The sequence below is a fragment of the Miscanthus floridulus genome, chromosome 1, assembly GCF_019320115.1.
Source record: "Miscanthus floridulus cultivar M001 chromosome 1, ASM1932011v1, whole genome shotgun sequence".
NCBI lineage: Eukaryota > Viridiplantae > Streptophyta > Magnoliopsida > Poales > Poaceae > Miscanthus > Miscanthus floridulus.
The window spans coordinates 158,452,024-158,524,112 of NC_089580.1; the positions used below are offsets into that span (position 1 = coordinate 158,452,024).

Sequence of the window (72,089 nt, forward strand, 5' to 3'; positions counted from 1 at the left end):
CGCCTTCTTGGCGGCCGAACCTGGATAAAACCTCATGTCTGTCTTGCGTCACCGTCTTGTTTGGGGCTTGCGCATCTGTCTGCCGATAATCTACTACCTTGGGCATACCCCTAGGTAGACTGCCGACCATATTTCGTCGACAGTGGCGCGCCAGGTAGGGGGTGTGCGTACTGCTCTCCAAGCAAACAAGATGGTCATCATCTCTGGCTCCATGGCTACGCCCAACGGCCTCACGTTCACCGTCGGCTAGATCACTTGGACTACCGGCCCTGGCGTCTCCATCGCCATGACCGCGGAGGAGGCGTGGATTCAACCCGCGTCGACGACTACTTCACCTGCATCGGCTATGGCTCCGACCGCGGTGAACACGGCTCCGACCACGGTGAACACGGCTCCGACCACGACGAACACGGCTCCGACCACGATGGATCTGGCTCCGACCATGGTACATCTGGCTCCGACCACGCCCACAGCCACGCCGACAACCCGTCATCCGCTTCCCCGCTACAGAGGAAAGCAGATCGACGACACCAACCTGCACGACTCCATCGATCGGGTCGGCATCAAACTCGCTGAAACCCTAGCTCTGGTAAGTACGATTCAAAGCCAACCTAATGAGCAGGTAACAGCTCCCCACAACAGATCTATCCGACCGGCTCGGGCCAATCGTCCTGCACGGCTTGGAACAGATCTTGTGGTCGTATCTACTCCTGAGGGGCGCTCCGCTCGTCGCCAGCCAGCCTTCGCGACGGGTCTCCGACTCTGCGAGTACGAAGTCCCGATGGAGAACCACCAGGTCCAGCCCTACGGCCTGCGAAACGCTGCCTCCAGCTACGCGTACAACCTACGACGCCGCTCGGACCTATGTTCTATCCACCGATCTCGGCCAAAGCCATGCAACATCGTAAACATGGTCCGGATTGAAGATTATCAAGAAGGATCCGTCCACACAGTTCGAGAGGGTGACTCCAGCTCCTCATCCGGTGTCGCATCCAACGCATCTGTCCACACCGAGCTTCAGCGTCACGAAGATGAAGGCGTCAAATACGATCTGGATCTACCAGACCACGCCCTGGGTTTCCCCCAATTTCCGTCTTTCCCGCCAAGACAAGGGGATTTGATCCATGTTGTCAGCAACGACGAGCCACCAGTAGTTGGCGAAACAGAACAAGAAAAGACTGCACGTGAAGCACGCAATATCGACCGGTTTAATCGTCGGCAAATCAAAGCTGAAGCAGACCAGGAGGCACGACGCATAAGACTCCGACCTCGTGACCTCAACAATGCTTTCGACAGGGTGGGGGACAAACAGGTCTTCAAGACCCCAAGCGCCAACGTGGCCGTCGCCATGGCGACAATGCAGCGGTTGCCCAACACTCCTGAGACCCAAGCAGTCCGTGATGACATACAAGCTTATCTGACAGCTGCTATGGCTCAAACCGCGGAGATGAATCAAGCCCGGGCCCCATCCGTTTCTGTCGAATCAAGCCACAGCCGCCAATACTCGAGTCGCTCACAGCCACTCAACCAACGTGGCTCGCGCAATAACGACCCATCAGACAACCGTCAAGGCGGAAACGGTGGTCATGATGGTGGTCGGGACGACAACCGCCGTCGGGAGGATAATCGCCACGACGTTCGAGGCGACAACCGCCGAGATAACCACGACAATCGCCGTGATAACCACGGTCGCAGGGCTAATCCAGATGGCAATCGAGATCGCCGCGATGGCAATAACGATCTCCGCCATTACCTCGGCGGACGTGATCTGCGTGCTCGCATCAACCAGAGAGCCGACGATCGTGCATCCCATGAAAGCTATCGCCATATGGAGTATGACACCACCCACGGTCCACCGGGTCTGAAGCAGTTCACTCCACACCAGCGCCAAGTCATATGGCCCAAGAATTTCAAGCTCGAGAAGCTTCAGAAGTACGACGGCAAGGAAAACCCCGAATTATGGGTCATGCTCTACGAAACTGCGTGCCGCTCAGCCATGGCCGACGAGCACGTCATGTCTAACTACTTCCCAGTCGCTGTTGGTCATGCAGGTCACCAATGGCTGGTTAGCTTGCCAGCGAACTATTTTGACTCTTGGCAGGAGCTCAGGCAGGCCTTCATCGACAATTTCATCGCTACTTGTGAACAACCCGGCAACAAGTACGATCTGCAGTGGATCCGAGATCGGAAGGATGAACCACTGCGCGAGTACGTTCGGCGTTTCTCGGAGATGTGCATCAAGGTCCCATCAATCTCCGACAACGAAGCAATCGAGGCTTTCATCACCGGCCTCCGCTTCCACGACGCCCTAAGAGACAAGCTCCTCCGGAAGGGACCCGAATCAGTCACAACGCTTTTGGCCACCGCTAAGAAATACGCGGACGCTGACGACGCTAAAAAGATAATCGTTGAAGAAGCAGCAAGGGTTCCACGCTCTGACCACCCTCCACACCGCGATGATTACCGCAGCAATCATGGTCGGAACGACAATTTTGACCATCGCAACCAGCGCAATGACTCCCGCGACCACCGTGATCAACGTAATCAGCGGCGCAACCACCGTGACGATTACAGAAGCAAGCGCGCTCGGGAAGACGACGGCGAGGTCAATACCGTGAAAAAGGGCAGCGGACGTCGAAACTATGAGGACGACTACGCCAAAGCATTGAAAGGACCCTGCCAGCTCCATCCCAAGTCGAACCACACCATGGAGAATTGCCGCGTCCTCAAGACTATCTACACGCGTCAACAGGCTCCGGATACGTCCGACAAGCTTAACGACGCGGGGGAACAGCGCAACGAGGACAACGACGACGACGATGCAGATCCTCGTCATAAATACGTCAAGCCGACTGATCGCGTGCACACCATCATCAGCGGCAAGGTGTCCATTGAGACCAAACGAGAATGCAAGCTGCTCGCCCGTGCTTGCTTGAACATGGCAAAGACCGACAACCTTCTCACCGATCCGCGGCTTCCTCCGTGGTCTCACCGTGAAATCTGCTTCAGCAGGAAGGACCAATGGGCCACCATACCCGAGCCAGGGCATTTTCCCCTGGTCCTCGATCCTTGTATCAACAAGGTTCAATTCGACAGGGTACTGATCGACGGCGGCAGCTCCATTGATATACTGTTCAAGAACAGCCTGCCCGCTCTGAAAATAGCCCAGGCAGACCTGAAGCCGTACGAGGCACAGTTCTGGGGCGTTCTCCCCGGACAGAGCTCCACACCTCTCGGGCAGATCACGCTAGCTGTGCAGTTTGGGACTCCGGACCACTTCCGCACCGACTACGTCAACTTCGTGGTCGCTGATTTCGATGGCACCTACCATGCTATTCTTGGTCGACCGTCGCTCACCAAGTTCATGGCCATACCTCATTACAGGTATCTGGTGCTCAAGATGCCCACTGAGAAAGGAGTTTTAACCCTCAGGGGCAACGTATACGCAGCTTATACCTGCGAGGACGACAGCTTCAAAATAGCAGACGCCCACGACCTCTCTATTCGCATGGCCGAGACCATGCTCGACGCTAAGAAGACCTCGGCCGACCACTTGGAGATCCCAAAGCTCAAGGCTCCGCGCAAGAACATCAGATCCAAGGAGCACAAGACGATCCAGCTGGTCGAAGGCGATCCCAGCAAAACGGCCCTCATCGGGGCCGACCTGGATCCCAAATAGGAAGACGCGCTCGTCAGGTTCTTGAGGGGCAACGTGGATGTGTTTGCATGGAAACCTTCCGACATGCCCGGTGCACCTCAGGACTTGATTGAGCACTCCTTAAATGTCAACAGCAAAGCCAAACCAATCAAGCAGAAGCTACGACGGTTCGCTCGCGACAAAAAGGAGGCGATTAGGGTAGAAGTTACACGGCTTTTGGCAGCCGGATTTATCAAAGAAGTGTATCATCCGGAATGGTTAGCCAACCCGGTTCTTGTACGCAAAAAGAATAATGAATGGAGAATGTGCGTTGATTACACTGATCTCAACAAACACTGCCCTAAGGACCCCTTTGGCTTACCTCGCATAGACGAGGTCGTAGATTCAACCGCCGGTTGCGAGCTGCTTTCCTTTCTCGATTGCTACTCTGGTTATCACCAGATCGCTCTCAAAAAGGATGACCAGATCAAGACATCTTTCATCACGCCTTTTGGCGCCTATTGCTACATGACTATGTCGTTTGGGCTCAAAAACGCCGGTGCTACCTACCAACGCGCTATACAAGCCTGCCTCAACGACGAGATAAAAGACGGCCTCGTCGAGGCTTACGTCGACGATGTAGTTGTCAAAACCAAGGAAGCACATACCCTTGTTGACAATCTGGAACGCACCTTCGTAGCCCTTAATACGTTCCAATGGAAATTAAACCCAAAGAAGTGCATCTTTGGTGTCCCTTCTGGCATACTGCTCGGCAACATCGTCAGTTACGACGGCATACGCCCTAACCCGGAGAAAGTCAAAGCTGTCTTAGACATGAAGCCCCCAAAAAAGGTGAAGGATGTCCAGAAGCTCACCGGTTGCATGGCTGCTCTAAGCCGTTTCATATCAAGATTAGGAGAAAAAGGACTACCGTTCTTCAAACTGCTCAAATCGTCCGAGAAGTTTGAGTGGTCGGAGGAGGCAGACGCTGCCTTCACGCAGCTGAAACAATACCTCACTTCACCTCCGGTACTTACTGCTCCCAGAGAAGACGAAACTCTCCTACTTTACATTGCGGCAACCGATCGGGTGGTTTCCACTACAATAGTGGTCGAGCGCGACGAGCCGGGCCACGCCTACAAGGTACAGTGGCCAATTTATTTCATTAGTGAGGTACTCAACGAATCCAAGACCAGGTACCCACAGATTCAGAAACTGCTCTACGCCATACTGATAACATCCCGAAAGTTGAGACATTACTTCGATGGATATCGTGTGGTGGTCATGACCGAGTATCCTTTGGGGGACATCATTCGCAATAAGGATGCGAACGAGCGCATCGTCAAATAGGCAATGGAGCTATGCCCCTTTTCCTTGGAATTTGCAAGCCGTACTACAATCAAGTCTCAGGCACTCGTCGATTTCATCGTCGAGTGGACAGACTTAAGCACGCCTGCCTCTCCGGGATCCGACGAATATTGGACGATGTACTTCGACGGTTCTCTCAACATTGACGGTGCGGGAGCAGGAGTTCTTTTCGTGTCACCATCCAAGGAGCAGCTCCGGTACGTCCTTAGGATTTATTTCCCAGCATCTAATAATGCCGTCGAGTACGAAGCATGCCTGCATGGTCTACGCATTGCGATCGAGCTTGGAGTTAAACGTCTCTATGTCTACGGAGATTCGGCTCTGGTCATCAACCAACTCAACAAGGACTGGGACACGACCAGTGAAAAGATGGACGCATATTGCAAATCGATAAGAAAGCTGGAAGGCAGGTTCTATGGCATCGAGTACATACACGTGGTCCGAGACAAGAACCAAGCAGCAGATGCGTTGTCAAAGTTAGGATCATCCCGAGCCAAAATCCCACATGGCGTATTCGTCCAAGACCTGCTCACGCCTTCCATTGAAGACGAAGATTCAACGACCAACAAAGTTTCAGACCAGCAATTAGTGGCTACGGTTCCGGCGCCAAGCACAATCGAGCCGCTTTCGACCACTCATGAGCCGGACTGGAGAACGCCTTTCATCAAGTACTTGACAGATGGTAGCGGTTACACCGATCGAACAGAAAATGAGCGCCTGATGCGTCGTAGTAAGCAGTATCTGCTCGTCGATGGCAATTTATGGCGCAAAAACGCTAAGGAGGAAATCTTGATGAAGTGTATAACCCAGGAGGAAGGCGAGCATCTCCTAGACCAAATCCACTCTGGCTCCTGTGGCAACCACGCGGCCTCAAGAACACTGGTCGGTAAGGCTTTCCGAGCAGGGTTCTATTGGCCGTCAGCAGTGGCCGACGCAGAGAAGCTAGTCCGCCGCTGTGAGGGTTGTCAGTTCTTCTCCAAGAGAATCCATGTACCAGCACATGAGATCCAGACGATTCCAGCCTCTTGGCCCTTCGCCTGCTGTGGACTGGACATGGTCGGGCCTTTCAAACCAGCTCCTGGGAAATTTACATGCGTCTTCGTGCTAATTGATAAATTTTCTAAGTGGATAGAATACATGCCTCTGGTACAGGCATCTTCAGAGAAAGTTGTCACATTCCTCGACCAGGTCATCCACCGTTTCGGCGTGCCCAACAGCATCATTACTGATTTGGGTACTTAGTTCACCGGGAACGCTTTTTGGGACTTCTACGATGAAAGGAGCATAGTTGTAAAATACGTCTCGGTGGCGCACCCTAGAGCTAATGGACAAGTCGAGCAGGCAAATGGCATGATTTTGGACACATTGAAGAAGAGGATGTACAGAGAAAATGATAAAGCTCCTGGCAGATGGCTCAAGGAGCTACCAGCCGTAGTCTGGGGCCTCCGAACTCAGCCCAGTCGTAACACCAGCGTCTCACCATACTTTATGGTGTACGGCGCTGAGGCAGTCCTCCCACCAGATATAGCTTTCAGATCAGCACGGGTAGAGAACTTCGACGAGGGCAAGGTCAAGGAAGTACGGGAGCTAGAAATCAACAGCGCAGAGGAGAAAAGGCTAGAAAGTGTTTCTAATTGTTCTACCGCACAAAAGACTTGCAACCTAAGTTCCAATCCTACTCTAGCATGGCAATTCTATGAATGTAAAGACAAGAATTGAATTGCTCAAAGTAAATGCTCAAAGAAAATGCTCAAAGTAAATAGAGAAGGAGGAACGCGGCGATGTTTTGCCAAGGTATCAGAGAGTCACCACTCCCCACTAGTCCTCGTTGGAGCACCTGTGCAAGGGTGTAGCTCCCCCTTGATCCACGCAAGGATCAAGTGCTCTCTACAGGTTGATTCTTCGACACTCCATCGCGGTGAATCACCCACAACCGCTCACAACTTGAGTTGGGTCATCCACAAGCTCTCTGGATGATCACCAAGCTCCCAATCACCACCAAGCCATCTAGGTGATGGCGATCACCAAGAGTAACAAGCACGAACTCTCACTTGACCATGACAAGCCTAATGAGAAGGTGGATGCACACTTTGCTACTCTTGATCTTCACTAATGAGGGCTCTCTTTGGGATTCTCAAATCTCAATCACCTCACTAGGACCTTGCTCTTCTTGGCACTCTCTAAGGTGTTTCTCAGCTGTTGGAATGAGCAAAAGTATCCCCACACACGACTGGGGGGTTGAATTTATAACACCGGCTAAAAAATGAACCGTTATGTGCCTCTGTGGGGTGACCGGACGCTCCGGTCATGTTGACCGGATGCACCGGTCAGTACACCCCGAACTTCAGTGGTTAAGTGTTGACTGGACGCTGGACAGCATCCGATCAGCACTGACCAGACACGTCTGGTCATGTTTTCCCCTTATTGGAACCTTACTAATGTTGACCGGACTCTAGACCCCCAGCGTTCGGTCACTTGCTGAGCAGCGTCCGGTCAGTAGCCAGAACCTAATCAGTGTCCGGTTAGAATTGACCGGACATTTCCGATCAAGATTCTCCCTCTCTGAGACCTTACTGGAGTCGACCGGACACTGGCCCTCAGTGTCCGGTGACCTGACCTCGCAGCGTCCGATCACTTCTAGACGCTTTCACCTTGGTCAAATGAACTAACCGGACCCTGAGCCAGCGTCCGGTCAGTATTTGACCCTCCATTCACTTCCAACTCTCGATCATATGTGAATGAAGTTTGCTCCATTAGATCAAAGGGCTATTATGGAGCTACCTAGTGCTAGTTTTAATGAGTGTGCACCACACCTAACTCACTAGACTCACCTAGGTCAAGCTACCCATTCATACCCCCTTAATAGTATGGCCAAAGGAAAAACAAAGTCCTAAACTACTCTAAGTGTCTCTCCAACTCCAATCAACACTTAGAACTAGTCCATCTTTAACCTTGTCGTCCATCCTTTGAAAACTAAAATGATTTCCATCATAGGGGCATGACAACCTTGATTGCCCATTCGATCTTCATTACCATGACCTAACTTAATTGTTTCTACAAAACATATGTTAGTCACAGTAATCATGTATTGTCATTAATCACCGAAACCCAACTAGGGGCCTAGATGCTTTCAATCTCCCCCTTTTTGGTGATTGATAACAATACTACCTCGAGTATGTGAAAGAGATGAGGTTTTTAACATGCTTGGTTCATATAAGCTTTTGGCAATAAGAACAAAAGTGTTAGACAAGCTTATATGACCCAAGCCAACATGATGTACTCAAAAGATATGAAATAAGCATGAGTACAAGTAATGAAGCTCATTTGCATCGGAGTAAAACGCAGAAGCAAAGGCAAATGAGCATAGCACAAGTGATATGACATAAATAATTCAAAGTAGAGAGCACACATGTCATATATCATGATCACTTAGATATCACTATCACATAAATATAGTAGTAAATGCATAATGTATCACACACACAAATGCATAATAGTGTATCTCACATATAAAAACTCCAAATGTAATAGATAAGCCAATATAATAACTAAGCTCCCCCTAGATAAGTAGCTCCCCCTAAGCCTAACATACTCGAACCCTCTCCCCCTTTGGCGTCAAACACCAAAACCTAAATGTCGATCGGCGGGGCTACAGCGGACGAGCCGGGCACTGAGGTACAAGGAGCGAGGTGGAACTAGGTGCCATCATCATCTAATCCTAAGCTCTGAGCTATCTGACCCTCTATAGCTGGTAGTGATGCTGAAGTAGTCTGGATCGGATTAGGAACTGGTGCTGCTGTAGGCTGGGCTGGTATAACTGAAGCAACCGGCTCTGATGATGCCACTGAGGAGGGGAGCATCTCTATCATCGTTGTGATAGGTGCAACCATAGAAGGACCTAGAGCATGCAAGTAAGGAGGAGTGGGCTACCCTGTCAACTCACTGAAGGAAGCTCCAAGACTCCTAGAGACTGAAGTGTCTGGCACTAGCAGTGACAACGTCTGTGCCAGTGTGAAGCCTGTCTAAAGAGGTGTGAACTATGGGGCTACCACTAGCGAAGCGAACCACTGGGACACCTGCTCTATAGGTGAAGCATACTATGCTGGTGGCTATCCCTGACTCTGAAGCCCACTAGGCTATAACGCTGGAGTCATAGAAGTGGCGGCAGGCTGACTAAGCTAGGGCGAAGCCTATGGCGGTGGGGCCCCAATCGCTGTCACTACATGCTGCATGAATCCGAGAAGCTGCTGCTGCATGAGGATCTGCTGCTGATGCATGGCCTGCTGCTGATGCTGTAAAGCCTATGTCTACTATTGAATAACTAGCTACTGTCGCTAGAACTCGTCCTGCTGAGTCTGGAACTGAGCAAATGTAGCAGCTGTCTCCTGAGCCTATCGTGCCTGGTCCTGCCTCATCCGCTCAAGTATAGCAAGAAGAGCGGGGTCTGTCTGTGGGGCAGGTGGTGCTGAACTAGAGCTGCCAGCCTCAGCATCATGTTGTCATGGAGGCATCTATGGAATAGGCTGGTAGTCATCATCAGAACTGTCACTGGGCTCGCTAGTGACCAACCCCTCCTACGGAGCAAGCTGCTCCTCCTCTATGGCTACAATACCCTTGATAATATCATTCTACTGGGCTACAGTCTCTGGCACCTCGGAACAACGACGCGGCTGGCCAGGTGCCTATGGTGTACTATGGCGGATCATCTGAGTTAGGTTATAAGCAGGAAACTCTATAGTGGCACCACTGTACTCAGCAATCATCTCAGGCGACCTAACTGTAATGGCTCTATGGATAAGGAATGTGATCCAGTAAGCATAGGGTAGCTATCGGTGACCTCTGAAGCCCTCAGCTATAGTGTCTTCCATCTTTGATAGAAGAAGATCACAAATATCAAAAACTATCTGCTGCATCAGAGAGTTGAAAAGCCATAGCTGTATATGAGTCAATCCCTCTCTATATCCCATCCTTAGAAGTAAAGTCCTCCTCATGATAGGCTCAATCACTCGAGTAGTGGGAGTGAGGTCACTGGGGTTCCTCCTCGACCCCTCGCCAAAGGGCTCTATGAAACAGTGACGAACCAAGTCCGTAGGGGGCACCATACCACCATGAGGGCGTCTGGGGGTGCGGTCTATCCATAGCACACCTCATGGAGCCTGACTGGCTGCTCCTAAAGTCTGAGTATCTCCCTAACCCTAGTGCTCATTAGCTGGTAGTCTTTGCCTCCGAATGCAAAGTGTATGAACCTATGCTGGGGGTCAATCCAGAGAGAGGCATAGAACTGTCGAACCCAAGATGGAACATATAGGCCTGTCCATCTGATCAGATCTATCAGCCCTAGTAAATAGGATAGATATAGGCGAATGTGCTCTCTAACTGCTGCTACTATAGACTCTATGTTGCACACTCTCTATGATCTGAAGACTGCTCCACTGTTGAGATAGGCATTATAGAAATCCTCCTGCAAGAGTGTATAGAATCCCTCTAATGCTCTTTCATCCCTCCTGGGTGGAAACCACACCTCAAAGTCCACGAACCTCAGCTGCTGTATCTGCTTGGCCATGGCAGCCCTTAGGTCAAGATGGGTCACTAGAGGTGGACCCTGTGGTCGAGGCAGTGGACAAGAACCCCACCTCTGAGTGTCTGCCCTTGGTGTGACTAGAGCATGAGTACGACCAGAGCGGCGTAACTATGGCTGTGGTGCCAGCTCTGTCTCCTCGGCCTACTCAACCTCCTGAGACTATTGTGCTGGCTGTGGCTCCTAAGTCTGCTCCATTGCCTGTGGCTGCTACTATGGCTCCCCCTAAGGCAGAACCTCATCAATGGCAACATGCCATCCTCCAATCATGAAAGTCCCAGCTGGACCACCATGAAGATGCTCAACTCGCTCAAGTGAAGCCCTCACTTCTGGTGAAAGCTGATCAACAATCTGGACTCCACTACAAGCGCCTCCTCTCTCGGCACGCTCTGTGGCCTCAGCAACTGTGGCGACTCTCGCTGTCTCTGTATCTAAATACTTGTGCTTCCTTACTACCAACTTCTTGGTCGCCTTGCCTTTTGGTTCTACAGGCTAGCGAGGCGGGGGCCTCGGATCCTCGTCACCGAGACCACCTCCGACATTCTTCGTACGAGCCATCTAAAGGATCTGAGAAGAATCAACTGCCACTAACAAAGATCAACTATCACTTTCGAGGCTTGGCCTCGTTCCATACTCGTGAGCTTGGCTTTAACTGAAAACTATCACTGACACCTCAACGAAACCGGCTCGCTGCACGATGGAATAGATAGGATATACAAATAATTTAGATTATGCATCTAGAGATATGAAACCCTAATAGAGCAGGCAATTAGGTACGAAATTGAAACACGGGCGTGCTACCTGACGAATCGGAGAAGCGATAAGAAGAGGTAAGGATCGGGGAACCACCGGATCGGTGAGGCTAGGGTTAGGGATCGCTAGTCGGCGAGATGCAAAGGCTGAGCGATGCAATGATGGCCCTAGAGCTTTGCTGTGGCAGAGGTGGTGCTAGGGCAGAAGCTCGGGGGTGTTGAACAGAGGCTCGGTGGCGGCGTTAGGGTTGAGGGCAGCGCTGGATGGCATGGTGGTGCTAGGGTGGCAGGCAGGATGTGGATGGCGGCGCTGGAAGCTATGGGGAGGCACACGTATGGTGGCATGGTGGCATGGCGGCGTGGTGGCATGGCTGTGGTGGCACAGAGAGTGGCACAGTATGGTGGCACAGGGGCTCGACTGCAGGCGGCGCACAGTGGTGCGGGAAAATGCGTGGTGGCGTGGAGGCCGGGGCATGCGGCGGCGTGGAGCTCAGGGCGTGCGGCGGTGCAAAGGCTCAGGCGGCGTGGAGGCAGAATAGGGTCAAGGGACACGACTGCTCATGATTTAAAGGGGTCCCCAATAGAGTGAAATAGGAAACAGAGAAAGATCTAAAACCGCACGATTCCTATTGATCGGATGCTCCGGTGGTAGCGACCGGACGCTGCCACCCAGCGTTCGGTCGATTCTAGAGAGGTCCAATTCCTCTAGAATCACGACCAGACATGTCCGGTGGACAACGACCGGACACAGCACAGAGTCGGGTCAATACAGCCTTCGTCTTCTCCACACGACCAGACGCTGAAATCCTTGTGACCGGACGCTGAAAGCCAGAGTCCGGTCACTCCTTCGCAGCAAGTTCACCTCCTATGAACTGACCGGACGCTGGACTCCAGAGTCCAGTGCAGCGTCCGGTCACTCATTCTTCAGCAAATCTTCAAAGTCCTTCGCGCTGCCTGTTCCCAATCAAGTTCCAACTCGAATAAGATCCAAATAAACACTAATTGGGACTGATGTGAGTGACCTCTCTCAAACCCTCAAGTTTTTCAAAATATTTTGCCTTAGGCTATAATTCATTTTAAGAAAATAGGCAATAAGAGGGCAAGTTTAAGACAAACGACAAAACAACATTCATGCATATGCAATGCAATACTTGTAAGTAAATCTAGTTGCTTGTCAAGTTTGATCCAAGGTTAAGCTTCTTCACACGCTTTTCAGCGGTTATCTTAACCATGTTAGACAAGCCCTATATGCATTACGAAACATTAAACATGTTGTATATTACAATGCAATGCAAGGGACAACACAAGCTTATTTTTTAGTGAAGTTACTAAAATCAAGCACATTGAGCTCATTCCGCAATCTACAAAATGTTGCCTCATCTAGCGGTTTAGTGAAGATATCCGCCAATTGATCCTCGGTCCTTACACCTTCTAGTGATATATCATTTTTAGCAACATAATCTCTAAGAAAGTGATGGTGGATATCTATGTGCTTGGTGTGAGAGTGTTGAATCGGATTATTTGCAAGTTTTACCGTACTTTCATTGTCGCACAAAAGAGGTACCTTTTCTAGAACTACTCCATAGTCTAGCAAAGTTTGTTTCATATAAAGTATTTGTGCACAACAAGCACCCGTGGCAATGTATTCCGCTTCGGCGGTGGACAAAGCCACACTATTTTGCTTCTTGGAGGACCAAGACACAAGTGATCTACCAAGCAAATGGCACCCTCCGGATGTGCTCTTTCTATCAACTTTTCAACCGACATAGTCCGAATCGGAATAGCCAACTAACTCAAATATAGCTCCTTTGGGATACCAAAGGCCAATGCTTGGTGTGTGCTTAAGATATCTAAGGATTCTTTTTATGGCAATTAAATGAGTTTCCTTAGGATTAGCTTGAAATCTAGCACACATACACACACTAAATTTGATGTCGGGCCTAGATGTGGTCAAGTATAACAAGCTACCAATCATAGAGTGGTAGAGAGTTTGATCAACCGGGTTACCCCCTCATCTAGGTCGAGATGTCCATTAGTTGACATTGGTGTCTTGATTGGCTTACATTCATCCATCTTGAATCTCTTGAGAAGATCATTAGTATATTTCTCTTGAGAGATGAAAATCCCTTCTCTCATTTGCTTGACTTGAAAACCAAGAAAGAATGTAAGCTCTCCAATCATTGACATCTCGAACTCCTTCGACATCAATTCACCAAACTCTTTGCATGAATCTTCATTTGATGATCCAAAGATGATATCATCAACATACACTTCGACAAATGAAGATATGCCCATCAAGCTTCTTAGTGAATAGTGTGATGTCGACCTTCCCAATGGTGAAGCCCTTCTCAATGAGGAAGCCCCGAAGGCGCTCATACCAAGCTCTTGGGGCTTGTTTAAGCTCATATAATGCCTTGGACAACCTATAAACATGATTAGTATATCTAGGGTCTTCAAACCCGAGAGGTTGATCAACATAGACTAGTTCATTAATAAAGCCATTTAAAAATGCACTTTTCACATCCATTTGATAGTTTTATTTCATGATGTGATGCATATGCAAGGAGGATACGGATGGCTTCTAATCTTGCAACCGGTGCAAAGGTCTCTCCAAAATCCAAACCTTCAACTTGAGAGAACCCCTTTGCAACTAGTCTTGCCTTGTTCCTCACAATAACACCTTGATCATCTTGCTTGTTTTGAAACACCCACTTTGTTCCAATGACTCTTGCACCTTGTGGTCGCTCTTCAAGAGTCCAAACTTCATTGCGGGTGAAGTTGTTCAACTCTTCATGCATTGCATTTATTCAATCCGGATGTTGAAGAGCTTCTTCTACCTTAGTAAGCTCAAAACAAGAGACAAAAGAGTGATGAGCAATAAATGAAGCAAGTTTTTATGATTGAGTCATTACACCCTTTGATGGACTCCCTATGATGAGATCTTATGGATGATCTTGTAGTAGGGGTGTATTTCTTATATTGACCACTTGATGGGGAGGTTGTGGAGCATCAACATCTTGTGCTTGTACCACCATTTGTTCATGGGAGATATGAGTATGTTCATTTTCTACTCTCCCATCCTTTTCACCATCTTATGGCACACTTGATGAAGAAGTTGGATCAATCACTGGTACGTCATCTTCATCATCTTTAGGCTTGATGTCTCCAACCAGAATGTTCTTTATAGCCTCCCTCAATGGTTCATCACCTACATCATCAAGATTCTCATGTGCTCCTTGGGAGCCGTTAGATTCATCAAATTCCACATCATATGTTTCTTCAACCAAGCCGGTGGCATAATTAAATACTCTATATGCTTTGGACTTTGATGAGTAACCAACAAGAAAACCAATATCACAACGTCTTTGAAACTTCCCTAGGTGTTGCTGCTTCTTTTAGATGTAGCATTTGCAACCAACACCCTAAAGAAGGAGACGTCCAGCTTCTTCCCATTGAGCAACTCATAAGGTGTCTTGCCAAGGAACTTTTGAAGGAATAGGCGGTTTGATGCATAGCATGCGGTGTTGATAGCTTCTGCCCATAGAGCTTCGGGGGTGTTGTACTCATCAAGCATTGTTCTTGCAAGAGTGATCAATGTTCGGTTCTTCCTCTCAACTACACCATTTTGTTGAGGAGTATATGTTGCGGAGACCTCATGCTTGATCCCAACTTCATCACAATAAGCTTCTATATTTGTGTTGTCAAATTCCTTCCCATTGTCACTTCTTATCTTCTTAAGCTTTACTTCAAATTCATTTTGTGATCTCTTGCCAAACTTCTTGAAGCAAGATGCAACTTTGGATTTGTCATGAAGGAAGAATACCCACGTATACCTTGAATAGTCATCAACAATCACAAGACAATAGAGATTTTCTCCCAAACTCTTGTATGTTGTTGGTCCAAATAAATCCATATGAAGGAGTTCTAGCACTCTTACGGTTGACATGAAAGCTTTTGTTAGATGAGTATTTGCAACTTGCTTGCCGACTTGACATGCACTACAAAGCTTATCCTTCTCAAACTTCACATCCTTCAACTCTCTCACCAAATCATTCTTCATTAGCTTCTTGAGTGAGCTCATCCCAATATGAGCAAGTCTTCTATGCCATAGCCACCCAAGTGTTGTTTTGGTGAATAGGCATGTCTTCAAGTTTGCATCTTCGAAGGTGAAGTCCACTAGATATAGGTTATTGTATCTAAATCCTTTGAATATCACATGATCATCATCATTCTTGGATACAACAACCTCCTTCTCGGTAAACAAGCATTGGAAGCCAAGATCACACAATTGTCCAACGGATAGCAAGTTGAAACTCAATGAAGCAACATATAGCACATTGGAGATGGAATGATCATTTGATATAGCCACTTTGCCCAATCCTTTGACCTTGCCCTTTGAGTTATCTCCAAATGTGATTCTTTCTTATCCATCTACTTCTTCATCTAGTGAGGTGAACATACGAGGATCACCGGTTATATGTTGTGTGCAACCACTATCAATAACCCAATGACTTCCACCGGTCTTGTAGTTCACCTACACATAAGAGATCAAGCTTTAGGAACCCAAACTTATTGAGGGACCTTCATCTTCTCAACAAGTGACTTTGCAACCCAAATTTTCTTAGACCTATTCTTGTTGGGAGGACCTAAGAACATCACGTTTATCATTCCACTAGAATCCTTTCTAAGTATGTAGTGAGCATTGAAGGCAAAAGGTCTAGCATGCTTGGGCAAGGGTTGTGGTGGTGGAGTTTGGCACTCATGAGAAAAGTGGCCTTCTTGACCACACTCAAAATATCTCTTTGGCTTTGGCTTGGACTTATGTTGTTGTTGAGCTTGAGCCTTCTTCTCTTGATTTGCCAAGTACCCAATGCCACTTCTATCCATCTTCATGACAGTGTTCATTAGTAGCTCACTTTGAAGATGCTTGCCTCTAGTGAACTTGCTCAATCCAATCTTAAGATGCTCTTTCTCCAACTTGAACTTCTTGTTTTCTTCCTTGAGAGCATCATCGTTTTTCTCTTCCTTGAGCTTCTTGTTCTCATCTTTGAGCTTCTCATTCTCAAGGATCAAACCATCATTATGAACAATAGTTTCTAGCACAATAGACTTGGTGGTTTTGAGTTCTTTAAGATCTTTCTTGAGCTTTGCATTGTCATTCTTGAGCTTGACAAACTCATCATAATCATTGGTCTCAACCACTTGCTTGCCCTTGCTACTAGAACTTTGCTCAATGCTCTCAATAATCAAGTCATCACATGATGTAGCTATATCAATCTTAACAACATCGTTAGTAGCATCATGTGGCTCATTGGATAAGAATTCTTGAGCAATAACAAGATTATCATGATTAACCTTAAGAGTAGTATATTCTTCTCTTAGCTTGTTGTGGCTAGTGATGAGCTCATTGTGTGTCCTCTCAAGTTTATCATGTTTTTCTTTAAGCTCTTTCTTAGAAGATTTGAGCTCCTTGAGTTTGGATGATATAGCATCATTTGCTTCTCTAAGCTCAACACTAGCCTTTTTGGCTATTTCACATTTTGCTAAAAGTGCATCATTTTTAGCCTCTAGCTTTTCATTTTTAGCTCTAGTTTTTATAATGATCTTAGTGTATTGTTTTAGCAATCTAGCAAGATCATCATAAGAAGGTGATTCATATTCATCATCATCACTATCACTATCATCATCACTAGCATGCTCATCATCACTACTATCATCATTGTTCGATACCTTGCGGTCACCCTTGGTCATAAGGCATAGGTGTGTAGAGGATGATGGTGGTGGTGGCGATGAAGATGATGAGGAGTTGATAACAATTGTGGCCACCTTCTTGTTATCACTATCATCATTGGATGAGGCACTAGATGAATCAATGTCTATGAGCTAATCACCGACAATGTATGCCTTTCCACTCTTCTTCTTCTTGTGGAAGTCCCTCTACTTGTCATCTCTCTTCTTGTATGGCTTGTTCTTCTTCTCTTCTTCTTCATTACTTGAGTCATCTTTCTTGCCCTTGTATTTGTTCTTGAACTTGTCTTTCTTGGGCTTAGTGCATTGGTGTGCTAGATGACCAAGTTCTCCATAATTGAAGCAATCCATCTCAGAGATTGGCTTCCTTCTAGAGATAGTGAAGAACTTCTTCTTCTTCTTACCATTAAACTTGATGCCACTCTTGTTAAGCTTCTTTAGCATCTTGGCGGTCTTCTTCACCATGAGAGCAAGACTTTCATCATCAACTTTATCATCACTTGAGCTCTCATACTCAAGTCTTGCTTTACCCTTCTCTTGACTAGCTTTGAATGCTAAGTCCTTATCTTTCTTCTTGGTAGAGGAAGAGCCATCTTGTGGCGTGATGTGCATGTACATCTCATGAGCATTGATCTTTCCCAAGATTTGTGTCGGTGTAGCGGTGGAAAGATCACCTTGATGAAGCATGGTCATAATATGCCCATATTTATCAATAGGGAGGACACTCAAGATCTTTCTTACAACATCGGATGGTTGCATTTGAGTGAGTCCAAGCCCATTGACTTCCTCTACAAGAACATTCAAACGTGAATACATCTCATTAGCATATTCTTTAGGAAGCATTTCAAAAGAGTTAAGCTTTTTCATGACAAGATGATAGCGTTCCTCACGCTCACTCTTAGTTCCCTCATGGAGCGCACAAACGTCTGACCATAGTGCATGGGCGTCTTTGTGGTTCCTTACCCGATTGAACACATCTTTGCAAAGGCCTCTAAAGATGGTGTTTCTAGCCTTTGCATTCCACTTCTCATAATTCACCTCATCGCCTTGTAGGTGAGTAGCATCCCGAGGTTTTGGGAAGCCTTGTGAGGCGGCTCTAAGAATACCAACATCTAGAGCTTCTAGATACGCCTCCATGCGGATTTTCCAATAAGGAAAATCATCTCCCTCAAAGATAGGAGGAGGTCAATCCTTGTGAGACATCTTGCTCTAGGTGGTTAAGCCTAAATACATGAGCACGAGGCTCTGATACCAATTGAAAGGATCAAGATGCTCAAGAGGGGGTGAATTGGGCTAATTCTAAATTTCTTTGCAATAATTAAATTCTATAGTTAGCCCAATTAACCCCTTGTGCCTAGAAAGTGTTTTTAATTGTTCTACCATACAAAAGACTTGCAACCTAAGTTCCAATCCTACTCTAGCATGGCAATTCTATGAATGTAAAGACAAGAATTGAATTGCTCAAAGTAAATGCTCAAAGTAAATAGAGAAGGAGGAATGCAGCGATGTTTTGCCGAGGTATTGGAGAGTCGACACTCCCCACTAGTCCTCGTTGGAGCACCCGCGCAAGGGTGTAGCTCCCCCTTGATCCGCGCAAGGATCAAGTGCTCTCTACGGGTTGATTCTTCGACACTCCATCGCGGTGAATCATCCACAACCGCTCACAACTTGAGTTGGGTCATCCACAAGCTCTTAGGATAATCACCAAGCTCCCAATCACCACCAAGCCATCTAGGTGATGGCGATCACCAAGAGTAACAAGCATGAACTCTCACTTGACCACGATAAGCCTAATGAGAAGGTGGATGCACACTTTGCTACTCTTGATCTTCACTAATGAGGGCTCTCTTTGGGATTCTCAAATCTCAATCACCTCACTAGGACCTTGCTCTTCTTGGCAATCTCTAAGGTGTTTCTCAGCTGTTGGAATGAGCAAAAGTACCCCCACACACAAGTGGAGGTTGAATTTATAACACCGGCTGAAAAACGAACCGTTATGTGCCTCTACGGGGTGACCGGACGCTCCGGTCATGTTGACCGGACGCACCGGTCAGTACACCCCGAACTTCAGTGGTTAAGTGTTGACCGAACGCTAGACAACGTCCGGTCAGCACTAACCAGACGCGTCTGGTTATGTTTTCCCCTTACTGGAACCTTACTGATGTCGACCGGACTCTAGACCCCTAGCGTCCAGTCACTTGCTGAGCAGCGTCCGGTCAGTAGCTGGAACCTGATCAGCGTCCGGTCATCCGATCAGGATTCTCCCTCTCTAGGACCTTACTGGAGTCGACCGGACGCTGGCCCTCAGCGTTCGGTGACTTGACCTCGTAGCGTCCGGTCACTTCCAGACGCTTTCACCTTGGTCAAATGAACTGACCGGGCCCTAAGCCAGCGTCCGATCACACCAGAGCCAGCGTCCGGTCAGTATTTGACCCTCTATTCACTTCCAACTCTTGATCATATGTGAATGAAGTTTGCTCCAAAGGATCTTAAGCATATGTAGGAGCTACCTAGTGCTAGTTTTAACAAGTGTGCACCACACCTAACTCACTAGACTCACCTAGGTCAAGCTACCCGTTTATACCCCCCTTAATAGTATGGCCAAAGGAAAAACAAAGTCCTAAACTACTCTAAGTGTCTCTCCAACTCTAATCGACACTTAGAACTAGTCCATCCTTAACCTTGTCGTCCATCCTTTGAAAACCGAAACAATTTCCATTGTAGGGGCATGACAACCTTGATTGCCCATTCGATCTTCATTACCGTGACCTAACTTAATTGTTTCTGCAAAACACACGTTAGTCACAGTAATCACGTATTGTCATTAATCACCGAAACCCAACTAGGGGCCTAGATGCTTTCAGGATGCTCCAGAGCTCTAGTACTATCTCAGTCCTATCACTAGGGACGAGTCAGACGAGTATCGCTACGACGTCCCTCTTATTTTCTTCCATGTGGTCGAGATTCACTTGCCCATCAGGGTCTACAGACAGTTTGGAAGAATGACAGGCTGCCCACCACCGCTTTACTCCACCAACCAAAGATTGCACGGGTGTGTTATCGATTAATAACAAAGCTACAATTCAGAGGTGTGTGTGGTACAATTAACATCGTTTTGTTGCAGGTATGACCATAGGAAGAGGTACAAGACCAAGGATTGGCGCGTGACACACAGCGCGCACATCCATTTGTGGCAGAATAGGGTACGACAGCCGGTCCATGCGGGTCCTCCACACGACCAGCACACCTTCGACGAGTACCTACGATGGCTTCACAGGTCTACGAGGACACATATCAAGCCCCCGTACACTGAGGAGGCAATTGACGAGGACTCGGAGGAAGATGTCATCGAAGATGTGTACGACGTTACCACTAGGGAGGACACATAGCTACAGAGAGCCCCGCTTCAAAGAAACGTGGTAAGATACTTGAATGGTACAATTTGTTATCCTTTTGATATTAAGTATGTGTACTAAAACTGTCCAACTGCATTTCTGTACCCAGGCGACACAATTGTCAAGGCTGTCCAACGAAGCAGCGTTTTGGCTTCACGAGTCTAGAGGGCAGGGGCCAGGTGTTCTCGCGGCTTTTGTGGAGGTAAACATAAACTTGTCTGTTCCAAAAATGTTTGTTCAGTGTATATGCGTTTGGGAAATGCACTAACTTTAACGTCTATTTATGCAGAAGGTGAAGAAGAGCTGCAGGAAGCTAGCTCAGAAACTGAGCTTCATGGACACTTCTTATGAGGAACCACCACTCCCGGCGCGGTCGGGTGGCACGTCTTCAGCCTCTTTGAGGACACCAGCCGGCTCTTCTCAGCAGATGATATGTGCTACTTCCGCGGTGCGTACACCACCACATCATAGCGCTAGGAAGGACCCTGCAACCGAGGACGACAAGGACGACGATGACGACGATGACGACCCCCCGGGCTTCCGCAGACATCACGACCAGTGGGACGATTGGGCGCAGGATGAGATCGGCATGTCTCAGCTAGGTGGTGCCCCGCTTGGTACCCAAGGAGCCTCACAGGACTAACAAAGGTAGTTTCTTTAAATACGTATGCTCCATGAACTAACGATCATATAGAATTATAAGTAATTGTGCGTATCATATACTTGCAGGGTACGAGCCGTACGCACCGTCGACGTGACCATACCGACGTTGGCTACACTCCCAATGTGTTGCCAACAAATCCGAAGAGACAGAGGCGTCCGAAGGATCCTTATACTCCTGGGTCTTAGTTTGTTAGGTCAAACGAATATTGACGTCCGAAACTTGCGGGGTTATTTGGTTATGTTATGTCAAACTTATGTCAAACAATGAAAATGTTATGTGGTCAACTTGCGCACAGACTTCATTTATTTGCTTCATATTTGTTTCTATGCGTCGCGGCAGCACTGCCGGCGAGATTTAGCTACTAGTTCGGGAACCGGCAGTCCCACCGTATCTCGACGCCGGTGGCCGGCACCTTGCGCGAGGGGTCGAGGAAGCCGGGGTCCATGTTCCATGGTCGCGTCGCCGTCGATCCTACAATATGAGGCCAAAAAGCCCAAGAAATAAGTTTCCTTAAAAAATATTTGTTTCAATCCGATCTAATTTTTCGTCAAGCACTACTTAGAATAACTCCCACTATCGGCGCGACGCGTTCCGATTAAACCGTCCAGGTACCGCCGGGCGGGCGGCGGGCGCGACTGTCAGGCGGGCTTGCTGCTCGGGCAGGCGGGACTGTCCGCGGGGTTTTATTCGGCTCTGCCGCGCCACGGATCAAGGCGCGACACTGCCGCGCCAAGCTCGGTGGCGCGGTAGGCCCTGTCCCATCAGCGGTCAGCGATTCCGGTCGCCGCCACGTCAGCCCTCTGCCGCGTCACCATGTATGGCGCGGCACAGGCATTTGGCCGCGCCAGGGCAATAGGCGTGACCAAAAGTGTTAGTTTTAAAAAAAACCAACCATATTAGATTTAAAATTAGTTTTCAAAAAGTGTTAAAATTAAAAAAAAATCGCCGTGGGGGTTTCTCGCTGCCATAGTCCTAACCATGGTGCCATGGTGGTGCCTCCACTTGCTTGAAAGCGCCGACGGGCAGCGAGCAACCAAGTTTAAAGCTTTGTTCTCTTTCTTCTTTCCATGCTTTCCTTGGTTCTCCCTGGAGCCCTGCAAAAGCGGCTACAACTATTCCTCAACCACGTCGTTTGGTTTTGGTTCAGCAGACGCCTAATCACCACTTCTTAAAAGCAGCAGCGTAAGTGTTACGCTCAATACTTGAATACACTCGGTAACTCTGCTCCTTCTGTTCTCTTCTCTTTGCCCATTTGGAAGCACTAGCAGTGATTACTGATAGCACTCGAGAGCAAGAGGCGCTGTTCCAAGGAGAAAGTCCCGGCCGTTAGCAAATTGGGCATTACCAGCACCAAAAATTATACTCAATTTATACGTTTTTTTTCTATATCTCGGGTGCCTGATTTTTTGTTGTTGTTTAGACATGTAATTTTGTCATTATTTAGCTATAGAAAAAATATAAATTATCTCTTATGAGTTATTTTCCTGTTGTACTAGTTGCTTGTGTAAAATTGTTGTCTGAAGTTTTTTAAATAAATTCCCAATTTGTAAATTACAACGAACAAGCAGCACCAGTGCCAGAACAATCTGCACTTTGGACTCGCATGAAGCAATCATGCCCTGCAGGACGCCAAGATTCTCCTTAAAGCACTTTGTTTCGCTGGACCCACCACTACCAGATACTGTAGCAGATGGTCAAAAAGCTTGTCAATTGTCATGGGGCCTGGCCACCTGGGGCCACGGCGCCATGCCTCCCTCTTCCCCCGCCCGGTTTTTGCTTCAAAAAGTTTGCACTCGCTGGCTCGCTGCCGCCGAGTGACACAAGGACAGATAGAACACGACCGAGGCTGCTCTTTTGTGAACTGTCCTCCACCCAGTGGCTCAGTGCCACTAGCAAAGCATGCACATGGCAGTATGGCACCATTTCATGTTAGGCCCCGTTTAGATGCAAGCCAAAAACAAAAAAATTTCAAAATTCTTCGTCACATCAAATCTTGCGGCACATACATGGAGTACTAAATGTAGACGAAAAAAAAAAACTAATTACACAGTTAGCCGAGAAATCGTGAGACGAATCTTTTAAGCCTAAATAGTTCATAATTGGATAATTTTTGTCAAATACAAACGAAAGTGCTACAGTAGCCCAAAGCCAAAAATTTTCGGAACTAAACGGGGCCTTAGTAGACGACTTCAGGACTCAGGCTGTGTCAAAAAATTTTCCAAAAAGTGCTACAGTAGCCATCACATCGAATCTTGCGATACGTGCATGGAACATTAAATGTAGACGAAAAAAAACTAATTGCACAGTTTGGTTGGAAATCGCGAGACGAACGTTTTGAGCCTAATTAGTCCACGATTGAACACTAATTACCAAATAAAAACGAAAGTGCTACAGTAGCCAAATTCCCAAATTTCACGAACTAAACACAGCCCTCGGAACTCAGGACTTCAGGGTTCAGTCTTCAGGTCAGGCGTAGTAACATCATGCTCCTTCACTGATTGCCATATAGACAGAGGCAAGCGATGAGATAGGGAACCGGGAATGCTAATGCAACGCAGGGCATCGTTACGTGCTTCCAAGCAGCAAACGGGCAAAACCTTCCAGGACGGCTTGCACGACAGGAAGTCGGCTAGGCAGGCTCACATGTCCTACCTTACAGGGCTCCTGACTCCTGATTTAACAGTCAAAAAGCAACTGGGAGCTGAGAGCATAATCCACGAAAGCCAATTTAAAAAGGCAAACACCATGTGGTTGTGTGATGGCCGGTGAAGAACAGACTTGCAGTTGTAGGATATACGGACCAAACAAATGCCAACGTTCAACCTGTTCGCTGGTTGGTTTCAGCCAGAGCTTATCAGTCAGCAAACAGTGCTTTTCTCTCACAACAAACTAGCACCAGCCGAGCCTATCAAGCCAGAAACCAACCAGCGAACATGCACATTATGCTCACTGCAAAACACAGCTCCAGATGCAGTGCCAACACAATCTCCATCGTCTATCATTTCTTCCTGCATTTTGAGGCACCTGAATACTTTACTGTTTGTGTACATGCCATGCCTTGCCATTGTTAATTACTAGGATCATATCAGCAGCAATAGCCAATGCACTAGGAAGCCTGACAAGTTATGCTGTCAGCAAAGTGCAAGATCAACAAACTTTGACCCCCCACGCATGCAGTTTAGAAGCTCTGTGGCTCCGTTCGGCTTGCTGAAACTGACTAAAAAACACTGTTCTGGCTGAATTGTTGTGAGAGAAAAACACTGTTACCGCCGGAAAAACAAGCCGGTTTCTGGGTAAGCCGAACGGGCTTGCAACCATGAATTTAAGTACAGCTACAGCCTTGGCTTCGCCCGTCACCTCCCTCGGGAAGGAGACTAACAAACAAAGATACTCTTGCAGCAACGCAGGGGGTAACAAGCACATGAGAAAGAGACAGATGAACAATGTAGCACGAGTACTACTGTCATTTTCAGTTCCTTGTACACATACACGCTACGGTTAGTCGTCAGGGTGTGGTCACCGTGTGTGAATTGTCTACATGATTCTGAGCAAGCCATGTACGGAGTAGTAGTAGATAGACAAATAATCACAACACTCTCTGACTGGCTGGTACCAGCAGGCAGCAGTACTATAGGTTTAGTGGTACAGATTTCCAAATTAATTAAACCACGGATGGTTAGATAGCAAAGATCCAAAATTTGGCAAGTTTCCATAACATGATCCAGAAAAGGCAAGTTGCACCACATTGCATAACTGAAACTGAAATTACAGGCCACCAGGATTGATGTGAGAGGATCCACACCATACGCCTTGGCCTTGGCCTTTCTGGTGAGGATCTAAGTCAAACACATCAACACCCCGGGAGGCGTTGAAACTATTGTAGGCATTACATAATAATTCCCTAACCATCAAAAGACTAGCTAGACACTTTGACAGCTTCGCAATTGCACACTGGATAGAATAGAACTCCCTTCATCTTTCATCGTTTGGTCAGTTACCGAGCAAAGAAGGATCTCAAAAGTAAAACCAACAAACAGGTACTCAATGTAGGTAGACGTTAACCCAATTCAGTCTCTGGGCTATCCTGGGGGCATCTGATCAGCTCCAGTATGTTCACCACCTCCCTCATGTCCGGCCTGTTTGACGGAACCTGAGAAGTACAGACCAAACCAAGTTTCATGATCGGAACAGCCTCCTCCAGTGGAAATTTGCCGCAGAGCCTCTCATCAACACATTCTTCCACCTTGCCTTCATCCAAAGCCGCCCTCACCACATCACAGAGCACAATCACATCATCTTCCATGTACTCCACAGGTGTCCTCCCTGTAAGAATCTCAAGAATAAGAACACCAAACCCGTACACGTCGCATTTCTCAGTGATCTTCACAGTTCTGCATGCAAACTCCGGAGCCATGTATCCAAGCGCACTCTGCACCTTGCTACTTAGGACGTAACGATCCAGCATTGGGAGCAGCTTTGCTAACCCATAATCTCCCACCTTTGCCTCACCTGATCCATCGAGCAGAATGTTGCTTGATTTCAGATTGTAGTGGATAATATCATGCCTGTGGAGATGAGCAAGGCTTCTTGCTATACCGAGGACTATGTCAAATCTTTCCTTCCAGGACAGGCAATTTGTGGTGGATGATTCATGCAATTGTTTGTGCAAGTTACCCCCAGAGACAAACTCATAAATGAGAAGCTGAAGCGACGGCGTCCAGTAATAACCCTTCAGTGCAACTAGGTTGCGATGGCGTAGCTTGCCCAGCATCTTCACTTCTCTCTCAAATTCAACTTGAGATTTAACCAAGCTTGACACAGTGAGCTTCTTGATGGCAACAGGTTGTCCATCTCGAAGAGTGGTCTTGTAGACAGTGCCAAAACCACCACGCCCAAGCTCGCAGTCCTTGTTCAGAAGAGCATGAGTACTGGCACTGAACTCTGGATTTCCTCCTCCAAACATGACAAGCTTGCCTGCGTTCATGTCAGTTGTTGGTGACTGGCTGAGATATCCATCTGAGAGTTCCAGGACAGCACCAGAATGAGATCCAGGGGCACGCACTCGAAGGTTAAGAACAGTAATGGTAATGACACCAACAGCAATTAGAGCAGCAGCACCAATTGCAACAAGGGCCGAGATGCTCAGTATGGTTTTCTTATGATGGCGACCACCATCGGGCACAGGCTCGGTTGGTGATATTGGATCAGAAGTGTTTGGGTTCAGCACGATTGGTTTTGGCAGCACACCAGGACAAGACGAATTGAGCTTTGCGCCACAAAGGCCAGGATTATCCGACACAGAAGATGGGGGGATTGTGTCAAAGAAGCTACCGGGAGGGAGATCCCCAGAGAGCTGGTTATGTGAAACATTGAACTGCAGGAGGTGGGGGAGGTTAGAAAGCTGCTTTGGTAGAACACCAGTAAGCTTGTTCTGAGAAAGATCAACAATCTCGAGATTGGTAAGGTTAGATATCGTTTCCGGAATTTCTCCTGTTAAATTGTTATGTGAAAGATCCCTGCAAGAGATAGTAGTAACCAAGTGAGCATATACCACAGAATGCGAAGGTTTAGCATGTAAAGCTCCAAACACCCACTGGATTGATCAGAAAGAAGTGCTTAAACTTACAGTGATGCGAGGGCAGAGCAATTGCCAATCTGAGCTGGGATGTTGCCAGTCAGGAAGTTCTTCCCCAGCCTCAACTCCTTCAATGACTCCCCTACAGTTGAAGCTGGAATGCACCCACTTAGTTGGTTGGCAGTCAAATCAAGAAGCTCCAGTGACTTCATCTCCAAAATGCTGGCCGGGATACTTCCAGACATTGAGTTCCATGACATGTTCAACGACTGCAAATTCTGAAGCTTCGAGATTTCTGGTGGAATAACTCCAGAGAAGGCATTGTTCGACAAGTCCACTCCTTGAAGCACTGAAGAAGCATTTGCAGGCACTTTTACCTCCCCGCTCAATGTGTTCTGCGACACCGACACCCATTGCACACCAGAGCTGAGAACCCAGCTAGGCAGTGCACCCGTAAGAGAATTCCAGCTGACATCAACATGCATTAGGCTCTTGCATCCACCAATTGATTCAGGTAAGGCTCCGGTGAACCCATTCCCTGACAACCTCAACTCCCTCAATGACATCAACCCACCGATAGACCCAGGAATCTCGCCAGAGAACTTGTTCCCCGACAAATCCAGCATTTCCAGGCTTGCCATTTCTCCAAACCATGTTGGAACACTCCCAGTGAACTCATTCGAGCTCAGGTCAAGGTATGTGCAGGTGGAGAGCCTCCGCAGGGACTCCGGTAAGTCCCCGGACAGCGAGTTGGACCCAAGATCCACTGACCTGAGCAACGGGCAGTCCCCAATGTCGTCCGGGAGGCTACCAGTGAGACGGTTGCCTCGCAGGTTGAGCGCCCGAAGGTTGAACATCTTACTGATACCGATCGGGAGGTCGCCGGTGACGGCATTGCCGGAGATGTCCAGCGTGCGCAGCGCGTTGAGGGACCAAATGTCGCTGGGCAGCGCGCCGGCCAGGCGGTTGGAGGAGAGGTTGAGCGACGCGAGCGTGGCGCACGCGGCGACGTCCCGCGGGATGCCGCCGGAGAAGGCGTTGCTGGCGAGCGAGACGTCGCGGAGGGAGAGGCAGCGGCCGAAGAGCCCCTCCGGGATGGCGCCGGCGAAGGCGTTGGCGCTGAGGTCCAGCGTCTGGAGCGCCGGGAGGCGGGCGAGGTCGGCGGGGACGTCGCCGGAGAGGTTGTTACGGGCGAGGGAGAGCGACTGGAGCGCCTCGAGGCGGAGGAGGCCCCGGCCGAGCTTGCCCGAGAGGCCGAAGCCGGCGAGGGAGAGCGCGGAGACGCGGCCCGTGCGCGCGTCGCAGGTGACGCCGTCCCAGGCGCAGGGCCGCTCGTCGTCCTCGCTCCACGTCGCGAGGCGGCCGTCGGGGTCCGACACGTCGGCCTTGAACACGATCAGCCCCAGCACGTCGTCGCCCAGCCCCGCCCCCGCCGCGCCGCCCTTGGCCTCCGCCGCCGCCACGAGGGCGGCGAGGTGGGCGAGAACCAGCAGCGCGAGAGACCGCATTGCTCAGCTAGACGAGGCGAAGCACAAGGAGGCGGCGGCGCGAATAAATGCTCAGGGTCGATGCAGGAAGACGATTCGATGGGAGGAACCGAGAGTCCGGGGGTGTGTCTCGCTCAAATCTGCGCGTGACGACCTCCAAGCTTCGAATGGCGTACCTTCTTCCTCCTTCCTGCGGAGTACTGAAGACACAAATGTAAGTGGATTGAGCTCTAGATATGGGCTCCAGGAACAACCTTGTAGAGTTGGTTGAGTACCTGCCGAGCCAGGATGCACCCGTCTACGTCGTTGCCGCCGCCGAATCGCCGGAAAACTCCATTGAAGAATGCGGGCAGGGAGAGATAGGGAGCAGCGAGAGTTGGCTGAGACTGGAGTAGCGAGAGAGAAAAAGAGAGAAAAAGAGCAAGGAGTGAGGGGGGAAAGAAAGCTGCTCCAGCTCCAGGGTAGGGCCAGAGCTGATCGGACGGTGGCGAGCAGGCTCACCGCACGACCGAGGGATGGGATGGGCCGCGAGGATGGTGGTGGCACCCAGCGCAGACGGGATGGGCTGGGTGCATGGACCGAGACCGAGGGGGCGCCCGTGCGTGCGTTGGGTTCCTCCTCGAAACTCGCGTGGGGGCCGCGGGATTCGAGGCCGTAGCGCGCACTGGACCGGTTCGGGCGAGTCCGCGAAAATTGATACTAATAAAAATCATTGAATATAGAATAATTATAAAATTAATTACATAAATAAAAGATAATTTACGAGACGATTTTTTTAAGCCTAATTAATCTATCATTAGCATATGTTACTGTGGCAACACGTTGTCAAATCATGAACTAATTAGGCTTAAAAGATTGGGGCTTTTGTGTTCTTACCCCTACTTTGATGTGCAATTGTGATTTTGCCATTGTTTTTCTAACTTTGTGATTTTACCCTTAACTGTTCACAAGTCAACGCGATTTTGCCCCTGGTCAACGGAAAAAACAGGGGCAAAATCGCGTTGACCAGGGGCAAAATCGCGTTGAATTGTGAACAGTTAAGGGCAAAATCACAAAGTTAGAAAAACGAGGGTAAAATCACAATTGCACATATATGTAAGGGGCAAGAACACCATTTTCCCTAAAAGATTCGTCTCGTAAATTAGTCGCAAGTTGTGTAATTAGTTTCATAATTAGTCTATATTTAATACTCCATGCATGTGTCTAAACATCCGATGTGATAGGAATTTTATGAAGGCCTGTAGAAACCAAACACCCCTAGGACCAACAGCTGGACTCTTCGTCGTGCGGGCGCTGCATGGAACAGTTGCTTCGGGCAGCTCGTGTGGCAGAACCGCCTAATCTAATGACTCCCAAGAGTGCTTGTCTTCCATTAGACACTAAGTATCTAAGGGAGAACATCAAATTACTCGGTTCTGTCGGGCACACCCCAGGGGAGAACCCGAAAATCCACATTTTCGCCATCAGGATCACAAATGAGAGAATAAAGCTTACATCGTTCTGAACCATTTCTTACATCACTTTTAATACAACCTCATATTATAATATTTATTAATATAACAGCGAAATGAAAATCATACTATCAGAGTTATAAATAATTTAATTGAACAACGAAATATAAACATGTGATCAGAATTACAGCGAAAATGCATATATATTCATAGCATGATGAAACATTGATAATTGGACTATGGCAACAGATTATAAACTTTCATTTATAAAAATATTTGATGAGAGTTATAAATAATAACTACGATCGCAGCGTAAAGGAATCCTCGCTAAGCCCACCAGGAGGTATCCACACACAAGGGTCAGTCTTAGCATCCATCTGTCACCTGTAACAGGGGGAATAAACCCCTGAGTACTCAATTATACTCAACAAGACTTACCCGACAGGAGGAAAGAAAAGACTCCAAGGATATGCAAGGCTATCTGGCTGGTGGGTTTATTGTATTTGTATGAAGCATTACTAAGCGTGTGTCCTTATATTCGATTTTTATTAATAGCCGTCTTGGTTTATTAACTAACCATCCTATATGAGCACATGTGCTACTTTTAAGCAGGTGGTAAGCAATCAGATTTCCTTTTCTTTCATCTTTCATCTTTTAGTTCTTACTATGATGCTAAACCGCAGACAAGCCATACCGGAACGCCGGCGATTCGTGAATCAATGCCTCCAGCTAGGTACCCAAAAATACATGCTCCGCTTGTACCCCGGGCACAAGCAGGACCAACCTGTCACCCTCCTGTCCTGGGGGTCTTAGGTTCTCGTCTAAACTAGGACTCCAAGCCCTAGCCCCTGAGTCCCGGACTCAGTGTGGTGTAAGGACCTCCTCCACCAAAACAAAACCCTAACAGTCGGTCCGAAAAGAGCCGAAACCCACGACAAGAGAGCAACAAGTCTTCCAAACGCCCATACACAAGTATATGCTCGGGATAATAAGTCTATGACTTGCCTAGAGTCTTATGCAACGACCGGTCCTTAACCAACCAGACAGAGAAAGTAGTGTAACTAAGCTATGCCCCGCGTCCACGCGCGACACAACCTCTTACACCCATTAATACCCAAACCATATCCCTACCCGATCACCATTTTCCTTTCCATCATTTATATTTTCTAAGTGATAATAATTCAGTAATATATTTCCTATCTCTCGCGAGTGACAGGCAATCACTTGACTTCTACCAGAGTTCTGTAGCATAGCAATCTACACGATCATGTTATACTAGTAAGACTCATAGGATAAAGATATATATGCAAGCGGGTTTCATTCAACTTCTTAAAATTTAATGCACAAATATAATTTAACAGCAGAAGAGTAGGGGTTATACACTGGGGCTTACCTGGGTAAGATATATATTAAAAGTTAGTATCTATATCTTCAGATCATCCATCATCAACTAGATAGAAAGCTCATTGCATCATCTCCTAGAGAGAATACCATTATACCATCTTCGGATTCCCAACCATCATTCAATTGATTCGTTGATCCATCATCGTACCTATATGAGATGCAATGCGATGCAAATGCAAAGACATAATTAATTAACTGCAATCGTGACTCGTAAAGTATGATTTACGCCTCTCAAGTTAACGGTTAGTTTTAACGACGACCATACTTAGGCTACATATACACATTGTCGGATAAGACATTATTTTCTAACAATTATTTTAGCTATATAAACCCAAGTTATTTCTTTATTCCGTTCTATCAATTTAATCTTTATTTGAAATAGGGCATCATTATCTTATTTAGCAAACTAATTATTCTAGAGCTACAAAAAGTACAGTGAGTACATAATTTTGCTAGGATCCTACTGTAAAATTTTTAGATCTAATACTATTACCAATTTATCATAAAAATCCCTACAAATTTATATTTTACAATATTAAGTACCTTAAATTAATTATATAGCTTTCAAGAATATTATCAAACTATATGAACAAAATATACTAACAAGTAGATCACAATTTCTAGGAGACTAACAAAATTGGTTTTATCATTTTTGGATGTCTACACAATTTTATATTGATTTTACAAGTTTACTATATAAGCTAAATTGTAAATCGCTCTAAAATTAAAAAAAGGCCGGCGACACCCCTTTCAGCCCAGCGGCCAGGTCTGGCCCAAGTGGGGCACGGCCTTATGCGACGCGGCGACCCAAACGCGCAGCGCGGCACCAGGCCGGCCCAAGCGGACAAGCTGGTTCGGCCCGTAGGCGTACAGCGTGCGCGTGGCCCAGCGGTGCAAGCGCAGGTTGGCCGAACGGCCCACAAAGGAGGCCGGCGACCCAACCAGTTAGCCCAACTGGGCAAGCCCAGGTTCGCTGACGGATTTGCAAAAACATCCCCAAGTTTCTATCTATTTAGTATGCTACCGTTCTACTATTCATTCGAGTCACAGTCTTTACATCAAGACCCTCGGAAAACCCTGTATTCACATATTTACGTCCTCACCTCAACCTCCAAAACAGAGCACGGTCAGGGAGGCGATCCGCCGGCCCAATCGGCGGCTCGCCGGCGGCGAAAGTGATGGGAGGCGGCGCGGGGAAGTACCAGCGGCTCTGGCCGCACCCGAGGACGGAACAGCGTGGTCGGGCGAGACCTGAGGAGCACCCGCCACACGCACACTTGGTCGGCGGCGGCTGGCGAGGTGGAGCAACGCGGGTCCACGTCGTGGTGGCACGTGCACACGAAGATGAAGATGCGAGTCGAGGTGGAGCCACGCACGGGCTTGGTGAGAGGAAGGTGAGCGGCGGCGGCCTAGGGTGAGGTGGCTACGGTCATGCCAGGCAAGGGGCATGGACAATGGGGAGGGAAGAGGAGGGGCAGCGCCGAGGCGGTGCAGACGAACCCGCGTGGCCGAGGAGCTCGCGCATGGAAGAGGCCACGGGGCACGGGCGCGCCTAGCCACGGCGGTGGACCAAGGCAGAGGGGGAAGGAGAGGGAACGCGCGGGTGCTCGTGAACGATGGCAGGGGGCGGAAACAGCTCAATGGCGGGGCGCTTCAAAACACGGCACGAAGGAGGCGCGGCGAGTCGCGGCGGCTCGGCGAGGGCAGACCCTCCGGCAGCGGCAAACCCGGTGCGGACGCTGGTGGAGTGCTGTGGCTCTGGTGCAGAACCAAGGGAGGCCATGCTCACCTGAGGGACAGACAGCGGATGGCACAGTCAGGCGGATGCTCACGCAAGGTAGCAGGGCTCGGAGGCTAGTGAGGTGGCTCGGCATGTGAAGCTGAGACGCCTCCACTCGGCTACGGTGGAGGAAGGCGTAGCCATGGTGGGCGCAGGCGCAAGGCAGCAGTGTGGCCAAGGGCTTGGTTGTGCCTACGAGCGCAATGACTCAGCCGCTGTGGGTAGGTTGTCACAGAACCAACCAATTTATAAGAGCACAAGTACAAAAACAATCGCCGAAACGATTAAATTCTCGCACTTGAGCCCATATAAACCCGGTAGTCAACTAAAATTTCAAATGATTTCAAACCAACTTGTATACAACCAAGATCACAGTAATTCAACATAACATATCGTACGTTACAACATTTCACAGACGGTTGCAAATAGGTTACAACACCTCAGAGTCATCGTTATTACAAAACAAGTCTTGTAAAGTATGCGGAAGCAAATAGTTTAACTTACACACCCGAGTTCAAATACAAATACTGGTTTGCTGATCACGACCCGCAAAAGCATTCAGATAAGAGAAACAGAGATCATGCCCATGATCTAGTCTTCATCACCCATCGGGTGGAGACAATACTTACAGAATCCCTAATATAGAAGGTCATCTGCAACAAGAGGGAATAAACCCTAAGTATAAGAATGTACTCAGCAAGACTTACCCATCGGAAACCAAAACAAATGACACCAAGGATTATGCATAGCTTAATTTAGTGGATCTGGCTAACACTTTCTTTTTGTGGAAAAGCATAAGTAATAAAGATCAACTCTTAACCTGAACTAGCAGTAACTTTTAGCCATTAACCTATCATCTATATTAGCACATGTACTAAGCAATCATTTGATTAAGATGCAAACATTAATAACCATATCAGGTATAAATCATGGCAACATTATCATCATCATCTATTTAACCATATCATTAAATTAATTGAATCTATGTTGTCGCTACTCAGTCAAGTTCTCACTATCCGAGAGAGACGGCAATTCGAATCGATTCCTATCTAGCTGGAGGGGTATTCCTAAACACAAACACTGCTTCTCCCGTCAAGGTCGCAAACGAATCACCTTTGGTACAACTCAGGAGAAAAATAAAAGAAAAGACGCGGGTCCGGGCTGCCCTGCATTCTCAGAGAACCACTCTGCTAGGAAGTGCAGGATTTTAAGCACCTGACTCCCCTTGGACTTATGCCAATGGCTCTCCGCACATCCTTACTACCTCCAAAATGCATCCAACCCCTATGGATCCCGGTCTAAGTTGAGCTACTTGGCTTCGCAGTCAGAACGACTTATCCGGCTAGCTAAGTGTTAGGCTACGTTCAATATGACATGAGGACGTACAGCGTATCGGTCCTTAAACGACACAGACGGAGTCACTATATTTAAACCTACACAAGACTCTGCCCAGTCTTAATTCATTATTAACATGGTTCTTTTCCATGATAGCAAATATAGCCAACCGTGATCCACCTCATCCTAAAGCTCGCAGGTGATAGGAAATCACCTGACTTCTACAGCACTAAGCATGGCTAAGCATTTAACCCGTTCCTGAACTTAAATAGGATTTCAGTGCGATATCTGGACAAGGATGGATATATCATGCAACAATTGGTTCCAACCAATTCCTATACTTAATGCATCATCAATGAATAAAAGGTACTCAAGGTATTCGTAAAAACATTGGGAGGCTTAATATGCTCTGGGGCTTGCCTTTCAAGAAAGAGGATGGACGGTGGTCAGGGCACTCGGGCAACTCCTCCTCGGTGGCTGCTTCATCGATTTCCTACACCTCGGGCTCCTCTCCTGGTTGGCTCCCTCGAACTCCAGCAGCGTCACTCCCTTTGGCACACCTATTACATAAATGCGCAAGATAAATATCATGGATGCACATAAACGAAGTCAGGGATGCTTGGAGAATGCACATGCTCATTGTAGTCCGCATATTCCAACTTAAGCTCTATTCAAATCACTTTAACTTACCAAGTTTATGCAACCTAATGTATAATTGTTCATCTTCAGTTAAAGACCTAGCACCTGCACCTAAGCATGTTCTCAAGTTAGGCTAGCCCCTAAACAATCAACAAGAACATTTCAACAAAGCATACACACAAGCATCTGTATTTTAGCAAAATAGGAACTATATAGCGGTACAGTAAACTGGTCATAACTGGAGATTTAGAGATTCAAATGATATGCAACAAGACAATTTGGAAATCTTATGAAATTGTCTACAATTAATTTTCAGACCTCAAAGCATGATTCCAACCTTTACCAGGTCGACTTCTTTAATCAACAAAAATCTGTCTTCACAAGACAGAGAGCAGGCAAAGCTATGACCCAACTTTAAACGACTGTAACTCCTAAACTACTAGGCCAAATGCCACCAAATTTTGACAGGAGCTAGATACATAAGTTATCTACAACTTTTGTATTCACCACATTCACAGCAAACCAAACTATCATGGAGAACTTTGTAAAGTCTCTAGAACTATCCAGAAGGACATAATGCAAGCAAAATAATTATTAACTTATGTTGCAAATACATAATTGGACAAAACTAACTTTGCTCACTCATTACACATATCACAAAAACACCAGAAAGTGAGGTGTTCATCACCAAATCATTTCTTTTAATACCTTTCTTAATTTATTTAATTAATTAGGGGAAATAGTAAACATATATGAAAACTGCACCATTAAATCTACAAAAATTACAGTAGGTACTACATGCTCTAAGGAGACCACTACAAAAATTTCACACCATTTGAGCAAGTATAACATCCTACATAAAAATGATAAGGCATAATGGCTTAAAATGACATAATTAGGAAACCTTAGTGAAAAGTATCAAGTAACAGATTTTATATTTTTCCTAGCATCCTTAAGGTACTAGGATACTCCCCACAAAATTTTATGGTCATAGGATTCCTAGATAATTTACAAAAATTCACACAAGTATCAATCAATAATAAAAGGAAAATCTATAACTCAAAAACCATGCATGCAATGACTCTCAAATTTTTACCAGAGCTTCTACTAAGCAAGATTAGCTTACCCACAAAATTTCATAATTTTTGGAGCACAGAAACTCAAGATATAATTTAAACAATTTTGCATGCATTTAAAAACACATTTCTAATTCCTATTTAATTCATCTAAAATTTCTACTTCAAGTGTTCATGTCATATTTTTCCTAAATACTAGACTTCGCTGTGATTCTACCAAAATTAGAATCACTCCATTTGGATCTACCAATTTGGAGATACAAAATTCACAAAACAGCATTCAAATCTACAAATTTGAACTATCCTACAGCTAAACGGTCACTAACGCGTGGGACCCGCGTGTCAGCCGACCCCACTTGTCATCGACACTAGAATAGGGGAGGCGGCTTGCGACGGTGCGGCAGTGGCCTAGCTCATCGACGGCGAGGATTCCGGCGACACTAAAGATGGCAACGGGTAAAATCCGCGCGGATACTAGCCCTAGATATCCATACCCACGAGCAAAAATCCGTGCCCACGCCCGCGCCCGTTAACCGTCACGGGTAGAAAACCATGCCCGTGCCCGCTATCCGCGGATATCACATGCCCGCGGGCACACCCGTATACCCGCAAAAATGAAGCAACAAAGCACCCAACCATATCTTAATAGCAAGTAAGAAACAATATATAAAAAAATAAACGTCTATATCTCAACATTAGATAAAGTATGACACATTGACCATACAAGAGTAATCAAAAGTACGTCTACATTAGTGTATCTCAAGTCATCACAAATTAACACGAATAAAGACATACAACCGTATATAGACTTATAGGGTCATTGGCGCGGGTCTAGCGGGTTTGCGGGTGCGGATATTATTTTTCCATGCCCACGAGCAAATATCCATCGGGTTTAGAATCACACCCATGCCCGTGCCCGTGGGCACAAACTTAAACCCATATCCATGCCCATCGGGTTTTCTATCCACGGGCACGCAGATATTTTGTGCCCGTTGCCATCTTTAGGCGACACTGAGGGCACCTACATGATCTTCGTGACGAGCCGCGTCGGATGATGCTACCGGCAAGACCTAGAGCTAACCGGAGGTAGCTCGTCACTGGCTAAGGCAGCACGGTGGAGCTCCGATGCAGGGTACTAATGACGGCGAGCCCCCAATTCCCCTTTCGAGCTCGGTACGAGCTTCACGGGGTCACCACGGAGCTAACCAAGCAGAGAAAGGAGGACAAGAGAGTCCTAGTGGTGGTTGGCCGTGGTGAGCTTCGCTCCGGCGAGGTACGGCCATGGAGATGGTGTCGGAAAAATGGCCAATGGCCCTCACCTACGGTTCAGCTGGCTCGGCTAGAAGGGCGACGAGGTAGAGGAGGACACGGCGGAGCTATGGGCTAGCTGGAGGTCGTGTTTTTGTGGTGGCGAGTGAGCTAGGCGATGGTGAAGCTCGCTCAACAATGGCGGAACGGTGGCGCGCTGCTGCTGCGAGCAGGGAAAGCGAAAGAGAGTGAATGCGAGCGCTGGGAACCATGGTCGCGCATAGGGGTTTCAATTGTCGTGCTCTGGCCCGATGTGGCCTGAGCAGGCAGGCGGCCGGCGACGCGCGGCGCCACGTGGCGGTGAAACTCTGTTGCTGGTCGGGCTACTGTAGCTCCGATTCAGTCCCGACATTGATGCCTGACAGCGTTATTTGATGGCCCTTCCTCTCCTAATCCATTGGTTATCAGCAAAAACAGTCAAGATACAAGTTGTAGCCCTAAGTACCAGCTACAATTCATATTAAAGGACCAAGACCTAATTCTCAACGGATCACGAGTTATATCAAGCCAAAGTCAGCTCAATCAAACTGGAATTGCAATTCAGACTTAGAAAATTTTCTAAGTGTTGAATCAGCCCTCAACACTGACTTGTGGGCCCTTTTTGAGCATGTTGTGCACATTTTCATAACTTGGCTTCTAAACAAAGTTTGTTTCTTATAAAATTTGCTACAACTTTGCTTTAGGTTGTTCAGACATGCAAATACTCTAAGTTGTACTTTTTAAACAGTCAAACAAAAGATTTTAGGGGTCAAAACAAGTCAAATCACTATTTAAAATCATAATTAGACAACATGGTCAACATGAACAATGTTCCAATGACATTCTAAGTATAACTAAGTTACTTAAGAGGATTATTAGCCACACCACACATTGGTCACACAAAAATCAAGCATTGCAAGTACTGAAACAAGGAAAACCCAATGAAATGTTACCTTTGTTTTATAGTGATGTTTTACATGTTTCATGATTTTGTTGCATAGTACTAACTAACCATGTTTCACTAAAGTGAGTTGCACATGTTGCACTTGGGTATTACACACTATTCATTTCATAAAAACAACACACATGAAATATAACAATATGTTGCAATGTTTTAAAAACATGTTTCATGCAATATAAGCTCATGAATGGATGAATGATGCTCATGTTCATGAAATGCAAGTGCAAATGTGGAAGCCAAACATCTGGGGTGTTACATAGGCCCAGCGGGTTGCTCGGTTGGGCGGCATCGGCGCGTGATAAGCAGAGGGAGCGGGGAAAAAGTAGCGCTCGGCTCAGCAGACTTCAAGGCCACGAGGATACAAACACACGCGGCACAGCGTGGTTAGCAGGACGTGTCGACTGGCATGGACAAGACCGCAACCACAAAGACAAGGTAGTCAAGGACAAGACCCAGGCAGCAGAGGCAAGAACGAGATGACTCCGCTTGGCCGAACGATGAGGCACACAGAGGCACTGAATGCTACGGAACGATATAATGGAGCAGACAGATACAAGCAAGGCAAGCCACCAAAAATAGAAACAGAGGAGAACAAGAGTGTTCGGTCAACTTTCGTCACTACAGGAGCAGCGCAGAGATAAGGAAGAGGCAGACAAATAGAGGCATTGAAAAGCAGGCGCGTGAGATAGAGTGGGGAAAAGAAAAAGAACCTGCTGCTGCCAGAATGCTCGGTGCGATTGCCGCTCACATAAAAATATCGGACGCGATAGCTCATACTCATACCAAGCCATGGAACAAAATATTAAAGCGTTATGTGTTTATTTTACGCAAAACAAATCGCCACAAACCGCGCTTTAAAATATACCTTCAAATTTTTACCGTTGACGCGAAAAGCTATTTTTTTTAATTTTAAAATCTAGAAAAATCATTTTGGTAATTTTTCTTAGGCCTAAATCATGGTGCTAAACAAGCTCGTAACACCAGGGGTGTTACAGCTCGGCTCCTCCAACTGAAGAATAGAGCCAGAAGATGACGACGACATTCCGCACGAGGTGAGCTTGTTCTTTGATCTGATTCATACTTTGCTCTGTTTATTATCTATGTTATGTATGCCTTATTTATGGTTCTATATGTCTGTTTTGTTACTATATTCTCATACTTTTTATTGATCCAATGTGTTAGGTTTTATTTATTTGATGTATAGATCTTTATTTGTCTAATCTGTTTGATCTACAAGTTTGTATAAACTACTACTATTTAGTTGATTGTTACTGAAGTGTGTACATGTTTCATGTAGTACTGTGTATTTGTTTGATCTATTTCTATTTATTTCAATTTTTGTCTCTTATTCTCTGATCTGCTTCTCTACTAGTTTGACAAGGCAAATTGGTCCGATGCAAATACATTTGTGTTCTCTTGTCTTGTTGTTGATGAAATGAGAAAGGGCAATTCAAGTAATGGGACAATGACTAAGAGAGGTTATGATAATTTGAGAGATTTGTATGAGTAACAGACTGGCCTAAAGCATGATCTTAGATGTATGAAGAATAGATTCAGCCAGCTCAAGACCATGTACTATTTCTACAAGTGGGCACAACTACAAACAGGTGTTGGCCACCAAGAAAACAGAGGGATAGATGCACCTCTATCTTGGTGGGATAGGCATACCAAGGTAATATTTATGCCTAATAATTTGTTTGCTTGTTCTACTTTCATGTTGGTTTGTGCTAACAGTTGATTCTTGTGATTTTCCAGAAGAAGTCAGAGTGTAGGAAATTCATGTATGGGTTGCCTAGATTCTTTCCTCAGATGGTTGAGTTCTTCCAGAACACTATTGTTGATGGATCAACTGCCACCATTCCTAGGCTGTCATGCCATGACCAAGATAGAGGGATAGATGAGGATGATGAAGATGGTGCTGCTACTCCAGACGACTATGGCTTACATCCCAGTTCACCAAGTATCACAAACAACCACAAGAGGGCAAGCAACACAACTAACACAGCATGAAGTCCTAGCAGGAACAAAAAAGTTCCAGTGAATGTTATCAAGCAGGGGCTGATCACTCAATTGGAGATTGCTGCTGAGAAAGAAGTCAATGCATTAGAGCGAATAGCACAGAGCAAGAGAGGGGAAGCTACAAAAGCAAAGTAAGCTAGAGCTGATGATGTTGCTAGGTGCCTCAATTTGGCTATGGAGGCTAGGGCAGACAAAGCTTCAAATGAATACTATGCGGCTACCATGCTGTTTAGAAGTAGCTACAACATGTTGGTCTTTAGTGGCCTTGATACAAATGAGCAAAGGATGGCATGACTGAGGAGGGCTGCCCAAAATAAATGAGGAGGATAGGATAGAATGATAGATGGAGTCTCTAGTTTGGCACCCTTAATTTTATTTTGCTTAAGATCTTAAATTTATGATGAACTATGTAATCGTAATGAACCATGGTTTATGTTTGGACCTTGTAATGCTTGTTGAACAATGTAATGGGTGTTGCTGCCATTGTTGTTGATGTTGGTGTAGGGGTTGCTGCTGCTGCCCAAGTATTTTTGTTCATGTCAACATTTAATGCTCTTTTAACATCTATTTCTTATGATGACCAGGGAGCATATGAAGTGGGATTTGCTGCTGGAGTGGCTGATGCTGGTGTAGGGGCTACTGCAGGAGGAGCTACTGCTGGAGGGGCTGATGTTGGTGTACGGGCTGCTGCAGGAGGGGCTGATGTTGATGTTGGTGTAGGGGCTGCTGTAGGAGGAGATGCTGCTGGACTTTCTGATGATGATTGGTGGAGTACTACTAATGATGGTGCTTGGTCAGACTCAGATGACAAGTGGACTACTGATGATGATTGGTCAGATGTTGATGATGAAGGGGACTTCACTAATGATGAGGAAGCAGTTTTGATGATGCATGTTGCTAGGTGTGAGCAGAAGAGATGGATTGCTACTGTTGTCATGCTGTTAGGTATGTACCACTATGACAAGTTCATGAACAAGGCTGGTTATAGAGTCCCACATGAAACTGGATATCAGTGGACTATGAGAACCCTTGGAAATAGGACACAATGCTATAACATGTTTAGGATGCACAACGATGTTTTTTATAGCCTTCACACTTTGCTAGTTGAGAGATGTGGTTTGCAGTCCACTACAAAAATAACTTCTATAGAGGCTCTAGCAATGTTTTTGTGGATGTGTGGTGCCCCTCAGTCCATGAGACAAGCTGATAATAGATTTGAGAGGTCACTAGGGACATGTAGCAACAAGTTTGATAAGGTACTATCTAGTGTGATGAAGCTAGCAATTGATATCATTAGGCCAAAGATACACAATTTTCAACTATTCATAGAAGGTTACAATCTCCTCGGTTTGCTCCGTACTTTGATAAATGCATTGGAGCTATAGATTGGATACATGTACCCGTCACTGTGCCAACTAAGAAGGTAGTCCAGTACACAGGAAGAAAAGGAATCACCACACAGAATATGTTAGCCGTATGCGACTTTGATATGAGATTTACTTTTGTTCTAGCCGGATGGCTAGGATTAGTTCATGATATGAGGGTGTTCAATGTTGCACTTGAGAAATTTGGTGACAAGTTTCCACATCCACCTCTAGGTATGTATGGGCTTTTACATTTCTTCATTGTCTTTGTCATAGTATTTGTCATGTTACTTACACAAGTATTGTGTTGTGTAGACAAATTTTATCTTGTTGACTCGGGGTACCCAAATCGACCGGGTTTTCTTGCACCGTACAGAGGTTCAAAATACCATGTACCCGAATGGAGAGAAGGGCCTGCACCAAGAGGTGAAAAAGCGCTCTTCAATTACACACATTCTTCACTTAGAAATGTTATAGAAAGGTCTTTTAGAGTCCTAAAGATGAAGTGGAGAATCTTGTTGGATTTGCCTAGTTTTCCTATGGCAAAGCAAAGCAAAATAATAATAGCATGCATGGCACTGCACAATTTTATTAGATAGAGCGGTATGATGGATGACCTCTTTGACTTGTGTGATTAAGATGAAAACTATATACCACCAGAGGAAGGAACTTCAACTAAGCAACTAGAGGCACCACATGCTTTGGAGACGAAGATGAAAACATGAATCAATTTCGTGATTGGATAGCGAATGGTTTGTTTACAAGGTCATAGCATCGCTATGGTCAGTAATAATAAAGTTTTTTGTAAACCATTTGAACATTATTTGTGAAAATATACATTGCGGCAAACAACTTCCATAGCAGTCAAGCTGAACTGCAAGGAATGGCGCTAGCGTGCAGCCAAGCTTTTTGCCAAGCAACTAGTAGAGCATCCAAGGCAGAGCAATAAGCAGAGCAGCAAGCCAGGCGTGGAATTGGCGCCAAGACCGCATGCGGGAGACAGCGGCGCTAGCAGGAGCCAGCAGCGCGGCACTGTTGGCGCCAAATGCTAGGGGCACCAAGCTAGCATTAATGAGGGGTGTTTTAGTCTTTACAAACATATACATGTCAGGTTTAGTCAACTAACCAAACATGGCCTTACTAAAATTTAGAAGGTAGTTTAGCTGACTAGATTTAGGAGCTGGGAACCAAACATGACCTAATTTGTTGTGAGAGAAAACACTGTAGATTCTAGCTGATAAACTGGCTGATAAGTTCAAGCGAACATGCCCTTGAACGCAGCCGTGTTGCAAAGGAATCCATGGCCGCGCGATCAGATTCTTGACGTGTTCGTTAGTCATGGAGCAGTATTTTTCTCATACAACAAATTAGCTTCAGCCGGCTCATCAGTCGCATAAATCATCAGCCGAATAGCTTGAGACGACAAGTTGTTCATTCATTCGGGCATGTTTGAATCGGATTTTAGAATCCATAACACGGAAAAAAAATCTCTTTAGCAGTTTAGCCTCCCAAAAAGGGAGGGATAATAATAGAGTAGATAATCAAAATCTCTATGTTTAAATTCTAAAAATCTTATAATCCACGGGAAAGTAGTGGCAAGAGGTACTTCCTTGGCAAAAGACATTCCAGTTAACTAGTGGTAGTACCTGATCTTTGTGATTTGTGAGGATATTTACTCCTAAGTCACAATGGAACGCATGCATGTTTTGTTTGTATTTGGCGCTAAATTGATGGACAGCCGTGAAAAATGGTTGAGGGCATTAGAGTGAAAAGGGGCTTTCAAATATATATGTTAAATCTCAAGTAGTAATCTGAAAGTTTGCAAGGCAAAGCTGAAGGTGATACAAGTGCAGAATCATAGAGGAAGGCCTGAGACCGAAGTGTGTGAGGTCCAATTAAATTGCAACTGAGGATTATATGTTAATGTTTAGTTGTACTTCAACTGTAACATTGGATATAATGGAGTATAGTAAAATATGTTATTAATAAAAATATATACCTGAAAACTTCTATGGGCTTCGTACCATAACATAGAGTCTCGATATGACCTTACCCTAGGATATGATATAGGAGAGGAAAAAAACATTGTACGGATCAACTATTCAAAAGAGAGAGAGAGAGAGATCGTCTTCCTATATATTTTGTATATCTGTATTATCCTAGTTTCATATACTGTACTGATTGTGATAGGTGGAAAGTGAAAGATCCAAATTGTTATCGATGTGTTTCGCAATAAAACAAGCGCTTTTCTTCTAGTTTTTAAGTGTCCTAGCCATTCAAGTACTTCCTCCCTTCTAAATCAAAGTTCATTTTAGTTTTGTTCTAAGTCTAGTTACTCTAATTATTTTGACTAGTTTTTAATATAGAGAAATTTAACTTGGGGGAAGCTAAAGCCACCTAGAATAAGTGGTCCATTGATTTGAAAAACACAAAAAAATTTGTAATAATAAACAGTTCTATGTTTGTTACCCTGAGGCAGAACAAACTTTGGTTAGGGCCTGTTTAGTTGCCAAAAAATTTTGCATAGTACCCGTCACATCGAATCTTGCGGCACATGCAAAGAGTACTAAATGTAGACGAAAAAAACTAATTGCATAGTTGGGTGAGAAATCGCGAGACGAAACTTTTGAACCTAATTAGTCCATAATTAGACACTAATTGCCAAATACAAACGTAGCCAAAATACAAACGAAATTTTTAGATCTAAACGGGGCCTTAATCATTCAAAAAAAAAACTTTGGTTAACCATAAGCTATGACTTTGAATGCCCCGTGGAGGCCAAGCTATTTGTACGCGCACTCCCAGGTGACATTACCACATTGGTCACGGGAACTCGTCTGCTATGACCCCATCGGTGGAAGAATTGTTCACGGGTTTGCAAGGCGTTATGAGCACGTCGGTCTTCTGCCTCCCTGCACACGCTAGTACGCTACCGCCTAGGCGCCTACTCCTACAATCCAGACACCGGCGCTGGCCGAGAGAAGCACGCAAGGCCGCGCAACGCAGAGCTAGAGCGCGCGCATCGATCGCGAGAGAATCTCTGCCGCGGCGTCCGCGCTAGGCCGATTGCCGAGGCGCACGGCAGAATGGGAATGGCTGCCCCGTCCGTCCAACCGCGCAGGAAGGGAATTGATGGCCACTGCGCCGTCTGCTGCTCCCGCAGGACAGGGGGAGCAGGGGGCATCAGGGCGTTTTGATTGCCGCCAACAATACGCATTCATTGCTCCCCGCCGTGCATGCGTAGACGTGGCCCCTACGTCGTTCTCGTTCCCGTCCGCCTACGGTTGTTTCAGCAGGCTCATCAGGCCCGCAGTTTGCAGTAGCGCCGCAGCGGCAGCGAGGAGCAGTCGTCTGTGACTGACGGCGACGAGCGGGTCGGACAAGGTAGTCAGGCAGGAAGGATCAATGCGATTCAAAGATGTTGCCTGGGACCGCCTAGCCTGCTGTAGCCTTGTAGTACTACTAGCTGCCCTACGAGTACGAGAGCCTTGTATGGGGGGTGGATAGCCAATAGCCATGAACGGTCCTCACCTTTCATGGGCTCTCATAAAGATGGCAATGGGCAATATCCGCGTGATAGTGGTTTCGCACGCCCACGCCCATAGACAAAATCTTGTGCCTGCACCCGTGCCCGCCAGCCGCCACGGGCAGCAACTTGTGCCCGTGCCCGCTATCCGCGGGCAAGGCTCGCTCGCGAGCATGCCCGCGTACCCGCCAGATGGGGAAGACAATGGTGGCCTGCAAGGCGGAGATGGCGTCCAGCGTGGGCAGGACGTCGGTGTGGGGGGCGGAGATGGCGGCCTGTGGGGCTAGCACTCCAGCAGAGAGCAGGGGGGCGGGGCGGCGGGCTACGAGCAGACTGGCCACGGCGCAGTCGCGCAGTGTGATTCCGCGGAGGGATGCGTCGCTGGCGAACCAAGGGAGCCACATCCACCGTCGCCACCCACCGCATCCGGCCCGCCGGCGTCGAGGCAGGAGCAGAGCGGGTCGCCGCTGGCGAGGCTCGTGGCCGCGACCTTCCTCCTCCGCCGCCGGCAGCCCCCCCCCCCCCTTCTCTTCTCGTCGCGCGCGTGGGTGAGGCAGGAGGATCCCGTGGCTGCCGGCGAGGTCAAGGACGGGCGAAGATCCCACGCAGCAGCAAGCCGTCGCCGATCCACACGTTGCGGGGAGTCGTCCCCTTGATCCTCAGCTCCACCGCTGGCTTAGGCCAGGCGAGCCCCTCTGCGGAGGCGTGCTGCTGCTCGCCTGGATGTGGGGGTCAGCCTGGACGTGGCAAGGGGGACTGGTTGCGGCGCTGGGGTGGCCGGGTGGGGATTCTAGGGTTTCTGTCTTCCAATATATACTTGGTTGGCTGTGACCCCACATATCAGATAGGTAAGGTGGGTTTGCGGATACGGATAGGCTATTTTCTTACCCGTTAACAAATGCCCGTTGGGTTTAAAACTCTGCCCGCACCCGTGCCCGCGGATGCACTCTGTTGCCCGTATCCGCGCCCGCCGGGTTTGATATCCGCGGGTACGCGGGTATTCTGTGCCCGTTGCCATCTTTAGCTCTCAGGTAGTGTCCGACTGTCCGTGCGTTCTCAACTTGTGCCACGTTCGCTCGGCTGATAAGTCAGGGCTGAAAATACTGTTGGCTAATTTGTTGTAAGAGAAAAATATTATTTGTTGGCTGAAAAAATACTGCTTATAAGCCAAACGAACAGGGCCAAAGGGGAGGTAAAAAAAAGATACCGATGTGATTCCTGTGGCCAAAGAGGAGGTAAAAAAAGAGACGAATAATTTTTCAAGTATCTATCTAGCCAACGCTCGGGTTTTGGGAGTCCTGCCCATACCTGATCTTTTTACCTTCAGCGCCAAGCAATGCCGCGGATCGTCAATTGCCATTAGGGGCAACCTCCTCCTCCCCACCTTTGCTATGGTTATGACCGCCCCCGTCCTAACCCCAACCGACCGCTTCCTCTACCGTCCGCTCTGACAATCCTCCATCTCACCGTTGTCTCTCTTGTCCCCACCGACGGGCTTGCCTGTCTCCTCCCGACCTGCTTTCTAAGCCCGCCGAAGATAAAGAAGAAGAGAGGAAGAGATGAGAAAAATCGAGTTTTGGATTGCCCCCAAAACACTCGTGTTAGAATAATTAGAGTAATTGGCTTTACCCTTTCCATTGATTGAAAGAGTTTATATAGGGGATTACATGTCTCTTCATACAAGACTTATCACATTCTAGACTCATCGTATTCTAGACTTATCACATTGTAATACCCACCCGCAGTATCATCCGGGAGCAGAGCGAACGTTGAGTCTGCACCGAAAGTTAATAAAGACAACAGTAGGCAATCCCTTGGTGAATATGTCAGCATATTGGTCCCGTTCGGCTTGCTGAAACTTGGCTGAAAATGGCTGAAAAACACTGTTATGGCTGAAATATTGTGAGAGAAAAATATTCTTCCGACTGTAAAAAGAAGCCAAACAAGCCGGATATAAGGTAAGCCGAACAAGACCATTAAAGTGATGTTGGAACATGTACAACCTGCACAGCTCCAAGGGCCACACGTTCCTGAATAAAATGTAGATCAATCTCCATGTTCTTGGTCATTTGGTGATGAACGTGATCCGTGGACAAATAAACGACATTGATATTGTCACAATATACAAGAGTAGCACATGTTAAAGGGCGGTGAAGTTCACCCATGAGTTGACGAATCCAACATGCCTCTGCTACGGCATTAGCAACACCTCTGTACTCAGCTTCAACACTTGATCGCGAGACAGTGTGTTGGTGCTTGGAGGGCCATGATACAAGATTAGTGGCGGATGCACGATGCGGGATAAGAGGGGGCTAAAACAATGGAGATGTTGATTTGCATGAAGATTTAATGGTGAAATCAAGCTTTTGCTACAATGATTAGGCTTGAAATCAAGAAATTAGGGGGGGCTGGAGCCCCCCAGCCCCCCCTGTGGATCCGCCGCTGTATAAGATTATCGTCAAGAAATACGCAATATCCAGAGGTAGAGCGACGGGTGTCAAGACAGCCGGCCCAATCGACATCCGAGTAAACAATTAATTCATGTGATCGGCTGCGAGAAAGAGCAAGACCATACTCTATGGTGCCTTTGATATACCGCAAAATGCGTTTGATGAGAGCAAAATGGAACTCTCGGGGGGTCATGCATAAATAAGCACATTTGTTGAACGGCATGAGCAATATCTGACCGTGTGAGAGTCTAAGTACTGTGAAGTACCAGCGAGACTCCGATATAGAGTGGGCTTGGAATGAACCTCAATCGGAGTTTGGCAAGGTTGCATGATGACATATTTGCCTTGGCCAAAATTTCAGCAGCATACTTAGCTTGAGAAAGAAAAAGACCTGTAGATGACTACCGAGCCCAGGAAGTAACGAAGATGACCGAGATCATTCATAACAAATTCTTGTTGTAGAGCCAATAATATGTCGAAGAAGTTGTTGGGATGAAGCCGTCAACCGTCAAGATAATATCATCCACATATAACCTGGTATCAACCGGTTACCATCCTTGACCTCTCCTTTCCCCGTCGCTTCCCATCGCGCCTCCTCTTCTCCCGTCGAGGACGCCTTCCTTCGGGTCGTCCTCTCCTCTACTCCTCCATGGCTGATGACGACGCCCCGAACCGGCGCACGGCGGTAAAAACTGCCAGACGTCGAAACGTTAGTGGCGAAGTCCACACGAATGCGCTCAGTGAAGCGCGTTTTATTCACGGTTGAAGATCATCTAAGGCCCTCCACAATGTTGTGCTTGAGTGGTGCCAAAAGAGGAGAGAGAGCATTTAGGCTTCACTTCACACGCTGTGGTAGGCGATGCCAATTTGAAGCGATGCCACGAAAACTAGAGCGGAGAAAGTAGCTGCGCCGGTGCTCCAAACAATAAAAAACTAGTACTGTCCTGTTGATGTGAGACTGCGGCAAGTACTCTGCTGCTGCTGTGAGACTACTGCTGCCACGAAAACTGGGAGCGGAGAAAGAATGCGTTACTTTTACATGCTGCAGCCTGAAAGTCAATAAAGCATCACTGTGGGTTGGCATGCATAAGCAGTATCAGGCACCGCTCACATTGTGGAGGGCCTAATATGTCCGACCATCCGATCTGACATAAATGATGGCCCTCTATCGAGAGCCCATACAGTATCTGCTTGGATCTCCAAGTCGCTCATTATCCATGACTATACATGCAGACGAGAATGATGGTAGCGCAACTGCGCAAGTATGTTGTGTTAATCTATTCTTGTTGCACGATTCTCTCCATAGGTACTACTAGACCTGTGCGATCATGCTCATGCACGCGCCTTGGATTTGGACAATTGAACACATTTCTGCGGTCGCACGATCGACCACGGGCACGCGCTCTCGAAAGCCTCACCGATGCCCCTGTAAAGAAAAGCCAAATCTCACTTGCGGAGTGATCGAGTGTTTAGCTAGTACGTCGTGTGCATGGCACCTGTGTGAGCACAGCTGACAGCACCACGCGCGCATCGCAACCTGAATCATGATCAGATCAAGAGCTAGCATGCTGCCTTTCAACTGAGATATTGTCCATATACGCGCCCTGCAGATGAGCAGCTGTGCCGGCTAGCTTGACTGCTTGAGTCATGCCAAGCCTCAAAAGAGGGAAAGCCTACTGATCTTTCGTCAGAGGGAAAATGGCCAAATAAAACTAGCAGCTGGAAAGAATTCCACACGGACCAATAGTACCAGCTGCGAGTATCTCAAAGCAAGATGCAGCAGCAGCATCAAAAGCCCAGAAGGAAACCGATCGAGCACACCCTCCCTCGAAAGGAATATCACGATTGCACACACGGTATCATGCTGCCTGTGCTTTTCTATGAAAAAGGCGGCAACACGCGCGCGGCGCGCCCTTCTTTTGTTGGGTTTCTCCCCTTTTGGAGCACCTGTATGTATGCTGCAATCCTTCCTAGCACTGCAATGGTTGAGCATGCAGCAGACCAGAAGTTCTCCTTTTCATGCCTTCTCTAGCGGAGAGCAGGGAGAATCTCACACAGGTGCCTAAGCTTGCAGTTCATACAGAAACCATGTTTACCATAATTACACGAATAATTTTGATTGATAGGATCGGACAGAAGCAGCTAAGTAATCTGTCATCAATCACATATACATACAGACATGTAAAACCAGTGCTTCAGAGCATTGGTATGCTGCTTGTAGCCTGGCAGACTGAAGCTTTATTCAGGTAACGGTATTTACAGTGTTCACATGTATGCGACGTGTTCCATTATCTATAAAAGAAAAATGTGTATGCGACGAGGCAACAAGAACTCACAAGTTTGAAGAGAAACTAAAGGCTAGTAAAACTACGATGGTATCATCCCCTATGCTGTTCATCAAGTGTTAAGGTGCACAACGTCTCTCTCTTAATACATGGTACAGTAGATCTTGATCTCCTCGCACAACCCGTGTATCTTTGAGCCTAGTTGACCTATTTGTAAAACCCATGTCCAATGATGCAGCAGCACAAGTGAAATGTTGCACGCTCCCTCTATGCTGCTCCAGAAAAAGGAGCTGCCACTTCAAATATCATTGGCGTGCACGACCTGATGCTGGTTTGCTCCTTCTTGGTTATCCAGAGGCATGTACTGGGCCATGATGGCACGGATCTCCGAATCCATGTAACTCTGGTGAAATGATGACGAAGATTTCAGTAACAAATGTATCATTATTACAGTAACAACTAGCAAATCAAGTCCTACATGCGACCACTTGCATATAAAGATCAAAGGGTAGAGAGGAAACTGAGAAATCGGGAGTTGTTTTACCCTCAGCCTGTATTTGTACACAGCGTATGCTCCAACCCCGGCAAAAACAAGTCCAAAGAAAATAACCCAGAGGAAGCTCCAGCCAACAGTAGTGGTAGTTCCCTCTTTGCCTGCACATCATTTAGAAATGGTATGAGACTAATACAATAAAAGTTGAAATGAATGGCGGGTAACTTTTACTTGTGCAAAATATCTTAGAATATCCATAGGCTTATCTATATACACGTGCATCATCTACTGCTTTCTTTTTCCCGTAGTGCTGGACTTTTTTTTTGTGTTGACCTAAAAAAAGTCCAGTACTACGGGAAAAGAACAAAGAACTAATAATAACTGACATGGCATCTACTTAAATAGGCCCAAAAATCACATCGATGAAAAACTGTGATGATTATATGCCAGTTGATTCAAGCAATCCTAAAAAGAGAGGATGTAATTAAAAGCAAAAAAGAAAGTGTAACAAGCAAGAATCTATGACACATGGATAAATCTGCTATTATTGTCAGCTTCACTAGAATCGACATAGACATGCAATGAAACTTCTGTACACGAAAATAGGTTTACAGTTCATGGAATAAGTAGCTCCAGGGATTACATTGTAGAGTCTGTGCAACATCAAGCAAATTTTATTTTGAAATAATCACTGTTTATTAAGCAACTAGAGCATAATTGTGTTAGTCAGAAAGTAACAGATGATTGAGAACAGTTCTTTTTTTCCATCATTTAAAAGGAATAAGATCAATCATCTCAAACAAAAGATAGAATTTCGTACTTCTCATCTGAAAAGGTGCTTGCAAGGAAAATATGAAGACAGAATTAGACTATGTAAAAATGCAGGTCCAGCTAACTCACTGATGCAAGTGTCATGCTCCCTCATGTATAGCATATTGTCATCACCACAGCTGCACTCATAGCTTCCCCATGTATTCTTGCAGCTGCAGCCCTTGCACTGACAGTAAAGTTTCTCTTTGCATTCATCAATGTCTGCAAATAATACGTAGATTAAAATAGATCACAAAAAAATAGTCTGTGTTATTCAAAAGTGGAATTAGAGAACCATCCTTAGCAGGTAAATTTTACTCTAAGAACTTCAATTGAAGACTATGCTCTAAAAAAGAAGCGGTATTTGATAAATATGTGAAGTGCTAAACCAATATGTGGGACCAATGTAATACGGTACTGCGATGGCGATGTAGAAAGTGGAATGGACACAACTGTTGACCATACAATATAACTTCTAGGTCTCAGATAGGGCAATTAGTATGGCGTTGGATCAGAGATGCTTTGAAGTGGCATCCAAAACAAATACAGTGGGACGACTGTGAGTTGAATTTTCAAGGGTCTGCGAGTGCCAAAAGAAAAGATGGGACCCTTTGGGTACCATGCCGGACAAGAAATGATTGGTTTTTTCATAATCTGACTAGTCTCTTTGGCAGTTCGGCAATTTCTTACAGCAACAACAATTTGATTGTGCACAAGGCAGAGGTCATCAGGGTGGAAAATTTTCTACTGCGATTGCAAGGAGGCCGGAGGCAACTCCGACTGAGTGATCTTCAAGTCACTGTATCAATAGTAGGTACTCAGTTTGTGATATGTACTGGTACTGTATTTGGATTTGCTCATGGTTTCTGTGGTAGCTGGTTGAGCTGAACCTTGCGTTTTGTTATCTCTGTGCCCCTTGGATTTCCTAAATTGTTAGGATTTCAGTGCTTAGAATGCAAGGTATTTCCTTTGGTCCAATATACACAAATATAGAATCAACTTCTGCCCCTTCAAAACAATGTTGAATTCAAGTCTGTAAACAACTACTTTCTGAATGATACCTTCACAACTGTTTCCTCCATCACCCTTGAAACCCACTGGACATTTACAACCTTCAGATACTTCGTTCTGCAGAATTCCAAATTTATTAACAATGTAAACAAACTGCAAAGCAAAAGGCAAATGTCTCAAACAACATTTACTTACTGAGCAGGCAGAGATTGTCTTCCCATCTTTAGTTTCCTGCCAGCACCCTCCATTATTGATCTCACACCTACCAATACCAGAAGCTGACAATGGCAAATTTCAATCATAGTTGTAGTATTGCATCCTCAAATATCAATTAACATATAATATCTGATAAGATGCTATTCGTGCAATAGTAAAATACCACATAGTAACGCGAACAACACTGATTTACAAATTACAACTGCCTACATTCTATTTTACTTAGCCTCTTAAAATGAGTGTGTAGTCAGCATTTTAAAACTTGAACCATTGGTATACATGAAAGCATTTAGATTTTTGTCACATGAAAATAATACTAGGGATTTATCATCAAACTGTTTTCGTATCATTTGTATATCAATAATATTTGTAACATGTAATAATCAGGAAAGGAATAATGAATGCATTGGAGACGATGCAATCTCCAAAATAATGAGAAAAGAGAATGAAGGTAGCAATAATCATTATCTGATCAGAAAATTTTCCATTATAACTTATGTCGATGTAATGCAAGAATAAATTCATAGAGTACCTTCACAATGGGTATATCCGTCACCAACAAATTTTACCCCTCTCACAATAGGGCACTCACAAACACGCCCACGGAAGGTATCCTGCATTCTCACGTAAATGCAATTAGAACCTCTTACCAGACAAGAATTGAGGGGTAAGACAAGCATCAGCAGCATGCATAGCGGTTAAAAAATGTACCTTGCATGCAGTAACATTATTAGCTTTGTCCAGCCAGCAACCCCCATTGTTCTCCAAACACTCATTTGTTTGAACCTCTATATGAGATAAAAGAAGGAAATAAAAGAGTAAATGCGACATCAGATAAGATCTACTAAGAGATATCTGCAGTAAAATGAAAGCTTACAGACCTTCGCTCAAACAAACAGCAGGCTCAGTTGTCTCCTCGAATCCTGAACAGATCGCTTTCAGGACAGCAACTTTGTCCAGCTTACCTGAAGAGAAAAACTAAACGTGACACAAACAACATTGGACCACAAAAAGATAGGCACTACAAGATAGTAGGCTCACCTCTGTATTGCCTGTTGTTGATGACAAGGGTTGGTAGTATTGTGACATCTCCCCTTTGATCATGACCAATCTATATAATAAAAGCAGAGAACTAAGTATACCGCAGATTGATGAAAATATGTAAAGCATGTAGCATTTGTAAACAAAAATGTTACTCCCTCCATTTAGAAACTACAAGGCTTATTTGGTTTCGTTAGGACAAACCTTTGACCAACAATTACTCTACTACTACATCCATCCCCCCAAAAAATCACAATCTAGTTTTGTCCTAAGTCAAACTATCTTACGTTTGACCAAGTTTATACAAAAAATACTGATATTTATATTACCAAATAAGTATCATTCATCATGGACCATATTTTCATAGTATACTTATTAGGTTTCATAAACGTTGACAACCTTCTCTACACTGCCTGGTGCAAGCGGTAGAGTCTTACCACCTATGACCGGAAGGTCCCGGGTTCGAGTCGCGGTCTCCTCGCATTGCACAGGCGAGGGATAAGGCTTGCCACTAACACCCTTCCCCAGACCCCGCACAGAGCGGGAGCTCTCTACACTAGGTACGCCCTTTAAACAGTTGACAACCTTCTCTACAAACTTGGTCAAACTTAAAATAGTTTGACTTAGGACAAACCTAGAATACATGTCTTCTGTGATGGAGATAGTAATACATAATTTTTATGACACCAAATCGATATTATTAGATCCACGTTAAAAGAATGCTTACTTATGATTATGATTTTGTGCTTATGATTATGATTCTGTATCACATAAATGAAATATTAATGGAGTAATCATTGATTAAAGACTCAAAGCCTTGTCGAAACAAATACACCTTGTAAAAAAACAAAGAGGGGGTACTATTTATGAACACAGTCGTACTTGGGCATCTTGTTCTGCCTTTAAAATTTCATTTTCCTCATTGGCTTCAGGGTCGCCAACACACTTGTTTATCTTCTCGATGTCCAATCCTGTAACAGGGAATTGACACATTGAATACTTAATTGACAGCAACTTAGTCAATTACTTGTATGCTACAAAAGAAAAATAAATAGCACTAGCTACCGAGATACATGTTAGTGATGAATTAGACATACCAAGTGACTTGATAACATCGCTGGCACAGTCATGAGTGTATTTCTTATCCTTCATTGGGCACCTAAGTGCGAAATCATGCACATAATCCCACCACAGCCATGGCTTTCCAGTCTCATTAGCAATCTTGAATACACAAATTTGATGTAGATTTTGAACCACAACATCTTTTCCATCATACCCTTGGCTAAAATCCTGCTCTGGGTCTGGTGCACAATATCTCCCATGATTGATGCACTGTGATTTGCATTGCTTGCTATCGACAAAAGCTTCTGGACAATACCATGTGATATAATGAGGAGTAAACTGAGTGTAACCCTTTTTCTCAAGAATTTGTGCAGTTCCTCTAAAGCTCCTCACGAAGTCCATTTGCATATCGCATTTAGGACCACATTCATCATTACTGTTTGTCCAGAACTCATACTCTACGCGCTCATCGGGATGGGGAAGGGATTCTCTCCAGTCCAGAAGAACGCTAAGCATATCGCCATTTTCCGCAGATTTCTTAAGGCTTTCCCCCAATTTCTTTGTTATAAGAACTGAGGGAATAGTGATGTTTTCTAGGTGCTCTTTGCCTTCTTCTGGGTTGTCCATTGTGATTAGAGGTTCCTGACTTGTCATCTACAACAAGAACTGCAGCAGCTCCAGCGTTTTGTGCATTCCATGCCTTGGTTGTGAAGAAGCATTCTGTTCATTAAAAACATAATAGACTCATTAGAACAAGCTTTTCTCAATCATGAGTAGGATTGAGAGGGAGAGAGTTGAGGGAGAGGCGGCAACGGCCGGGCCACAGTACCCGCGGTGCTACAGTGAAGCGGGTACTGTCCACGACCATAATTGTGACGGCTAGGGCTGCGAGGGAGGCTGGAGGCCGGCCGGGGGCCTTGCCCACGGCCCGAGCAAGAGGGAAGGGATTTCCTTCTTAATTCTTGCTTGATTAGATCGATACATCTTCCTCTCCTTATATAGAGAGGTTTACTTACTCCCAAGCAAAGCTTACTTGACCCTTAAGTAAGGGTCCCTTATCTCTAATTAACCCTAACACTAATGGGCTATACAGCCAACCCAGGCCCAATAGGCCCCTGACTTACTCTAACAGAAGATGTGTCATATACAAATTGTGATATGTGAGCAGATTCTGGACCTGACACCGCAGGAAGCAAAGCTAAACCAATATTCAAATAATCTCAACAGATCATGGTACGTGGATAAGTATGTAGAACTTAGGTATGTACTGATAATTGATGATCGTGCAAAATAAGCATCACTACAAATTTGTCACTAACGAAAATATACCATAAAGACAGTCAAAGCTAGTTAAGTTAAATCTGCGTAGTATCATCTCATACAATTGAACTACAGAATATTCTTAACTCCTCGTTTTAAGAACTTATGAAGTATACAGCATCCTCAATTCTGTATTCCACTATATAGTTCTAATAAACTGCTCGCCAAATACAAAAGTATCCTCGACCAGAGATATAACTGCAGGATCACAACAACAGCTGTTTCAAGGGAATGTAAGCATTTTCTTTAGGAAAAAAAAGGATAGGCTGCATTCAATTTCAAGGGAATGGAAGCCTAAAATAGAAAAGTCAAACAACACACCTCAGAGTAGGGAGGCTAGCAGCTCGTAACTCGTAACTTAGGTATGTTAGCTGGTTGGTGCTGGTGCTGGTGCTGGTTTGTGCTGACTGGAGCTGGTTTTTTTGAGAGGAAAAAACTATTGGCTGATTGAATAAGTCTGGCTGAAACCAACAATCGACCAGGGTGGACATCCGAAAAATAGGTTTCAAAGACCAGGTGGACAACTGAACGAATCACGATAAAAGACTACCCTCACTAATCCGGTTCGCTAATTTGAGCAACCAATTCCAAAGACCAGGTGGACAACCGAAAAATAGGTTTCCGAAAATAACTAGCACGCGCAACTGAATGGAGCAACAAACCCAAAAAAGAAAAAGGCCAGGACAGACAGAGTCAAGGTCACCTCCGCGGTCGACGAGGACGAAGATGGGTCGTCCCCCGGCCTGCTTGGGCTTGAACGAGATGTCGAACTGGTCGAAGCTCTGGCACGCCTTCCGGTTGGACTTGGGGAACTCGACCCATCCGTGCAGGGTGCCCCCGTACTGCGGCACCCCGAAGTTGCCGATGGCGCACTCGTACTTGCCCTTGAGCTCGTCGGGGGACGTCACCTGGATGCTGTTCTTCTCCACCACGAACCTCCCCGCCGCCGCGTCCGCCAAGGCCAGCGCGACCACGACCAGCAGCGCCAGCCACGCCTGCCCCCTCATCATGCTCCCCTGCCCCGATCAGCGCACCGCCCTTCTACAGAACCTCAGCGCCCAGTGGAGTTGCTGATATAGCAGAATAATCCACCGTGCCGGGCCGGCTGGAAATTTCGATTCCTTGGAAGGACTCGTGTGGGGCGGAGGGGAACCAGCGATGGGACTATGGGAGGATCGATCGATCCAAGAGACGGATGGGGGAGGAACGGAGATTTCCACGAGGGCGCAGCAGCGCAGATCTGCGGGCCTAGAGAACGACCAATTGGAGGCGGCCGGCGAGATCCAGTAGAGGCCGATCGGCTGCTGCTGGGCTGGGAGAGGGAAGGGGATGCAGCAGGCGTTGGACGACCTGGGTGGAAGCAACGCCTCCGCGCGGGGGAAGTCGTCGGCTGCCTGCTCTGCTCTGCTCTCCTGCGCGGGACCGTACCGAAGCAGAAGCCCCTGATCCGAAGCTGACAGAGTTCGTCGCGACGCGGGCGGCCGTTGGATCGGCGATGGGTGCACCACAGGGCCAGGGTGCCGTACTCGTGGCGATGACTTGACCCTCGTGCGTTCGTGGGCTGCTAGCCTCGCTACAGCGTGAGCTCGGGGATCGCGCCGCGTGGGTCAAGACTCAAGACTGGTGGATCGCGTCGTGTATGTTCGGCCTCCTACGCTTTACTCGTTGTACTATTAAATACTTAAAATTATAGAATATTAAATATAAACTATTTATAAAACTAAATATACAGATTAAAACTAATTTATAAGACGAATTTATTAAACCTAATTAGTCCATGATTTTGATAATGTTGTGCTACAGTAAATATGTGCTAACGACAGATTAGTTAGGCTTAATAAATTCATCTCACAGATTACTAATGTATTCTATAATTTATTTTTTTATTAATATCTAAACACCTCGTGCAACACCCCACCAGACACCTCTTAACTTTTACTTAGGCATCCAAACAAGTTTCAGGGAATAAAATAAATATACAGCTTCGAGATTCGAGCTTGTCAACGTCTCGTGCTCCTCGGCTCAACTGTCCAAGGAAAATTTAACGAGTGGTAGTAACAGTATCTGGTTAGGTTTATTTACTATACAACATTTTTAGTGCACTTTAGTTCTATGAATTTGATATAATGGCTCCGTTCGCTTCGTTGAAAAAACAAGCTGAAATATTGTTCCGACTGATTTGTTGTAAGAGAAAAATACTATTTTGACTAAAAAAATAAGCTGAAAAATACGAATTATAAGCCAAGCGAACATGGTCAATAAAACATGAAACGTGAGACGTGTATAGAGTTTTTTTTAGGAAAAAAAGCCTATATTTATACTCCAAGTTGACTGTAGTACACGTCTAGTAGGATGAAAGTCAACACAGACAGGCGGGGCAGCCAAACAAGAAGACTATTAGACTGCCTCTAATGTATAACTCATATGAAGATCAAATCTAAAATGGGTTGCGGATGATATTGTATTAGTCTTCAACAGAATACCTATATGCGAGACTCATTTTGAGTTACAGCAGAAGCGTAACCTAAATATAAGTATCATCTCTTCTGTAGACTCATTTATAAAAATTGTTCTCTTTTGGGTTCTGTTGCTGGAAAAGATTAAAAATAAATATTAAACTATTTATCTGTATCACTATCTAAACATTGAATGTGTCTTGTATTTTAGATGATGTTTGTCGGTGTTTTGGACCGGGGGATCCTCAACCAACTAGTAAATTTATGCTGCGTGTTTTCAATCCCGGATGGTGATGCAAGAAGACACACGGTTTATACTGGTTCAGGCAATTAGTGCCCTACGTCCAGTCTGAGAGATCGATCTTGTATTCCTTACACCAAAGTGCTTGTAGTAGGGGGTTACAAGCACGGTGAGAGAGGGAGCTAGTCCTAGGTCTCGGCGGGGAGTGATGTGGGCTACTCGAGACGTTGCTCTCAGGCGGCAGGGAAGTGTGCGTGTTACAGGGTGTTCTTCTTCGTGAGTGCCTCCGTCCCCCCCCCCCCCGAAATGGCCCAAGTCCTTTCCTTTTATAGTTTGAAGGGAGGACAAAGGTAGTACATGTGATAACTATATAGCGTCGTGTGAACAGAGGCGGCGTGTCCGAGTCCTGTAGCCTGTTCCTGTGGAGGGGTAGTCGTCGGAATGGTCCGTCCCTGGAGCGCTGTGGCGACGTGCTGGTCACATCTGATCCTATGCGTCATGGGAGCTCCAGGGTTGTCTCGGGGCGGCGTGGCGGTCAGCGTGCGGATTGCCGTGGATCGACTGCGCGCGAGGTCGAGGCTTGGTTGGTGCCGAGACCGAACCATGGCGGGGGTCTTGGCAGATGCGAATCTCGAGATGGTCGAGGCCCTGTCGTAGGGTGTCGAGGCTCGGAGGGAGCGGTCGTTCTGGTGTGCTGGTTCGGAGGCGATGATGACCCGGGCCAGGCTTCTCATGCCACATCATCTTCAGGGCGGGGATCGTGGGGCATAGTGTAGTGCGGGCGCTGATCGTGGGCACAGCGCCAGAATACAGTGGCCGGTAACCCCCGCCGTGCCCTATCTTAGCCGGTATGGCGCTGATGCGACTTCTTGTCCCGTCGGCCACTCCGTGGTGTCGAGCCGCCGTCCGGCTGAGATTGCGGGAGTGGTTGACGTATTAATAGGACGTGACGTGCTGTCGGGAAGACCGGTCGAGGCGAGAGAGATGGGTTGTTGTCGGCCAGCCTCGAGCGATACGGAGGATAGTTGTCTCATTCAAGGTTGTACGCACGGGGCCTCAGGTGAGACAGAGATTTAGCTCCTTGCCGAGGCCTTCCGCGAGATGCCTCGCGCGAGGCAGAGATTTTGTCAAGGCGTCGAGACCTCCCGTGCGAGGCCTCGAGCGAGGCGGAGAGCCAGTGGGCTCGGACGGGGCCGGCGATGAACCCATGGCTTACCTTCTTGCTTCGTTGTTGATGGGACTTAAGTGACTCTTTTGGTGTACGCCTGGGGTACCCCATTTTATGGTACCCGACAATAGCCCCCGAGCTTTAGGGGGAGTGAGTGCACTCTCCCTAAGGGTTAGTCAAGATTTGGCTTGCAGCGGCCCCCGTAGGGATCGTGTTTCACTCCTTGAGGTTTCGGTGGGTACGCGCGAGCGCACTCGCCGGGTGTAGCCCCCGAGGCCCTGGAGGAGTGGATTTTACTCCTCCAGGGGCTTTTTTCATGTTTTGAGTGAGGAGTTTTATCGTATTTGCCGAGTCCACAATTGCGAGTTCGGGTCACGGGGTTTCGGCAAGGTCGCAGGGAGAGCCCCCGAGCCTCTGCATGAAGCAAGAGGACAGTCAGGGGTGCCCCTGATTTTTTGTGCAACCCTCACGCTTCCTTTTCGCTTAGAAGGAGGGGTGAAATATGCCAAGCTACCCTCGGTGGGCACGAGCGGTGGCACTTCTGGTGAGCTATTATCGGGCAAGTCCGAGTGGAGGCCCGTGCCCCATTCGCTAGGGGATGGCTAGCGGTCCAGAGACGCACTCCAAGAGTACCGGAGGGTTTCTCTAGTGGGTGCCAAGGCCATTCGCTGGGCCCCGATGGCTCGGTGCCTCCCTACAGTGGGATCCCATTCGGAGACCTCCCTGGCGGTCTCGGACATGACTTAGGACGCCCCGAGTGACTGTTTGCTCAGGCCTCGGCCATTCGTGGGCTTGCCCATAGTTGTCCCTAACTCTGTTGCCCTGGGGTGGCTGTCGAAACCTCAGGGGGGCCAGCCTTCGAACCCCTAGACCGTAACGGGCTCGGTGCCCTTTATCATATTTGTAACGAAACTTCTGGGCTTAGGTTGTTTGTCTTTGTCTTGGGTGCAGGAGGAGCCCCCGAGCCTCCACCCGGAGCGAGAGGGCGGTCAGGGGTCCCCTGGCTTTTTTGTTCGACCCTCACATATCCTTTTCGTTCGGACGGGGGGTTGTTTGCCAAGCCCATTCGGGTATGAGCCAGAGCCGCTGGGTCTCGGTAAGGTTATAGGAAGAGCCCCCTAGCCTCCGCATGGAGCGAGAGGGCCGTCGGGAGTTCCCCTGGCTTTTTGTATGCCCCTCGCGCGTGAGGGTTTGTTTGTCGAGGCCCCTTTAGGCACGGGCCTAGGTCATGGGGTCTCGGCAAGGTTGTAGGAAGGGCTTCCTAGCCTCTGCATGGAGTGAGAGGGTCGTCGGGAGCTCCCCTAACTTTTTGTATGACCCTCGCGCTTCCTTTTCGCTCGGAAGGAGGGGTTATTTTGCCAAGCCCCCTCGAGTGTGAGCCGGGGTCGCTAGGTCTCGACAAGGTTGCAGGAAGAGCCCCCTAGCCTCTGCACGGAGCAAGAGGTCCATCAGGGGTTCCCCTAGCTTTTTGTATGACCCTCACGCTTCCTTTTCGCTCGGAAGGAGGGGTGGAATGTGCCAAGCTACCCTCGGTGGGCACGAGTGTTGGCACTTCCGGTGAGCTATTATCGGATAAGTCCGAGTGGAGGCCCATGCCCCATTCGCTAGGGGATGGCTAGCTATCCAGAGATGCACTCCAAGAGTACCGGAGGGTTTCTCTAGTGGGTGCCGAGGCCGTTCGCTGGGCCTCGGTGGCTCGGTGCCTCCTTACGGTGGGATCCCATTCGGAGACCTCCCCGCTAGTCTCAGACACGACTTAGGGCGTCTCAAGTGTTTTGCTTGCTTGGGCCTCAGCCCCGTATGGGCTCGCCCATGGTCGTCCCTGACTCTGTTGTCCTAGGGCAGCTGTCGAAACCCCTAGGGGCCCAGCCTTCGAACCCCTAGACCATAATAGGCTCAGAGCCCGGTTCCTTCATCTAAAAGGAATAGGGTGGGGGGAATATCTTCCCCATTGGCTCGGCAACGGCTGGCGCGCCTTTTGAGGCGGTTTTCTAGGGATACGGAATGACGCCTGCTGCCGCAGCAGTCGGGCACGATGTGGTGGATGGGACATAACTGTTCCCGCAATTAATGAGATAAAGGTAGGCACGTGGGCGGTAGAATCAGATCGGGGTTAACCGCGCTGGATCCAGGGGAAACTTCCCTAATTTCATTGCCCGTCTATTTTGCCTTCACCCTGCATAAATACTCAAAGAGCCTTGCCCCTCCTCACCTTACCTTGCCTGCGTTAGTTCTGCCTCCATCGAGCCGTCGCTGGAGCAGCGGGTGCCGGGAAGAAGAAGAGAGAAGAGCGAGCCAGGGAGAGAGAGAACTCACTGCCGCATTCGATCCCTTCACCGTATCCATGGCCGGCGACATCATTGTCATCGAGGCGGACCCTTAGGATCCATCTAATGTCACCATGGAGATGCTTCAGTCGCTCGTCGACGGCGAGCTCCTTCGTCCGGTGATGGACCCCAACAGGCCGGAGTGGATCGCTCCGTTGGGCGAGCCAGAGCCGAGGCCTCACGACGGTTATGTCGTGAGCTTCGTCTCCTTTCACAAGCGTGGCCTTGGCGTCCCGGCAGATCGGTTCATGTGGGCGCTCCCGCACTACTATGGTGTGGAGCTCCACAACTTCAACCCCAACTCCATCACACATGTGGTCATCTTCGTTGCTGTCTGCGAGGGGTACTTGGTGATTGCTCCCCATTGGGAGTTGTGGCTCCATCTCTTCTGGGCGGGGCATACCACTAAGCCAACAGGCACGTCGGGCACGAGGAAAGCGACGAGGGCCGGTGGCTGCACTCTCCAAGTGCACCAGGACCGCTAGCACCTCTACATCCTAGCCTAGCTTGCGTCATCCAATCACTGATGGTACATGAGCTGGTTCTACCTTCGCAACGACGACGGAGGACTTCCCCCCTACACTAGGCGAATTGTGGGAAGCTGCCCGGAGAGGTGGAAGTATGGCGTCCTGAGGGAGGATCAGCCCAAGCTGTAGCCACTTCTAGAGGGGCTAGAGAGGCTACGGGGCCGTGGCCTTACCGCGGCTGTGGTCATGGCTGCCTTCCACCACCGAAGGGTGCTGCCGCTGATGGCTCGGCGGCGGCGGCTGTTCGAGATGAGGCCGGGTGAGCCCAATAAGGGCATCCAGATGTCCTCCTCTACCCTCTCCGACGAGGAAATTCTTCGTCGAGTGGGGGAGATGGTGGAGGCGAAGCTAAGGGGCGGCAACTTGACCCCCATCGCGATGCGCCCGTCGCGGGGGTTCCTCTCGCTGGTAATCATCCACTGTTGTAGCCCTCGAGCCTTCTCTGTTTCTCCTTACCTCTCGTTCCCTTATGCGCGCTCGCTGTTCCTACAGGGGATGAGGGACGTGCGTGCCTCTCCGCCGCCCATTCCCGAGGACGCGAGGCAGCGGGCGATCAACCGGGCGCACGCTGAGGCACAGAAAAAATGGAAGGATGCCAAGGCGGCAAAGTGCACGAAGAAGATCCTCGCGCGCGAGGAACTGGACAAGCGCCGCCGTCAACAAAGGAAGGATGGCCTCCCGTTGGAGGAGTCCATGTCGCCGTCGCTGTCAACGGAGGCCTCGGACGGGGATGATGAGGGTGAGATGGGGCAAGGTCCCCTGGACCATCTCCCTGACGTTGGGGAGACGGTGCCCGGGGCACCAGCCAGCAGCCTGGTGCTCCCAGGAGGAGGAGGAGGAGCAGACTCGGGGTCGGCAATTACCCACTCCAGGGCCGAGGCCAACACGCCCGAGGCATGAGCGTTGGGCAAACACGCCATCAGCCCAGTGGGCTCGGTGGCGGTGGTGGAGCAAGTGGCGGCGGAGGCAACGCAACTGCCCCCGTAGAGGGCCGAGGGGGCGCCGGGGTCCGTTGAGGACCAACCGGTGCCGATGGACATGGAGGCCCTGCCTCTGCCGCCACCACCGCCCTTATAGACAAGGGTTGTCGTGGCAAAGCGGTTGCCACCCCGCTCAAGGTAGGTGTATTTTTGGTGGGGTCACAGTGCCTTTCGTTCGTTCTTTTGTCTTGTGCTGACCCTATGATCGTCTTGTCCTTAGCCGAAAGCGGCCTGCGGAGGTGCGTACCTTAGCGCCCCTTAAAGCGCTCAAGGTTAACCCCGGCTCCATCGCCCATTGGGTGGTGGAGGCGCAAGCCACCCTACATCGTGGCACGGCGTCGGCGAGGGCCGACCCGAAGGAGCCGGCCACCCATGGAGGGACTACCGAGGCGGCCCTGACACAGGAGGGAGAGGGTGCGCCTTCGCCCCACGATGGCGAGGCCCGTGGGTCAGATGCAGCCGAGGTTCCCTTGGCCGCCGAGACCACCAGGACCGAGGTCCTTGGGGTTTCACAGGCTGGGGCGATGAAGGCTGCGGCGCCTAGGACCATCAAGGCCACTGCGGCGGGCACCGGGGCCCTTGCGACCGCTGAGGCCACGATGGCGGAGGCCGGTGCCCCCAAGACCACTGAGTCCATGATGGTAGAGGCTGGAGCCCCCGGCTCCACTGAGGCCACGATGGCAGAGGCCGGAGCCCCTGGGACCACCGACGTTGATGTGATCGTGGTGGGGCTACCGGCCTAGGAAGTGGAGATGAAGGCGGCAGAGGCCTTGGCGGCACCCTTGGTTCAAGGCCTGTCGCCGTTGCGGGAGAGCACCCAAGAGGTGGAAGTTCTTCTGATCTCCTCCGATGATACTTCCCAGGCGTAGGAGATGGCCGGCGCTGAGGTGGCTGGTGTCGTGGACCAGCCGGCTCCAACCCTAGGCGAGGGAAGCTCGGCCCTCATGCGGGTGCGACCCGAGCGCCGTGGGTGGAACCACCCGCGTGTCCTGTGGCAAAGCTGGGATGGTCCTAAGGCAGAGCCTCTGTTTGCTCTCGAGGACGCGGCCGAGGGAGGTCGCTGGGACACGTTTGAGCAGTACTGCCAACTGGCGGAGCGGTCTCTATGGACGACGTTGTCTGTGGTGGCCAACGATTTGCCCGGAGTTGCCTAGGTTCGTGCTTTCTTTTCCCATGCAGTGGTCTTTTTCCGAGTTTTCTTTGTAGGGATTGACCCCTGTTCTGTTTCCCCTAGGAGCTCGAGACCCGATCTCTTGGGAAGTCAGTCTTCCTCCACTAGGAGAGGGATGTCTGGGACCAGCTTCAGCAGCAGAAGGGCCTTCTTGCCGGCGCCAACGAGCTCCTGTCGGCGTGGAGCGCAGAGGTGGAGGACCTCCGTCTTCGTTGTGCCGACGCGAAGGTTGAGGTGGCCACGGCCCAGGAGCAGCTTGCCCCTCTAGCGGCACGGGTCAAGGAGTTGGAGGAGGAGCTCACCCACACGGTCAGTGATCGGGATGCCTTCAGGTCTCGAGCCAAAGAAGCTACGGTCTTGGCCACAGCTCTTGTTGGGCAGCTAGGGGTGGAACAAAATGCGCACCAACTGACGAAAGGCGCTTTGGATGAGTCCCTTGCAGTGGCTGAGGCCTCACGAACTGAGGCTGTGGTTTGGAGGGGAAAGGCCGAGGGTGAGTCCTAGTCCCTTCGTTTTATTCACTTTTTCTCATGTTCGTTCCCTAACTCCCTAGTGTGACATAGAGCTAGGGAGTGAAGCTTCTAGGGCGGCCGAGGCTTCTTGGGCCGAGGCTCAGTGCCTGAAGGAGAAAGCTGAGGCCTTTCGAGTCGAGGCCCGACACTGGGAGCTTAAGGCCAAGGGTGAGTTCCGTAGGCTTCCCTCCCTGTTTGGCTTGTTTTCTCTCTCGCTCAACCCCATTCCGTTTTCCATGGTGCAGAGTCAGAGGTGGAGGTTACCCGAGCAGCCGAGGCTTCCAGCGCGGTATAGACAGTGCTCGAGACCGAGATCGGGGAGCACGAGGCACTGAAGAGTGTTGCCCGTGCCACCTACGAGGCCCTGGTGGTCGAGGGGGTTCAGTTAGGCAGCTCCCTTAGGAGCTGTCTGATTGCACTGAGTGGTCAAGTGCATGAGCGGCTCTGAGGAGCGCTGCACATAGGCGTCAAGTGTGCACTGGCCGTCATTGCCTCGCACTACGTCGGTGTCGACCTCCAAGCCATCAGCGATAGCTACGTCTTGCTCGATGATGACGATGAGGCCAACGAGGTGATGATGAAGCTGTTGGATGTGGTGGAAGGCCCTAGCACTACACTAGCAATGTTGTTTGAAGAGGAGGTGGTCCCTCCCCCGCCGTCTGTCGATGGCGGAGGTGCTGAGCCTTAACCTGGGCCCAAGCGGCCATGTAAATAGAGTAGGAATTAAATTTGTATCATAACGCTTGTGTCCGTCGAGGCCTTTCTTTTTAAAGTACTCGTGTTTCTTTAATCGTTTGTCTTGTATTTCCGAGCCTCTGCCCTCTTGTTGTCTCCGATATGATTTCTTTGCAAAAAAACCTCTTTGGAGCCTAAGCCGTCCCCTAAGCGAGAGGTGGTGAGGGAGCACCATAGCCTAGAGGCTTAGGCCATCTCACGACTCAACCGGCCTTCTAGCCCTAAGACGGGCTTTTGGTCCTTGGGTTTTCCGCTACCGATTTGTCAGAGCGTGCTAGAGGGTTTGGCATAGGAATTTTTTTGAAAAACGACTAAAAAATGGCACGTGGGACTTTAGGGGGAATCCCCCATCTAGCCCCTGAGGGAGATTTGGTTCTGCGGAGGCAGAGCCGAGTCTCCCTTATAGTGTCATCGTATTGCCGAGACCAACGATAGGCTCAGGGAATTTCTCAAAAAATTAGAATAACTAAAAAATGGGTTTCAATTGTATTTCGAGAAACAATATATACAATGCTTGGAATTTTAAGGATAAAAGCGACGTAGCTGTTCTATGTTCCAAGCGTTGGTGAAGATTTCACCCTTTTCGTTGGCTAGCTTGTAGGTCCCGAGCTTCAGCACTTGGGCGATGATGTACGGTCCTTCCCATGGTGGGGTTAGCTTGTGGCGGCCCTTGTTGCTCTATGCTAGCCTCAATACCAGGTCGCCTACCTTCAAGTCTCAGCCTCAGACGCGCCGGGCCTGATAGCATCATAGGGTCTGCTGGTATTTAGCCGAGTGCAGCAGCACGATGTCTCGGGCTTCCTCTAGTTGGTCGAGGGTGTCCTCTCGAGTGGTGCGGTTGCTTCATTTGTTATAGGCCTGTAGCCTTGGGGAACCGTATTCCAAGTCAGTGGGGAGGATGGCCTTGGCCCCATAGACCAAGAAGAAAGGCGTGAACCCCATGGCTCGGCTTGGGGTGTTCCTCAGGCTCTAGATGACCGATGGGAGTTCGGCGAGCCATTTCTTGCCAAACTTCTTCAATCGGTTGTAAATTCTAGGCTTGAGGCCTTGTAGGATCATGCCGTTGGCACATTCTACTTGGCTGTTGGTCCTTGGGTGTCCTATGGCCAACCAGGCCACACGGATGTGGTGGTCGTCGCAAAACATCAAGAATTTTTTGCCGGTGAACTATGTCCCGTTGTCGGTGATGATGGTGTTAGGGACCCCAAACCTATGGATAATGTCGGTGAAGAACAACACTGCTTGCTCGGATTTGATTCGATTGATTGGACGAGCCTTGATCAATTTGGAGAACTTGTTGATTGATACCAGTAGATGGGTGTAGCCCTCGGGGGCCTTTTGCAGAGGCCCGACCATGTCGAGCCCCCACACGGTGAACGACCATGTGATGGGGATGGTTTGGAGGGCCAGGGCTGGGAGATGTGTCTGCCGAGCATAGTACTGGCATCCTTCGTAGGAGCATACTAGCTTGGTGGCGTCGGCGACCGCCGTCGGCCAATAGAACCCTTGATGGAAAGCGTTTCCCATGAGCGTCCGAGGCGCCGCATGGTGCTCGCAGGCCCCTACGTGCAAGTCCCAAAGCAGGGCTCGGCCTACCTCGGTGGTGATGCATCGTTGGAGGACACCGGAGGGACTTCACCTATACAATTCGTCATTGCAGAGGACATAAGTCTTGGCTCGGCACGCAAGCCATCGGGCTTCGATCCTGTCAATAGGAAGCTCCCCCCGATCAAGCCAATCAAGGAACGGGATTCGCCAATCAGCGTCTTGGTCGATTTGGGGAGGCTCGGTGCTGACTTCCATGACCTCGGGCTTGGTCTAGAGAGTCTCAGCAGTAGAGGGGGCGCCGAGCCCCATTATGGGTTCGACAGATGGGCCCTCCTCTGCTACCAAGGTGTAGTCAATGGAAGGTTTGTAGAGGTCCCTGGCAAAGATGTTTGGGGGACCGGAGCCCGTGCCGAGGCCATCTTTGCTAGTTCGTCGGCGGCCTCGTTGTACTTCCATGTGATGTGGTTTAGTTCGAGATCATCGAACTTGTCTTCTAGGCGACGTACCAACCTGCAGTAAGCCTCCATTTTGGGGTCGAGGCAGTTTGACTCCCTCATGACTTGATCGACGACGAGCTATGAGTTGTCCCGGACGTCGAGACGTCGTACCCCAAGTTCGATGGCGATCTGCAAGCCATTGACGAGGGCCTCGTACTCGGCTGCGTTGTTGGAGGCGGCGAAGTGGAGCCGCACCATGTAGCGCATGTGTACTTCGAGGGGTGAGATGAAGAGGAGACCCACGCCTGCCTTGGTCTTCATCAGAGACCTATCGAAGTACATGGTCCAGCATTCTGTCTAGACTTGAGCAGGTGGTAATTGGGTGTTGGTCCACTCAGCCACAAAATTGGCCAAGACCTGAGACTTAATCACTTTTCGAGGCACAAAAGTCAAGGCTTCCCCCATAAGCTCGATAGCCCACTTGGCTATCCTGCCTGAGGCTTCTCGGTTGTGGACTATCTCTCCCAAGGGGAAAGACGATACCACAGTCACTAGGTGGGACTCGAAGTAGTGACACAGCTTGCGCCGGGCTAGGACTACAGCGTAGACCAGCTTCTGGATGTGGGGGTAGCGTATTTTGGTCTTGGAGAGCACCTCGCTGATGAAGTAAATAGGTCGTTGGGTGGGTAGAGCATGCCCTTCTTCCAGTCTTTCTACTACTATGGCAGCACTGACCACTTGGGTTGTTGCGGCGACGTAGAGTAAGAGGGCCTCATCCCTGGCCAGGGGTACCAGGATAGGAGGATTAGTGAGCAGTGCTTTAAGCTTGGCGAGGGCTTCTTCGGCCTCGGGGGTCCAGAAAAAGCATTCGGATTTTCTTAAGAGGCGATACAGAGGCAAGCCTTTTTTGCCGAGGCGTGAGATGAAGCGGCTCAGGGCCGCAAGGCATCCCATGACCCTCTATACTCCCTTGAGGTCTCTGATTGGTCCCATGCTAGTTACAGCCAAGACCTTCTCTGGGTTGGCTTCGATGCCGCGCTCCGAGACTATGAATCCCAAGAGCATGCCTCGGGGGACCCCAAACACACACTTCTCGGGATTGAGCTTGATGCCCTTCTCTCTAAGGCATTTGAAGGCTATCTCCAAGTCGTTGACGAGATCTTCGGCCTTTCTGGACTTGACCACGATGTCATCCACATAGGCCTCGACGGTTCGCCCAAGGTGGTTGCCAAAGACCTAGGTCAGGCACCACTGGTATGTGGCCCCCACGTTTCTAAGGCTGAAAGGCATAGTCATGTAGCAGTACATGCCGAATGGGGTGATGAACGAAGTCGCGAGCTAGTCGGACTCTTTCATCTTGATTTGATGGTAACCAGAATACGCATCAAGGAAAGACAGGGTCTCGCACACCGCAGTGGAATCAACGATCTGATCGATTCGGGGTAATGGGAAGGGGACTTTTGGACAGGCTTTATTCAAACCGGTGTAGTATACACACATCCTCCATTTCCCATTTTTCTTCCTAACTAACACGGGGTTAGCCAACCACTCTGGGTGGGACACTTCCTTGATGAACCCAGCCGCAAAGAGTTTCTGCACTTCCTCACCGATGGCCCTACGCTTTTCCTCGTCGAATCAGCGCAGGCATTGCTTCACCGGTCTAGAGCCGGCCCAGATGTCCAAGGCGTGCTCGGCGACCTCCCTCGGTATGCCCGGCATGTCCGAGGGACTCAATGTGAATATGTCGGCATTCGCACGGAGGAAGTCGACGAGCATGACTTCCTATTTGATGTCGAGGGTGGCGCTGATTCTCAGCGCCTGGTCATCGGGGCAGGCGGGGTCGACCGGGATGAGCTTGATGGCCTCCGCAGGCTCGAACACCCCTGCACGATGCTTGGAGTCTGGTGCCTCACCACTGAGTTGGTCAAGGCTGGCGATGAGGGTCTCGGCCTCCACGAGAGCCTCGGCGTACTCGACGCACTCGACGTCGCAGTCGTATGCATGTTCGTACGTGGACTCAATCGTGATGATACCGCTGGGGCCTGGCATCTTGAGCTTGAGGTAGGTATAGTTGGGGACTACCATGAACTTGGCGTAGCATGGCTGCCCCAGGATGGTGTGGTAGGTTCCCCCGAATCCGACCACCTTGAAGGTAAGAACCTCCTTGCGGTAGTTGGAGGGGGTTCCGAAGCAGATGGGAAGGTCGATGTGCCCAAGGGGTCACGTGTGTTTCCTCGGCATGATGCTGTGGAAAGGTGCGGTGTTGCCTTAGAGCCTCGACCGGTCAATCTCCAAGAGCTCCAGGGTGTTGGCGTAGAGGATATTGAGGCCGCTGCCTCCGTCCATCAACACCTTGGAGAGTCAGGTGTTGCCGATAATCGGGTCGACAACAAGTGGGTACTGCCCAGGATTTGGAACATGGTTGGGGTGGTCATCTCGATCAAAGGTGATCGCCTCCCAAGACTAGTCGAGGTACCGGGGAGTGGCCACCTTGACCGAGAAGACCTCTCGGCGTTCCCTCTTTCGCTGCTGCGCCGTAAGGCACGCCGAGGGTCCGCCGAAGATCATGAAGGCATTGTGTACCTCAGGGAATCCGTTGTCCTTGTCATCGTCCCAGTCACCGGTGCCCTTCTGCTTGGCGTCATCGTCGGGGAGCCCGAGCCTGGCGTAGTAATGCCACAGCATGGAGCAATCCTCAAGGGCGTGCTTTACCAGGCCTTGGTGGTAAGGGCATGGTTTCTTAAGCATGTCGTCGAAAGGCCTAGGGCCTCTAGGGCCTTGGGGATTCTTGCGTTCTGCGGCCGCGACTAGATTGGCCTCGAGGACGGCCCGCTTCCCCTGGTGATCCTTTTTCTTTCTTTTGGGCAAGTGGGGAACCGAGGCCTCGAGGGCCTCATCCCTCCACTTCCCCTTGGCGTTGTTCTCGGGGAAGATGGCCCCTACAGCCTCTTTGCCCAAGGCGAAGTTGGTGGCGATGTCGAGGAGCGCGGCAGCCGAGCGCGGCACGTTTCGGCCTAATTCTCGAACCAAGTCTCAGTAGGTGGTGCCAGAGAGGAAAGCCTGGATGATTTCTGAATCGCCGACGCTGGGAAACTCGGTGCACTATTTAGAGAAGCGCCGGATGAAGTCTCGGAGATACTCGTCTGGTTTCTAGCGACAGCTCTTAAGGTCCCAGGAGTTTCCAGGGCGCACGTATGTGCCTTGGAAATTCCCGACGAAGATCCTAACCAAGTCACGCCAGTCATGGATCTGAGAGGGAGGAAGGTGCTCGAGCTAGGCTCACGTCGAGTCTAACAAGAGCAAGGGGAGGTTGCGGATGATGAGCAGGTCATTGTCCGCATCGCCTAGCTGACAAGCCAGGCGGTAATCGGTGAGCCAGAGCTTGGGGTTGGTCTCGCCGCTATACTTTGTGAGGTTGGTTGGCTGGCGAAACTAGGCTAGAAACTAAGCATTGCGGATGGCTCTGCTAAAGACTTAGGGGCCGGGCGGTTCGGGAGAAGGACTGCGGTCCTCCCCACTGTCGTAGCGGCTGAACCGATGCGGATGGTAGCCTCGGGTGGGCCCCTCACTATCGTGGCGTCGTCATCGGCCGACCACCTCGTGGTCACCCTGTGCCTCGCGTCGGTTGTCGAGGCGGTCATGGACCGAGGGGACCCTGTTGATTATCGGCGCTCGAGCGGGTTTGGGACGAACCGAGGCCTCCCTATTCTATCGATGTGGTGCTGAGGGGAGGTCTGAGACAGCTTCGCGCCACCGAGAGGCGGAACTCTCTGCCTGCTGCACCGCGGCGGTCTTGAGGAGATCCCGGAGCTCACCATGAACCCGTCGCCCTTCCATGGTAGAGGGCTCGGCCATCGCGCGCACTAGCATCGCCGCAGCCACGACATTCTGGCTAGCGTGATTGAAGATTAGGGGACGATCGTCCCCTTCGTCGTCGTTGATGCGGTGGTGTACGTCGCGAGCCCATCGCCGGGCTCCTCCACCGTCACCGCAGCCCTGCTGCTCCCGCTCGAGAGTGTTTCGGAGTTGTTGCAGAAGGAGCCGATCTTGCTCAACCTTGGCCTAAAGCTCACGAAGCTTCTCGAGGTCCGAGCGTCGAAATTGTCCGAGGGCAAGGTTCTCGTTCCGTGCTGCCGGTGGGACAATGCGTGAAGGCATGGCATTGCCCGTTCCCTGATGAAGCGGAGTGCGGTTGGCTACCCCCTCGTCCTCGTCGCCCGTGCTTGGCATCCGAAGTCCGACGTGGAAGCACT

The 72,089-nt window shown here is 48.5% G+C and overlaps 1 protein-coding gene and 1 pseudogene across 1 annotated transcript; both read right to left on the bottom strand.

Annotated features, from left to right (window-relative positions):
* Positions 1-24,818: 24,818 nt before the first annotated feature.
* Positions 24,819-28,584, bottom strand: LOC136499570 (probable LRR receptor-like serine/threonine-protein kinase IRK). Its single transcript, XM_066495174.1, has 3 exons — positions 28,480-28,584; positions 26,769-28,404; positions 24,819-26,658 (listed from the first exon to the last, which is right to left on the bottom strand). The coding sequence occupies exons 2-3, from the start codon at positions 28,223-28,225 to the stop codon at positions 25,200-25,202; spliced, it is 2,916 nt and encodes a 971-aa protein (XP_066351271.1). The 5' UTR covers positions 28,226-28,404; positions 28,480-28,584; the 3' UTR covers positions 24,819-25,199.
* A 21,092-nt stretch (positions 28,585-49,676) lies between these two features.
* Positions 49,677-57,143, bottom strand: LOC136545114 (vacuolar-sorting receptor 1-like; annotated as a pseudogene).
* Positions 57,144-72,089: the final 14,946 nt, after the last annotated feature.

Coding starts and splice junctions, on each gene's coding strand:
- LOC136499570 (XM_066495174.1), bottom strand. CDS start 28,225: ATGCGGTCTCTCGCGCTGCTGGTTCTCGCCCACCTCGCCGCCCTCGTG. Junction 26,659..26,768: donor TGCTCTGCCCTCGCATCACT/GTAAGTTTAAGC, acceptor TATCTCTTGCAG/GGATCTTTCACATAACAATT.